At 48.8% G+C, this 65,631-nt stretch overlaps 1 protein-coding gene across 1 annotated transcript; it reads left to right on the forward strand.

Moving 5' to 3' along the window:
- The first annotated feature begins 14,760 nt into the window (after nt 1-14,760).
- LOC144139679 (solute carrier organic anion transporter family member 4A1-like) lies at nt 14,761-49,208 on the forward strand. Its single transcript, XM_077671969.1, has 9 exons — nt 14,761-15,554; nt 18,888-19,009; nt 29,516-29,671; nt 29,770-29,859; nt 35,200-35,383; nt 41,021-41,174; nt 44,533-44,717; nt 47,301-47,365; nt 48,789-49,208. The coding sequence occupies exons 1-9, from the start codon at nt 14,761-14,763 to the stop codon at nt 49,016-49,018; spliced, it is 1,980 nt and encodes a 659-aa protein (XP_077528095.1). The 3' UTR covers nt 49,019-49,208.
- Nucleotides 49,209-65,631: the final 16,423 nt, after the last annotated feature.

Raw genomic sequence — 65,631 nt, forward strand, 5'->3', positions numbered from 1 at the left:
GAAAATATAGTGCCAGGTCATCTTTGTAAGACACCTTTGAGCTGATTTGTGGCTTGGAAATTCAGGATTGAAGAACGCATTCAAAGTATCAGCAAGCTTACAGCCAGTGTACTCGACCGTATTAGATAAACTTTTATCAGTAGGTACGTTACGAGTATATCTCACATCCAATGAGCGAATCCTCCACTGCAGTGTACCCCGTCGATCAGACAATTAAAGCTGTTTTTCATAAAAACGATTTCTTGGGTTAGGTCGTTAGTTAATTTGTTTTTTTAATTATTTTGGGGTATAGACATCACTAGATTGTCTGAACCTTTATACGGAGAATTGACTAAAAGCGCGAAACACTTCAAATAGGAAACATTTCAACAAACTGGCACATTTTAACATGACAATCTAAATAAGGGCAACTTGTGGGATTGCCTTCTTTTTCAGTACAACCTGTTAAGCGCACCCGCCACATTAAATCTAAATATCACTGGTTGTCTTAAGAAATCACACATACCCTAAAAAATGTTCGCTAACGCCAAAGTACTTGCTGCCACTTCAACCATCTCTGCAGGTACTGTCCATAGGCTCAATACAAACCGTGATATTTCGTACGTCATTTCCTCGATGCGTGGTAGCTCGTCAGTATTGTATGACGGCCAGGCGCGAAATTAAAAGTTTAAGTAATGTGCATTACACAGTTGGCATCATTCTCTGAAGAAGGTATGGGCATTGACCTGGCACTACAGCCTATCACACCACGGTATCATAACATTGTGCACCATTACCGCCTCTCCCACCATGAAGTGTCCCTAACTTACTCCTCACCTATTCGGGACCATCACTTTTCCCCACAAAGCCCGCTCCACATGCGCCCGCTGCTCCTCGAACACGGCCTTCTATGACATAACACGGGAATACGTAACTCACCGTTCCTCCCCTCCTTTTCTTGCCCCAACCCACACCAGTGGGAGATCACACAGAAGAACTCCAGGCTGAAGGTACATGGGACCCATGTCTCTCCAGATTCGACAGTGGCCAGTGCCCGGTGGTACCAAATCTGAAGTACGTCGCCGATTTAAGAAACGCCGCAAACGGCAATACCGTTTGTTCAAGGGAGTTTATTCATCCTTTTCGTCAGTGCTTTTCAAATCTCCAATACAACACACAACCACTTGTGAGCACAAAGTCACTTCGGTCTTGAGAAGTACGTGAAGTGAGAAGCTTTGTCGTGCGCTTCATATACAATACATGAAGTACCTACACGGCACCAGGTCAGGGCTATAAGTAAAGGCGGGGCCAGAGATGGGGGTCAGGTGTCACCCGCTGCAAGTTATCTAAATGCTCATTATAAACAAATGTTTTAGCATTCAATGGCACTCCGTGGTCTTTTATTTCGTTACAGCTTTGACGTTCCCTTGTTACAGCAGGGGCGGCCCAACGAGGGATCGGGGATCTGGTGGGGCCCCACCGAAACTTTCTTGCGGATTCACGAACGGTTGGAGGGAGGCTCGATCGTGAATAGAGCAGCAGATGTTGTAGCGGTAGCAGCACTGCCTGTGCGGGAAAACAAGCATATTGGAACGAACCTCTTGTCTCTATGTGTCGCGAGCGTTTACACCCTAAACTCACAATCTATCATGGGTTATTAATTAAATTAAATATATTTTCCACTTTACTGCCAAACGATCTCAGTAGTCGAGAAACAAGCTAAAGTGATAATCCGTACAGATGGCTACACGCTAAAAAATTGAATAATTAAAGTTCGACCTGACCTGCTTCCTGCCAGAGACGCAGGTAACGTTGTTCCTCTAGAACTAGCAGCTGCCACGGCGCGCGGCTTTCCGAACCAGGCAGGCCACCCACAATCCCAGTTTTCGCCAAGATAAACTTTTACAAACAACAACAGCAGTAAAAATGCCACACTCTGGGAATCCTAGTGGAGTGGTGGAATCGGCATTATTTATAAATTTAAAGCGGCCGCACCTACTAGAAAGCGCCGGTGAAGAGGGCAGTGTAAATAACAGTGTAAATAACAAATAACAATGATGGTGTCCTTAAGCTGAACCCGTAGCACTAAGTGGTTAATCAATAGACGTAGCCAGTAATATTTTAGGACGAGTGGTGTCTTCTTGTCCGAAGCTGGCATTATAAGAACTTCGCACTATTTAAAACGAACGTTCATTAATACATGACGGTGTCATGTTTGGCATGGCTGCAGAATCGCCCTATATGCATTTTTCGGAGTATAACAGGTGTTTGACAGGTTGAACTCACCTTCGCACGTTTTCAGAGATGCCGCAAAACATCCGGCATCGTTGGTAGCCCGGCGTCGGCAGTTGTGCCCGTCCGATTTCCGCCGCGAGCAGAATCATTGCGACCAACAAAGAGACGTTAGTTTTAGCAGACATATTCGTTAGGTGCAAGAGGTGTTTCTTTTAGTCGTTGACCAGTAAAACTGTACACCTCTAGGCGTTTTTGTTCTATATCGTGCCGTCAAACTGTGAATGCTGGCTACGAGCCGCAGACGTCTTCTGCAAAGCTTTCCAGGCAACTGCCCACAAGCGGCGAGGTTCCGCAAGGACAACGTTGCTTGGAAATGCTGCTTGTTTCTACCCTTTTAAAGTTAACAGCTTTATCTCTTGCCAGAATCAGGCCCGTCCCGAAGCACACAAACGAGTTTAAAACCGTGGTGCCATCGTACGACTAGTGACTGTTAACCGCCGTCTAGAGATAATTTGTCAAGTAGAACGCTGTGCGTGTCTCATATTTGGTTTCAAACCGCTAAGATAGAGCACAGGGCAAAGACCGCAGACGAAAAAAGAGCGTGGTTTGACCTTCGTCCAAGATTCACTGGCTCCTGAAGGTTTGTGTAGCAGATGCAAACATCCAGCCGCTGGCGTGTTATCCAGTGTAGGGTGAGGCTATAAAAAGTGCCCAGGTAAAGTGCGTTCACTTGCCACAAGAGATTTTTGGTACCTAATGACGCTCTTGTCAAAGGATCAAAGAAAGCTCTAAAACTTTTGCTTCCACGTGAAGCAGTAGTACATTGCACTTCATGGAAATGCTATTTCAGCATGGGGAAGGGAGGGGGGGGGGAGGAGGCAACATTCTCCAGAAGAATGCACTGCCAATCGGCTATTCTCTGCACGGGAACAAAACGTTTCAACAAAATTTCAGGTCAAGCTTCTAGAGAACTTTACAAAACATTCACTGCCAACCCATTTGGTCGAGAAGGATTTCTGGCGAAAGTGGGCGCATTCCAAGGAGTACACGAAACTAAACACGTTTGTTTGCAATTTGAGATTGACCGTACTTCCTAGCTTATTAGATGAATGAAACTTCTGCGGCTGCTCAATCGGGTCTCGCAGACGAGTGTACTCCCGCCACCCCAGATAGTGGGACTCATTTCACCGATTCTCCAAGTAGTCAACCCTCCTTCGAAGCCCGAATCCTACCTGCCGGTGTCCCTTACGTCGCATAGCGGGAAGGACACGGAGAGTGGAGTCCTGGCCCGTCTTAACTCTTTCACTACGGCGCCATAGGCCATCGGACGCCGTTAAGTGGATCGCGGACCGGCGCGGCGTCTTCTGAGAGCAGCAGGGCGGCTTCAGGCGGCACCACTTAATGGCTGACTCCCTACTGGACTATTCTTCATGACTGAAACGCTGCAGTCTATCTTAGAGAATGGTATCGAGAGGCCAAACGTACCCCGCCAGGAGCCGCCATCACAAGACACCAGGGAGGCCCTGCGCATCACCACGACCCTCCCCAAGGTCTGCAACAAGCAAACCACACCGCCCCAGGCCATCCGCCATGATGCGGCCGACCTGTGGCAGGACGAGTTGAGAGATACCTGCATCTTTTCGCGGACGGCTCCTCCAAGCACAGCACGGGCGAGGCGGTGGCTGCGTGCGTGGTGCTTGAGCTGGGAGCCAGCCGGAGCTGCCGCCTGCCCTTCTCCACCTTCTCCACCTGGGCGGAGCTGGCCGGACTGCGCCTGGCGGCCGACCTCCTCCTAGAGAGGGGGCTCCAGGGCCACCCCGGGGCAGTCATCCTCACGGACTCCAGGCTACCCGACCAGCCCACCAACAGCAGCGGCTACCCGGAGCGCTCCCGTGCGGCCAGGCTGCACACGGTGGCCTCCCGAGGCTGTGATCTGCGTCTTCCCTGGCTCCAAGGCCACTGTGGCATCTGGGGCAACGAGGATGCCGGCGCCCTGGCCCGGGCGGCCCACCAAATAAGCACGCCAGTTTCCTGAGACGTCACCGCCTCTGACGAGACCCACACCATCCTGACCCGCATGGTGTAGACGATGTACCCTGACCACCGGCCTGGCCGCTACCTGCGCGCATCGGCAAGGGCGTCCGCTGCTTGCTGCTCCGCATGCGGCTCGGCTGTTGCAACGTAACGGAGCGTCTGCAAAGGCACGGGGGCAAGTACTTCCCTACATGTGCGGAGTGGTCAATCAATCAATCAATCAATCAATCAATCAGTCAGTCAATCAATCAATCAATCAATCAATCAATCAATCAATCAATCAATCAATCAATCAATCAATCAATCAATCAGACAAGTTTATTGAGGTGGGCTAGAGAAATACATAATCAAAACACTACAGACAAGGGTCTCAAAGTCAGTGACTGTACAAGGACTTCTGCTGAGTTAATACAGATGTAATAATTGCAATCAACATTGGCAGCAGCAGTGCAACAGTATTAGACGCTCCAAAAAATTAAAACGGAGTAATTCATTTCAAGTATGTACTTAAAACAGCAAGGTGTTCTCCAGTGACAAAAAAAGATCGGCATATGTAATACTCATTAAGAATGAATACGGAAAAACTGACGAAAGACCAATGAACAATACAAAAGAGTCTTTTAAGGACGGTTGAAACGACGACACGCTGATAATTATTTCACAGCAGGAGGTAAACTATTCCCAATTGATATTGCACAGAAAGTTCGTCATTTTGCCGTAATTAGTTTGAAAACCTGGTTTTAAAAAGTTTCTGTTTGATGCAAACCCTGTGTTGTTGTGGTTATGCAGCGTTGATAGGGCTTAAAAAATATTACGCTTCAATTACATTGAAACAACTTTTAAGACGATAACACGTTACAATAGTGCAATGAGTCTTGGGTGTTAGAATGAGGGTGGCTCCTGGTGATACAGAGAATGGCTTGATTTTTAATATGTTGTGTTGAAGAAATATGACACTGACATGTGTTTCCCCAGGCTGCTATCCAGCAATTTAAACGGCTATGAATGAACAAAAAATAGTGATAAAAGAGCTCTTGCTCACAAAACAGAGTAAAAGACCTGTTTCGGTCATAAAATAGTGAAGTGTGCGTCAAACATCCCGGCGACAAACACCGAGCCGCGATGCCCCATGGATGGAAAGGACTTTATTGAGTAAATCCTGCAGTACGTATAGCCCGGTTGACGGGCCGACCTCAACGTGGCCGTGCGTTGCATCCTCTTGGGCAGCCCTACTCGACAGGGACCCCTTTGCGGAGTCCGTGCCTTTCGAGCGCCTTGAGAACCTGCTGGATGGCCCACTCTTGATCCGACTTGTTTGAGGCGATGGCGATTTGGAGATCTGCGGGGTATTCTGTGAAGCTGACGCTGTTTTGTATGGCTGCACAGTCCCATAGGATATGCCAGCGATTGGCCGTACCTTGTTTGCAGATGCTGCACTGTGCGCTGGGATAATCGTCGGGGTACATGTGATGGAGGAGCGCCGGTGTGAGCACTGACGCATTTTGGAGGCGTCGTAGATGTACTGCTTCTTCCCTGCTTAGAGATTTGTGGGGTGAGGGGTATAGCTGGCGAGCAGCCCTCATGTTAGTGAGAATTTCTCCGTATCCACCTGGTGAGTCTTCAGTCGCCGTCCACCATTTCCACTCCGGACGGGCACTTGCGGTGGGGGCGCGGTGGGTGAGAGCGTGCGCTTCCCTGTGGGCCGTCTTATTGTGGTTCGGTGCATACGGTGAACAATCTCCCGCATGGGCGGGGATCCAGCTTAATTCCTGGCGTGGGCCTGGCGAGATTGCTGTTCGCTCTATAATGCGGGCGGCTTGGTGGTTGATGCGTCCTCTTGCGAAGTTGCGGAGGGCTTGTTGTGAATCACTGAGGATAGTGTCGCAGTCCGGTTCGGTCATGGCGAGGGCGATAGCCAACTCTTCGGCCGCAGTGGCGTTGTTGCAGCATGCGCTGGCGGCTTGGGTAGCTTGGCCTGTGCAGGCGTTGATCGCAACCATCACGTAACGGCCGTTGCCGTACTCGGCCGCATCGACGTAGCGGGCGCGGGAGTCGTCCCCATATGGCTCCACTAGGAACTTGGCCCGGGCTTGACGGCGTTCTTGGTTGTGGTCAGGGTGCATATTCTTAGGGATAGGACTGACGTGAATATTGGCTCGGATCGTGTCGGGGAGGTTGGAAAGGCGTCTTCCCGTGACTTGGGGACCATAGCCGAGGATCTCCAGGATGTGGCGTCCCGTTCTTGTGGTTGCGAGGCGTTCGCGCTGGGCAGCGAGTTGTATTAGGAGCGGACAAGGAAAGACCCAGACGCCGGAGGAAACCTCCATGCAGGGATTAGAACCACCGGGAAGACAGCAGGAAGTGGTCAATTGTCTCCTCCTCCTGACAAAAGTCGCACAGTGCAGATAACGCGGTGTAGGTAGAAATTCCAATTAAGTATTCCGCAGCGAAAGCTTGAGACATGAGAACAAATAGCAACACCAAGAAATGCCCGTCACAGGTAGAAAAATCAGAAAAAGAAGACGACGAAAAGGCAAGGAAGTAGCAGGCAACACAATTCACGCGGCGCCAATGTCGTTGAAACTACTTCTCGGCACTCAGACAGCTGGTTTTGAAGGAGCCATTTGAGTGTATGGGGTTGGCCCTGTCCGTTCGACTTATCTATTGGGGCAACTGCAATTTAGAGCGCTCAAATAGGGGTAGATATAATTGCATTCGAGCTCACCTTTCTGATACAGGTCATTTGAATTAGTAAAGGAAAGATACATTTTGGGTAATTGGGATTTTAAACACAGCGAAATTTCATTTGGCGGTCTTCGTGTTTATATCAAAGCACGATCAGTTATTTAGCACAGACGAATCCCCCCTCATAAGACTATGCCAAACAATGGAAATGACATCTGTATTTCGACCATTGAGGTAACCAAAATTAGCAGTGGCTTAGCTCGGCTATGTCAGGATATACGTAGCGTGAGCTAAGCTTCAGCTGGTTATTCTTAGCTTTCTTGCTTGCCTAGGACTAGCTTGGTTATCATGCTTGCTGCTGGTTCAATGAAACACACACGGTATACGCATTATGTGACACATGTATATTTGTCAAGTGGCTCCGTCGCAGCGTCACCAGTCGCCCCAGAGCTAAGCTGGTTCCACAGGCGCACGCCGGTATTGGTGCGACGCACTAGCCATCGGTTCCACACCCGGCCACCCCTCGCATGATCATCAAGTGGACCTGGCCGCCACGTGTGGGACAGAGGTCGGTGAAGACGCTGGGCGCGGGGGGTGTGTGAGAGACGCCGGGTAGCGAACGACGTTCTCTGCGCCATGTGACGTCACTGCTTCTCGCGCATGCGCCGCACGGCTGTCCAGGAGCTATGCGAAACGGCTCAACCTCGGCCAGTGTAGCTCAAGCTACAATACACTATGGTTATCAGTATCGTAATCACCAACTACGGCGCTGAGAGCTCGACATGCGAGCATGATCTCGCGCTGGGCGCCGACCATTCGGAAGCTGCCAGTGCTGACGGCAGAGGAACGCGTAGAAGAGATGCGCTGTGGAGTGGGACCGGAATGCTGATGTTCGGAGGTGCCCAGACCCGGGTCATTTCCAAGATGTCCTCCACAGCGAAAAGCCTTACTCCGTCCCTGCTCCGTAAGTCGTCTTGTCGAACTTCGGTAGAGGACAGGGACGCGCAAGAGGGCTGCGTTTGCTACTCGGCGATAAGAGCGCAGAGTGCGCTACATTAACCGGACAGTGCTCTCGGGAAGTCCGGTGCGACGGAACCGTGCGAGTGAGAAACACCTACTGTGACCTTTTTCCTTCATTCGAACTATCCAGCTTATACGCCTAGACCTAGTTCGCTCTTAACCAATGTAAGTCTATAATTTCTTTCCGTTTGTATTTTGTTCGGGTTTCAAAGCGAAAACTTTCTTACAGGGAACGATGACGTCAAACGTAGTCGAACGTTTGTTAAATGTTCGTGCAGATAATATTTTGATATTTAAAGGATCGAGCACAGACTGGACGAACACCTCCTGTGGATGCTTGTACGTGGGCCATGGCTGGGCAAAAATTTCCCCGCATTTCCCCGAGGGGAAGAATGTGAAAGTGCGAATGCACGAGTTGAATTTGCGCGGTTCCGTAATGTTCGCGAAAGAGAGATCACACACACACACACAACTACAAAGAAAGAAAGATGCATTTATTCACAGACACCTATTTGTGTTGTCGTTGTACTTGATTGCTAGAGCGAATCTCAGCTTTGAAATTTCATGTCAGTACTCCTTTAAGCGGGTGCATTAGCCCTTCTCACGCCCGATTCCTGGCCAATCCCCCACGTGGGTATGTGCCTTGTCAGCAGGAACAACAACAAGAATGAGCCATGGGGACGCGGCCAGGCAGCGCGCGCCCATCTCCCCCCGTTGCTAGGGAAGACGAGGAGCGCGCGCACCCGCAGCTGTTGCTATGCGGACTATGGCGGCGGACGATTCAGGCTCGCTTAAGAAGTGCATTCGCACTTAAAAAATTAGGCTGGGGAGTGTACGAGTGGGATTTGGATCTTTGAAGATTGGCGATCCATTTGACGTAGTTTGAGTGAAGGTTGGACGCAGTTTTAGCAAAGGGATTGATGCACTTTTGACGCCGTCTTGAGGTGAGAGAGCTTTCACGATTCAGTTAACTGTCTTTAGGAAGTGATGATGAATTTTTGTGGTATTATGAACAGAAAGTCTTGTTGACAGAGTTTCTTCCTTATTATCTGTTGGCTGCCTCTTGAGTGCCGTCTGACGGTAGAATAAGCACTCGATTAAATCGACGTCCACCGGCGTTTCGATGAAAAAATGGCACGCCTGACATCGCTTCGGCTTCTGTTAACGTAACGTTACGTGAACTAACCTAAGATAACTCAACAAACCAAAAAAATCTTTAAAACACCGAAAACTAACCTAAACCATGATAAATACAACTAACACGTAAGCTTTAAAAAGCAACAAAGGAGGCAAGAGCCGTACTCGAACCACCCTTCTTAACAGCTAGGATGGTATGTCTGAACCTCTACACCACAGGAGCAGACGCTGTGTCCTGCATCCAGCATTACACGCCCCAATGTTGTCGCACGCAACTCTAGCAGTGAGTGTAGCACTGAGCTGGAGTGCCGTCGGACGGTATATGAGGCGTTTTTTGTCTAAATGAGCCAGATTCACCTAACGCAAATTTGAGAAACAAGCTGAAGTTTGTTACTTGACTTAAATGCAATGCCGTCAAAGCTATTATACGAGAGATTTTACATGTCAGCTAGGGGAACTTTATGGCCACAAGAAATTATACCCTGAATTTGGGCAACATTGGGGTTATAAACTTTGATTTGGTTCATATTGAATAGAAAACTTTAGCCGATGCGGCATTACTACAAAAACGTTATATAAATTGACTTTCAACCATGGTGCGATTGCGTTTTGGTGGAAAAGGCATTGAAATTAGCAACAGGGCTTCAAGAACCGGAGAACTACACATGAGAGCAGGTGAGTCCTCTTGGCACCATTAGAAGGTCTTGTAGAATTCTTTCCTAAGATAATTTTCATGGGCACGCCTGAAGACACTCACTAAGTAAGCAAGATCTTCATTGCTTTTCCATGAATTTCCAAAACGCTTCACAAGACGGCTTCTCATATCTTTTTCACCTCAATGCTGTGGTTCGTACTCTCGGGGGAGGGGGGATTTGCTAGGGCTTGTGCGCGGCGGCTATTTAGTTCAGCACTAAAATGTTAAATATGGGAGTAAAAAAATATAATCAGAGCTATTGCGTAGGGACAGGTGAGACGAAATGAAATCCTTGATTCACATCTCTCAGTTTCATTTCCTTCACTTCTTCCGTTCACTTCGTCGTTAACATCTGGGGACAGATCCTTCGCGGGTCTCGTAATTGCCGTCTGAATTCTTATTAAGCCAGCTCCAAAAAAGCAAAAAAAAAAAAAACTTCCGAAAACACCCACGAAAGAGTCTTAACAGTCACGCCAAAAGCAAACTTTCGTTGGGCAAATGGATTTGGCTCATTTTGGTGCCTGAAACAGCGGGATCTGACTCAGTTTCGATACGAACTGCGATTTGCGCACGCGTTTTCAGGGCGTTATCTAAACTATTTTCTTGCGATCCCTTTTTAATGGGAATGTGAGCGAGTTATTCTTGTCACTGCAGTTTTATCCGACTTAGTTTCGGTTTCTCGATCTGGCTCATTTCGAAAAAGAAAAGACGCCTCGTATAGACACTGTGTTATTTATCATTGCCCCGATTCTCACACTTGTCAGTGAGCCTGAGCCGACGTTCATTGCTTAGGAAGCTTATAGGCTGCTTATAAAATTTACTTTTTTTAAATTACACAATTGTTTAAAACATAAAAATAATTGAGCACTCAGAGGGCGGCGGTTGCGGAAATTTAAAATCCCTATACATCGTCTTCACACATGCAAGGGAACGATCCCTCGTGCCCCGCAAGGCTCGCGAGCACGCAAAATCCCTCGGGCTGAGAAAGAGACGGAGGCTTGCCTTCGGGCAAGTGCAGTACGTCTTCACACACGTGAAGTCACAATCCCTGGCGTTACGCAAGATTCGAGAGAGAGAGAGAATAGTCTTTAATGATACTGGTGAGGTTAGCCTGGCCAAGGCGCGTAGCTTGCTACACCAGATGTATGAAAAAATGAAATCAATGAACAGATGATGATAATGACTGTGATGAAGATGACGCGTTCGTTAAGCGAGTCCTGTTTAAAGAGTTTGATCAAGTCCTGTGCTTCGCAGGAAAGACAATAGAGCTTTTGTCGCTCGAGATGCTCGTTTAGCGTTCGACCAAGGGCCTAGAACGTCACAGAGTTTGTCCTCTAGAAATCTGACGACCCAAGGACACTAAAAGGGACGTTCTAGCTGCTCTATGCCGCGTACACTCACATAATACGTGGTTCAAGTTCTCGCGCACGTTACAGAGAGTGCAGAAGGGGGAAGCGGCCTGTTTCATCTTGAATCGAAAATAACTTGTGTAAGCGACATTCAGCCGCACGTGGTGAAGAACCGCTTCGTCATGCTTGGAAAGTTCATCAGGCATCCTAAAGGTCCCGTGTGGGTCTATGGAGTGAAGCGGCGCGTAATGTTGCGGCGCAACAGCCCACATAGATCGCTGAAATCTTCAGGCAGCCTTGGACGTTAGGGCAGAACCATCTTTTCTGGAGAACGTATCGGTATCACTGGCCCGATCAGATCATGCGCTATCGATAACGCAGTGTCCGCCTAGACGTTCCCAGTTATACGGCAGGGGGCAGGAATCCACTGAAGCTCTACATGATGGTGTGCATTTAGAGCTTGTAAGTGCAATGCATGGATGTCGAAAGCAAGCTGATCTTTCGCGTACGATTTTAAACATTGAAGGGCCGCCCGAAAATCCGTGAATAGTGCCCACTGACGTGCTGGCTGCTCGATGATGTAGGCGAAAGCAGCCCGCAGAGCGGCAAGTTCGGTGACCATGGACGTCGTCCTGTGGCTAGGCGTTGCGCTGTAGGCGGTACAGGAGGACGGAAACCAGATTCTTATAGCCGATGAGCTGGCTGTCACAGATCCACCCGTGTATAGATGGGTGTGGGCCCTGTATTTTTGAAAGATCCGTTCCAAGGCGAAGAACTTTAAAGGGGCCCTGAAAGGCGTTTTGAGCTCACTAAATGAACTAGCGCAATCGTTAGATAGGGTCGTCAACGTCATCTGTGCCAAGTATTGCTCTTTTACGCGCAGCAGAAAGCTCACAATTTTGTTGCAAAGTTTGTCGCTTTTTTCTCACCCTTCCCTTCGTGTTTTTGGACGCCGCCATCTTCACATGTCTACGTCATCGATTCCCAGATGTTTGTCATGAGCTAGACATCCTGCTATTGGGCGACATTTTCACGCACTTCCGGCAAAGAGATGAGTCGTCTGCTCAGCGTCGGCTCGCCGGCTAATCTGCCAGCGTAGTGCCGGAGTGCTTGGACATTTTACGACAAACGAAACAAGTGTAAACAAACGCTTAACCGTTTGTACTGAATGCAACACGGCCATAACATGACATGGATATTCTCTTACCTGAGTACGTTCCATAAAGAAAGCGTTGAAGCCCCGTGGCACTTCTTTCGTGCAATCGCAGAGAACGCCCTGAGCCGAATGCCCGGGTTTGACGCACACATTTTATTCAACTTCAAAACAATCCAGAGATGCGTATCGCACGAACACAACGTCACAACATGCGTTGCAAGTCTGAACTGCGATTGACAGACGATGGGTTGCCTCCTCCTGCCCCTCGTAAATTCCGCACTCACCTCGCGCGCGGTTTGCGAGGACGAACAGCAAGTCACTTAACTCTGGCGCACAAGCCGAGATGGCTTTTAGCCACGCACACTGCACATACCCCATGCGAGGTTGAGTCGTACGTCGCTCGAGAAAGATAATCCAGACCATGGGAAGCACTATCCACCCGCAGAAGCACAACGTCGCATTTCATCGCGAACAAAGGCGTCCACAACACACACACATACCATCGCCTCCTGTAATGCCAAACGCATTTCGCACTTCCTAATGGGAGTGAGTGGTACGCCTGCAGTGCCCACATGTCGAAAGGTGGGGCCCCGAGCTGAACCGGCATCACGGAACCGTAACAGACTTCTAGAGTGGTTTGTGCCTTGTTGCCAAGGCAACAGATGTTGAGATTGTCAAAGAAATTGCGCTCGCTCCAGCGCTAGAAAGCTCATAGCCGCGACGGAGCATGTTTTGCCAACGTTGCCGCTCTCCACCACGCGTCACCCCAAGCTGAACTGGTCACACGATTGAAGCGTTTTGTGCACGGGTTCTGTATCGGTTTAAAATGTCTTTTTCACAAGCCGCCGGCAGCAATTACCACCGCCGCAAAATAAGACCCGGCACCAGCGGGGCCACATCTAATGCGGCACTGTTTGGATAAACAGTGCGCGGTGCATCAAAGAGAACGAGCGCACGATCCTCGCCGTGCGGCTGCGAGTTCGCCGCCGATAGCAACGTACACCGCAAAAGGGCAAGGCCAGGCCGCCAGGCCGCCGCACACCTGCGGCAAGATTTTTCGTTCGCTTTTCCAGCCTTGAGCAGAGTGCGGGATTTATGGTGTCGACAAAGCTTGCCCGTAGCAGACGGCACTCTGAGCAGCGCAATAGCGGAAGTACGTCACCGCCGAGGAGCGCAGCATCATGGGAGGGAAGGCCTCGCGCCGTCAACAGCGGAGAGTAAGTTGAAAGGAGGAGGAAACGCGGAGCGACGATAATGCGCGGTTTTTGATTTACGATTTCTCAGCTAATACTCATCGCTTTAACAAAATTCTTGCGGGAGGAGATTGCTAATACATTGCTTTATTTGGTTACATGTACAACCATACATCGGCGGAAGGTATTTCAGGACCCCTTTAAGCAGGTGTGGCGATATCCTTTTTGCGAGTAATGCCTGGCACTCCAGCAGTAATTTGTGGACGCGGGTACATCCAAGGCGGTTGTAGCGACGGAGAATGTTGCTGGTAATGAAGAGGCAGAAGGTCTCGCAGTTCAGTGGCTGAGCTGAGTGCGAAAGCACGCAGAATCCCTGTATAAAGATGATGATGATGATGATGATGACGACGACGATGATGATGGTAGTGATGATGATGATGATTTCCTCAAAGTTTTTGGCACCTATGCACAAGGGGGCATTGGCCAGGGCTAAAACGGTTGTTAAAATACGTGAGGAGCTCAAAATACTAATTTATTTCCGTAAAGAAGCCGTAAAAGGAAACTTAGTTATGAATAAAACCCGAATTACCCATTAATTAGCACCCTTCAGTAATTCAAGTGACCAGACGAAGAAAAAAAAAATCTTGAATGCAATTTTATATATTCCTTTTTGCAAACCCCCAATTTTTTGCGCCAATAGATAATAGAAGTGGAATAGAAAAAGCCAACCCCAAACGCTCAATTGGGTCCTTCAAACGCAGTTGTCTAGCTGCTGAGAACGGCGACAGTCGAGAAAAAAGACGTGCCTACTGGCTAGTGCACTTCGTCTTCACACACGTGAGAACACGATACCTGCGCTCACGCAAAGCTCGTGACCACGCAGAATCACCCGGGCTGGGAAAGAGAAGAAGTCTTGCCTACGTACTGCTGCAGACATGTCGCGGCGTCTTCCGTAAGTCATGTTCACTTTTGCGGCGCTAACAACCTTTATGTAACAGTATTTTCGCTTCTAAAAGGGCCCTCCAAGGGAGTACCTGGTCTTCGCGCTGATGCCTGCCTTAGCAAGCTGGTTCCGATGTTAGGGTAGAGCTTGTCTTTTTTCTCGCTATTCCTCGCTATTTCTCGCTATTCCTCGCTATTTCTCGCCACCCAAATCACAAGTCACGGTTACTTACGACTTAATTAATCCCTGCATGAAGAAGCAGTTATAACAGAGCGCATATCGCATGCCTCAACAGGCCCGCTTCCGCCCCGCGAAGTCCTGGCGGCGACAACGTGATGGGGATCGATTACGGGGCACCAGACGTACCCGTACCTTTGGGGCCCTCGGCAGCGGGAACACCTGAACGGGCTACACAAGGCTACGAGGGACCTGCCGTTCTCGCCGCCCCTTCAACGCCTGGTGCTGCTGAAGAGGAGAACGAAGCCTGCGGCTGGGGAATGCTGCAGCCGGCCTGCCTGCAGCCCTTGCGGACGCCTCCGTGCGCGCTGCTGGCACTGTGCACCGCCTCCTTCCTGCAGGGCCTGGCAGTGAACGGCTACGTGAACGTGGTGCTGCCCACGGTCGAGCGCCGCTTTCAGCTGCGTAGCATCCAGTCGGGCACCATCATTAGCATGTACAACGTGGGCTCGCTGCTCTTCAGCACGCCCGTCGCCTACCTGGGCGGCACGAAGCACAAGCCGCGCATCATCGCCGTCGGCACGCTCGTCATGGCCACGGGGTCGGCGGTCTTCGCCCTGCCCCACTTCCTGGCCGAGAGCTACGACAGCCGCTTCGACGTGCGCGACACCTGCCCCAACAGGCTCGACTACGACACGCTGTGCGCCGGCGGAGGGAGCACGCTGGCCGACTACCGCTACCTGTTCATGCTGGGCAACTTTCTGCACGGCTGCGGGGCATCCCCCTTCTATACGCTGGGCGTCGCCTACCTGGACGACAACGTGCCCACCAAGAAGTCGCCCGTCTATCTGGGCGCGTACTTCGCCATGGCCATCCTGGGACCGGCAGTGGGCTTCATCTCGGGAGGATACTTCCTCTCTATCTACACCGACGTCCTGAAGCCACCCAACGAGTGAGTGCGGCGCCTACACCGTTTTTCTGTCGGCACACCGACAACGTCGTGGCGGTGGGCACTGAGTTATCTCGCGAAAAGTACCGGATACTCAAGTAAACGTCTTGGGTAGAAATAATGAATAGAGCTTTATACGGAGACAAGTGAGGGTGAATGGGGAAAGCATTAACGTTTCGAGGCTACTCGCCTACGACTGTCTGGTCTCGTACGTGCAGTCTGCGGCAAGATTGTAGGGATGCGCGAGTACCGACCGAACGGCACCGTACCGCTGTCTGCAATGCGATACACGGCTAGGCGGCCGCTTTCAAACCACGATTTGCTGTGTCCGCTACCGGACTAGGCCGGGCCCAGCGGGGCGGCTCTGTTGAACCTACTTGCACCGTACACAATTCTGTGTACCATGAACTTAGCGTTTCAAGTCATAGCTGTCACGATCTCCATATCGAACGGTTTCGGCAGAGCACGCATCTTACATTTTGAAACGTTTGTTAGGGATGGGACAAAACATTACGAATAACCGGGCTTAAAAGTTCTCGTTGACCGCAGCTAGGGCGAAGAGTCATCATGCGAAGAGTCATCACAAAAGTCATCACGCCGTTGTTCCCCCCTAGCAGATGCTCCAAGTTCTTGGCGGGTAGTACACCCAAGCGCGTATAGTATAGCGGAATCTCGAGAAACGGAAATCGCTTAAACGGAATTGTCGCTTAAACGAACGGAGCAGTAGCCTGTAAGTTGGTTGGTTTTGTATCCAGACAACGTAAAAAAAAAACTCGGTAATCGGACCTTTCGCGTCACCGTGTAAACGGGACCAGAAATGGAACTTCTTCTGAAAACAATTATGGGATTCAGCTTTTCACAGTTAAGGCTGTTTCGTTTTTTTTTCCTCCATGTTTTTTTTAGCCTCGTTGGCCTCGTAGGCCTCGTCTCGTTAGTGGTCAGCCGTGTTAGCGCAACCAATGCAACATCGCAGCTCCCGTTCCAGTTATTCGGTCTCGATTTAAGACACCCAGGTTACAGGGCTCAGCTCCTGCCACCTCGTTCGTCCCATCGTCGGGCTATTCGCGCTTCATTACCGCGTTGCCCTGTTCTAAATCCTGTGGCGCGTAAGCACTCGCGAAGTTGAGGCCTCCAGCCTACGTGAAGTTGTAGTTGCAAGGACTTGTAGTTTACAGTGCAAGGATTTGTAGTGCACAGCGACTCATTGTTGCCAAATGAACTTCGTGGATGCTGTGCCTAAACCTCTTTTAGCGTTCCTGCTTTCTGAAAAACTATCAGCGACATTCACCTTCTAATGCTTAGAGTTCCATGAAATGGTATTAAGAGTGTGTACGCGCATAAATCTGCACTTTAACACATCTATCTTAGTAAACGGAACTCCTATTAATCGGAACTAATTTTTTCGGTCCCTTCAAGTTGATTGATTGTAGGGTTTGTCGCGCCGACGCAACGCAGGCGATGCGGCGCGCCGTAGTGGAGGGCTCCGGATTAATTTTGACCAGCTGGGGATCTTTAACGTGCGCCGATATCTTGTACACACGGGCGTTTTTGCTTTTCGCCTCCATCAGAAAAGCGGCCGCCGCGGCCGGGAATCGAACCCGCGACCTCGTGCTCAGCAGCGCAACGCCTTAGCCACTGAGCCACCGCGGCGTGTGGTCCCTTCAAGTTCCGTTTATCGATAGTCTACCATACTGCATATCCGGGAGCTATGATCAGGTCAGCTTTAAACAAGAAAACTTACCACCTTGCGTACTCCCTATCCCGTACATTTATAGGGATTAGAAGGCGTCTTAAGACCTGGCGCAAGGCAGGTAGTATTGCGCTATACCACACGCAATAGCACCCTGCATTTTGTTTCAGCCAGTGTCCACGTATTTCGTTTTTTTTTTTTTTACAAATTTTGCCTTGCCCTTATTATGAGTGGTTGACGCTCTGAAAAAAATCTTTGCTTCCCCTGTCCGTCGATATCGAACCTGGAATCTCCTTACGACTACTCTCTTGGTAGTGTCTATTATCCCGGCAACCGTGAGAATTACCGTCAGAAATTTATCACGGCTGTCGCCTCTGATTGGCTAAACACGCCAGTCAAACATTCTCTGGAATAAATATTCCCTAAAGTTATTCTTCTGCAGCTGCTCCTGTGACGCTGTGGTATAGCACCAGTTTTTGAACGAAGGCCCAGGTTCGAGTCCGCCGCTGACGATATTTTCTTTTCGGGGCGACGCTCCTCTTGCTCGGGCCCTGTCCCGGCCGTACACGGCACATTGATGATGATTGTGGCAGGATCCCCCTAGGGATTGGCCAACCAAAGATTGGCCGAAGAGGTCATAACGTTCAACGCGTTCGTTGCTACCCAACAAGGAGGAGAGGAAGAAGAAGAGGTTGTCGTTTGTCGCCTGCGAGCTGAAGACACGTACCGCGGGTACGCGACACAAGACGCTCTGCAGAAGGCGACGGCCAAGGTGACCAAAATGCCACACACCGAATTCGCCAACTTACACATGGAGATTATCATCGTCCCAAACAAGCCCTACATAATCACCACGAGCATCGACGTCGTCGACGGGCTTGTCAACGGAGCGGTAGAAAGCTTGACGTGTCGAGTCTTCATATGATGTGTGGGCGAATGTTTCACGGTTTTACAGATAAGCATTTTAGCTTCGCCCCTCTCATCATCATTAACTTCGTGGAGACGGCGGGATTTTTTTTAAGCTTTCGGAATTTTGGAAGTGTTCGCTCATCGTGATTTTTCTTTTTTTTATTCTGGTTATTGCTAAATCGAGAGATCGACGCACACGGCTTCTACAATGGGTTGGATTAACATAGGTTGTGTTCTGTGTCGTTGGGCTGGGTGAGGTTAGGTTTGTTGCAGTTGGGCTGGATTTGAATAGGTACTGGCATGTTCGGTTAGGTCACGTTAGGCTCGGTGAGGTTAGGTTATGTTAGGTTACGTTTGGAGGTAATATTATTCAGTGATTTTTATACCAGCCACCTTTTAAGAAACTGCCGTGAGAATTTCCCGGAGGTAATTCTCACGGCTCCCGTGAGATTAGACGCAGCCTACTTACTCTCTTCGGTGTGCCGCCGAAGAGGAATGTGTTCTGCATGAAAACATTTAAAATTCGTCGCTGTGTGTTACTCCTTGCTGTAGACGTTGCGGAATTTAGAACAGCCCTCTTCTGAGGAGCATGAAATCTGACTTCAGTTCGATTCCGGATCTTTAGCTTCCAGATCGGCCCTTTGGGAATAACTCAAATTCTGGCCTGAGATTGTTCATACTGGTGATTCTATAAGCCACGGTTTGTCTCTAATCATGCCTATGTTTGTTGGCTGAAGGATCAAGATCAACCGCTTCAGTAAGGTGTGGGTCGGCGCCTGGTGGTTGGGGTTTGTGATCGCCTCCGTACTGGCTTACATCGTGGCCATTCCCATCTGGGCCTTCCCCAAGCACCTGCCTGGTACGACATCCTGTCTTCTTTGAACCTTTCAAAAATTGCGCCATTGAATAACTTAAGCCCTAAGTTGCGGCGGAACTTCCTACCGTTTGAATAACCTGATAAAGGGTCAGTACACGTCCTATCATTGTTATTAGTAAAGTGAGCTCTTAGCAGTACACCTTCTAGTAATGAATTCGATCGGCTCTAGCTGCCTCGAGGAACGAGTTCGTTAACTTAAGTTTGTTTCTTTAAAGCCACGTTTTATTCGTCGTGCCACACTATGTAACGGTGTTGGACGCTCGTAGAATACTTTAGTATGAAAAATTAGACGATCATGCTTCGGTAAAAGTGACGTTGCGGTTAGGACAGCTGTTCAATCAAGCAAACAGCTGAGTTGTATACGTAGATCCAAGGATGTGAGCTGCTAACCACATGTCAGACTAAACACTCAAGGCTTTGTTTTCCTCAGGTCGGCCATATATTTTGGTCACAGTTGCCGTAAATCTTTAAAGCGAAAGCTTTCTTATTGGACAAATGGTGTCGTCAAAAAATTAATGCATTGCCCATCATAGACCGCTTTCTCGACCTAAAACACTGATAACATTTCTGGACACCCGGGGCTGGTGTGAAAGCGGGCCTTCATTGTGTCAAAACAATGTTTCACAAAATCGCGGAAAAAGGAACGGTCTAGGTAAGACAATACAAGCATCGATACCGGAGTATAATAGTATACCTTTCTTTCATAAACCACGTATTGGTACACATTTACAGCGTTCCTGGACACGTTTGCTTAGTGCGCGAGAGATCGTCGCCATGGTTCGTTCTGCGTTTTCAAATTGGGGCTTTGAATGTTCGACGAATTATTGGACACGCTTTCATCGAACTTTGGACGCACTGCTAGGGAATTTTTTGACGCACTTTTGACGCAGTTTTGATATTACGAAGTTTTCACGCGTATCTAAACTTTCTTTAGAAGGGATGATAGTTTTTTTGTTTTGAATAACCTCATTTATAAAATCAAACTGTTTCCTTTTTCGCGGAGGTATTTAGCAGACCTCTTGTACGATGGTTTATATGAATAAGATACAGCGGTTCTTCACTCCTAATAAGTGCCCGGAACTAGACGCTGATTACGGTGTCGTGTTATGTCATATGTAAAGCTATGCATCGTCCTCACTTCGCAAAAATGCGTTTTCGAGCATTCTCAATGATTTTAACCCAGTGAAACAGAAAGCAGTTATAACCGACATGATCTGTGGTTGATCTTCGGATTATTGCATTGGCATTCTTCAAGCACCAGATATTTAAGAGTGTACAGTGCGGTCCACTGTTAAAGGGAAACGGCGGACGTCCGCTACGGTGCTTCGCCCGGCCGCTGACATCCTTCGAGTGCGAAATCCCTCAGCTATTGCAAGCTGAGCGGCGCAGCGGAGCGCCGTAGCAGACGACAGAGCGGCTTTTCCCGCCTCATGCGGTCAGTGCGCATGTGCTGGCTGTCTCCGATTCTCGCCACTTCTTGGCGCCGGCGCTTCGCGGAGCGCAGCATCCACGCGCCCGCCGTTACCTTTTAACAGTGGAACCCACTGTACAAAAAACAATGAAAGCGAGTGTTCCAAAAGCAATGTCATCCAGGGCATCACGGCGCCTGTCAAAGGGCAAAATAGAGCCGCTCGACTGGCAGCCATTGAGGTGCAGATATGCAAAATTACTTGCGTTCAGAAATATATAAAATGTCCGCTCAGTTCGCGAGCAACAAACAAGCAAGAATTGATCGTCGAACCAAACTTAAGAAAGGTACACAAAACGCCTGATCTTTCTGCTTACCCAAACGTTGTTGGGGCTTTAGATCTCTTTAAAGGGAAGATCTCCTTGCTAAATTTGAAAGAGCTAGACTTTGCTGGCTCACCCATATGCATTCCAGCCTCGAAAGACGTTCATTAACCGAAAAACGAGGGAAATATTTTAAGTTTTCAAATATCACATCATAGTGACGTAATATGGGCAGTAGTAACGCGGTATGGGCAGGCAATGCACGCAATTTTAGCAGTGTGTAAACTGCACGTTCGCATTCGAGTAAAATTATCTAACGGAACTAAAGGCCCGACTATAATCTCCCACTCATGTTTTGTAGCGGAAGCTACAGTACGCTACCTTCGGCAGTCCGCGCGGGGTGACCAGTTTTGCCCTTGAGCGCTAGGGGTCAAACCACGCCTCTTTCCGCAAGCGCCCGGCTCGAAGCAGCGGTCCGATAACGGGCAGAGATAGCAGAAGAGGGAAAAGAGACGTACGCCGAACCCATTAGGAAGAAAAAGTAAGGAGACGGCGCTACCGGAGAAACGTGAAGCCTATACATAAAAAGTAAAATCGAAGTCGGCCCAGGCGTCACTGCACCACGTGACCCCACCGCGCCCGCGCCGTGAGCTCTTTAATTTTGTCTGCTCGAAACTACGTTGTCGCGAAGCCTGCTATATGTTGTTTTTTTTTTCCCACGGCTTCGGTCTTTCGCACATACGCGGCACTCCTGCCCGCACGCGGGCATGAGATCACCGAGCAGACAAATGCAGGAAGGATGGGGAAAAGCTACCGCAAACCAAACACGAGAGGTGCGCCGGAGTCGGAGACCGCCGCCGCCGCCGGCCCACCCGACCATGGAGGTCACGTGCTGGGCCGACTTCGGCGGCTTGAGAAAGGGAAACAGCGGAGGGAGCGGCTTCAACAAAGCTGGGCTTGCGAAGGCTAGCAGCGTGACGTCATGCCGTTTCCTAACTTTTTCTTCCTCCATGACCGAACCCGTGCGCGGAGGAAGGCGATGAGGCCGCTACGATAAGCGGGCGCCACGAAGGAAGGCCACGTGCGGCGCAGAACAGTGTGCGATAGAGAAAGACCATCCAGCTGTGGTTCCTCGTACAGCGGCGAGGCTTAAACAACGCCCTGGTACGAAAAAGAGGAAAAACGCTGCTGTGGCGCACAGCTTCGCTACCTTCTAGGCTTCCGCATTAGTGTGAGCTTTATTTTTTGGCAATGGCTTAAATGGGCCATGCAGCATTGCAGACAAAATACAACTGTTTTATCCGACACATTTCGTGTTTTGTGGTGCCCCCAGAGCTTGTCAAAAGCAACAAACGGTGCTTTATTCGCTGACAAATTAATCAATTAAAATTTTGACTCTTCGCCAAATCGTGTGCTTTCGTGACGTCTGCAATGATGTCATATGTGCTGGGGAGCCTTCTTTACCGTTAGTCAGCCTAGATGGCGCCCTTATACCAAGGCTGGCCGTTTTCTGCTATTGTTTTGGACCCTATTTGCAACTGGCTTGTTTTTGTTAAGGCACAAAATCTTTTCGGCAAACATGGTGTTCGCTCGAGAAGTACGGTCACGTAAGACACCTTCGCTTACGCCAATCAGCCAGTATCGTCTGAGACAAGCCCAAGACGCCGCAGTGCTGTGCAGCTAAAATACCATATGGCGCGCAGTACCAACCGCAACACGCCTCGGCAGCTCTATTCTTAAGTGTGCTTTCGTAGCTTCCACTGTTTAACCCACTATTCTTACTGCTATAAACAGAATGTGCCCTAAATATAAGCACAAATAGCCCGTTCGGCTCGTTCGGCAAAAAGCTCGTTTGACAAGATTATGACCTCCCCAATTTTCGTTCACTTTTCCCGGCCTTAGCCAATCAAAGAGCTGTCGCATATGGCATCATAGGTTCTGTTGCGGGAAACGAGCTAGTGGGTCGCATAGCCATTTCCTTTTTTCATAATTGTGTAGCTTATTTGAGCGAAGTTCCCGTAAAAGTGGGGTCAGTATGGTCCTAACGAGGCAATCTTTCGAATGAACCAAACTTGGGCCTTGTCTGCATGGCCCCTTTAGGCCCCCAATCACGTCAACTAAATTATATTACGTCATAGAAAAGTCGCGAAATGTTTCTCGGGATTCGTCACTGCTGCGTACGTTTTCTTGGGCATCTCATATGAGTGTTTGGAATTTGCGATAAAATTGTTAGTGTTGTTATCGGGAGAAAACCGCCTTTTTAATGGGTCGAACGTGAATTTTACCTTCATTGCCCCTTTCAACGCTGCTTTTGTAGTCTATACAATCTGCACTTCCACTGCCGTTGTTTAATTTTCTTTTTGATTCTTTACACATGCTGTATGAAAACGCACGCGTAATAGAAACGAGTGGCAATCAAGATCTTGCACCAACATTTTGAAATTATGTGAACAACAGTGCTGTTCCCTGTTTTGGTGACAGAAAAACAAAATTACTGGCTGTACCTACAGCCTTCTTGTGAGCGTTTCTTCTAATGAATAAACCATGTACTCCGGCTTACCTTAAGCATTCTAAAAAAAAAAATAGAGGTTTGCTCAGAGGTGGTCCTAAGAGAAAGTTTAAAGAGGTACTGACACCAGTTTTCCGCGTTGATATTATTGCACAGTTCGCTTCCCTTACTCAACAGAATACCCTGGCTGAAATATTACCCGCCTGTGACGTGAATAACATGATTTAACTGTATCTCATTTATCGCGCCGACGAACAGCACGCGGAGCGGCGCTCAGGAAAAGGACGTCAGCGTGACTTCATCCCGAGGTAGCCAAAAGAAGCACGCGACGCGGTGGCTCAGTGGCTAAGGCGTTGCGCTGCTGAACACGAGGTCGCGGGTTCGTTTCCCGGCCGCGGCGGTCGCTTTTCTGGTGGAGGCGCAAAGCAAAAAATTGGCCGCGTATTTGTTCCTTTCGTTGCAAATGTCGTCAAAAGACGATAGTCTTCACCGACTTTTGTAAAGTAAATGCCTCCCTTCGCTTTCCCGCTCACCTCTCATGTTGTTCCTCTTGCGTCGAGCTCCTCCCAAGGTAAAAACACCAAAGGCTTGCTTAAATCATTTTAATTTCCCGCGTTCCACTGTTCCAAGCCGGGTGTCCCGATGCCAACGCTGCCGTACGGCAAAGACGCGCGCGAATCGAGGCGCCCTACTTCAACGTTTATAGAACCGCGTTTCCCTACTCCACGTGCGTTGAAAGCAGAACGTGGAACCTATCTAGTGGAACCTTTAGTAACTGTTGCCGGTTGACTTCTTAAAATGGCGCCAGAAGCTATAGTAGCGCGGGCGACGGCGAAGTGAATTTTTTTTCTGCAGTTGATAAAGAATTTAGTTTCGCCAAAGTCAAGCATGTATGATGTTTTATAAAGGAACACTGCAAATATCACTTCTGTATTAATTTGTTGTCTTATATTTGCGTAATGTCTTGTTCTTCTTCAACAATGTTGACAAGCATGAACATTACACCGGACTTAGGCGGGTAGATTTAGCTGTGACTATGTAAGACTATTGGGCAGGCATTGCTTTACTTTGGCCGGGTGGCTGAATCAAGTCACAGACAGACAGACAGACAGACAGACAGACAGACAGACAGACAGACAGACAGACCGAAATTTCTGGGTTTAAGTAGTCCTAGAAAGACTATCGTCTTTAAAACGCCCGTGTGTACGAGATTTCGGCGATATCCCCAGGTGGTCCCATTTATTTCGGAGCCCTCCACTACGGCGCGCCTCATCGCCTGTGCTGCGTCGGCGCGTTAAACCGCATCATCATCATCATCATCATCATCATCATCACCGGCCTATCTACGCCCACTGCAGGGCAATCAATCACTGCATAATCAATCAATTAATCCAAAGTAGTGACGCGGCCAGCGCTCGTCAAAAATTCGTGACATCACTTCACGCGGGCGACCCCGCGAGCGGCGGCTGGGCGCCGGCGCATTCACAAACGGGTGCACGTAGCCAGAGATACAGGGATAACCGCTGCCCAGAAAGCCACTGTTGGCAAAAATAAAGTTCCACACACGGGAAAGGAAGCGATAATATACTCCGGAAACGCAACAGGAGTTAGCATCAGGACTTTTATTAGAAGCGATCATCGAATTTCCGCCGCGATTGTAGGCCTAGCACCTTCAGGCAGCTCACCCGTTCAGCTCCGGCGCCGGCGCGGTCGAAACAACGCCCCCACCGGCTTCCGGTGGGAGAGGTCATGCCGGGCATAGAGTTTCTCACTAGCTTACCTAGAGTGGAATCTGGCGCTAGCGTCAACGTGATTCGGCGGAAGCGCTCTACGCCTCTATGAGTGCCGCCATAGTGTGTAGTTCGGCCGGAAGTTCGGCATGGCATGGCCGGCAATGACTTCGTGGCTACGCAAATTGAGTTTTTGTTTAAAAAATTGCTGCCAAAAGTGCCGCTGTCAACAAATTTTGTTTTGTGTAAGGCACTGTGTTCGAGGTCTTATGCTGCAAAACAAATTAGAGGGTTACAAAGAAAAGAAAAAAATAGAAGCCCTGCCTTTGGCTCACGCTGCCAGATACAGCGGGCCGTCTCGGATATATTTTTAAGTTTTTACAGTCTTCAAACTGGGTGAGGTTTTCTTTGATTTTTTGTAATATTTAGCTGAAAAAAATTATATTGTCTAAAGCTGTGTTCTTGCTCCCTCTCATTAGTCTCATTATCGTATGCTACGCGCCTTGGCAGGCGATGCAGCCGATGCAGCATTACAGATGCGAGAATGATATAATCCCGTTGTATTTATTTGTTTTGTCTAAGCAGGTATAAATTAACGTAGAAGCGAAGCCTGTTACCGCAAGTAAGTCTTCAAGTACGCGTGCAAAGCAGTATGAAATTGCATGAATGCTTCAAATGGCAAATAAATACTGGCTTGTCGAGTTGCTATGTATGTTGCCCCATTGCGCCTGCCAAGGCAGTGTATGCTTCAAGGAGTAAGTAAACGCAGCGGCGGCGACGAGCGATGCGAAAATCGTAACTGAATGTGTGCAGAAAACGGATAGTGTGGGCTAGCGTAGCTTATTTTGTGGCTGTAGTGTGGGCGGCGGCGGCAAGCGGTATGGTGCGGTATATAACAGGCCGCTGGGACCCTCGCCCGCTTTTTGCTGGCCAGAAGCAGCCCACAAGCGAGCGGCAGCGGTGATACAGTGAACTGTAGCGACGAGCGACTACGACAGCGGACATTGGCGGCAGTGAATTATTTTTTTTTTTTTCGCTTCTCGCTGTCACCCAGTGCACTCTGCTGTTGTACCTTTTGCGTTACGTTTTCGGCGTCGCTTTGCGCCGTCACTGCATGTGGTCACCCCTTCATCTTAAGAAACTCGCCGCTAACGCGAGCACATGCGTTAAGTACTAATCACGCTGTTATTTAGACATATCTGTGATAGCCATTGAATGCCAGAAAGTGGCATCCCGAAAACGGAAAAGCATACCGAAAACAGAACTAACAAGCACTTCCGAGCCGAGAAGCCTAATCCATAGCCCTTTGTACTAGCCACTCGCTGCCAATCCGATTCGCACACTACCCACAATTCCCATGTCGGCGTGCGATCACAGCGACACTTTCCGCTCTAGGTAATATTGAGAAACTCTATGATGCCGGGATTCGGTCATATGCGCCTTTTGGGCTGATAGCGAGTGGAATTGGAACAAACTATTTTCAGGCCGTAAAATTTAATCAATTATCGAACGCTGAACTACTTAAAATGCTGTTTCGGGTTCGCCCGACCATTAGGCATCGATAAAAGCAATACAAATGGAACATAAAATAGTAGATGGAATAAGTGCGGGTTTTGCGTTCCTGCCGTTTGTTTGCACCAACGAGTCAGGCAATGCAGACCGAAACAATTTTTAATTATGTGGACGCTGCATGGTGAAAACCTAAGCGTAGTGTTTTGAATTTTGGGGTGTCTTCTGCGTAATGTAGGAGCTAGTAAAAGTTGGCAAGGTTTAAAGAACTCTGAGACATTTCCGGTAAGCGCTCTTGCTCTATCCGTAGGGTCTGAAAGCATTGTGTAAGCTATAGTTATCGCCAGAACGGAGTGACACTGCTTGATTTGCTCGTCGCAGCAGAGTCACCTTGCGTTTTTGGTTTGATTTTTACTTTTTTTTTTCTAAAATGGCCATTGAAACAGTGTGTTGCTGCAACTCAAAGAAAGCCTGCCAATAGCTCCTGAATTGCAGTAATGACGTAATTTTAGCGCTTGACGAATGCCAGGTACGGAAAAGACAGCAATTTTTCAGCAAGTTTCAAAGTTACCTGATGGATATAGAGCCGTAATTTTTGGGTGAGGTGCTTTTCACCCGTATTCTAAGTACTGGATGTGCTTGTTTACTTCATTCTGAAAGCAGTTAGGGATTTTTAAAATGGTAAAGAAGTGTTTCCGTGTCCCTTTAACACTTGTAAGCCCTGTTAAATGGAGCCTGCAACACTTTTTTCTACTTTTTGAAATCTTCAATGCTTTCCGAACGTAGTCATCCGACATATCCAGTATCTAGGTTAAGCGGTCACAGAGTACCTCATCCAGAAATCACTGCTCTATTTCCATCAAATAACTTGGAAAATCACCCAAAAGATTTTCCCCTTTTCAGGTCTTGACGTTCTTCGACGGCCCAAATTACGTCACTGAGGCCATGTAGCAGCTGTTGGCCGGTTTTCCTTCAGTTGCAGCAATGAACGCTTTTCGATGCCAACTTTAAAAATAAAGCCGCTAAAAGAAAGCAGAAACGGGAGGCGTATCCGGTGCGACCAGCAAATCAGGCAGTGCCGGTCCGTGCTGGCGATAACTATAGCTTTCGCAGTTCTTCCACACGCGAAAGAAAGAGTGAAAGCGTGTAGCGAAAGTGTTGCAGGGTCCCTTTAACACGTGCGAAGGTTCTGTTTGGCTAGGAGTCGCAAAAGATATGCACACAGTTTTTTCATGAAATTAGGTCACCCCTACCACCGTTACTCTGGCGACGGCTTGCCCCCCATGCTGAAACTGAGCGCCAATGCGCTTGCACAGCAGCCGTTAATCCCTTGCCTAGTCACATGATACCACAGCGGCGAAGTCCCAAGTGAGCACAGCTGCGAAATTAAGGACCACGTGGCCTTACCGCACACTTGCCGCCATTGCGTTGCGGCTGCTCAAGGTCACACCGATGCCATGAATGACCTTGCAAGACAGCATACATGACCGCTGTCTGTGATACTTTACCATTTGAACGTTTTGTTGTGTATTGATATGAGGGAAACTTGTTTTGGGTTAAGTTAAGCATGCTCCGTGTTATAAGATGGCACACCGTCATTTGGGTGGCCAGGTTAACATGGTTTTGGTTGCAAAAACTTTATTGACCCAAAGCTGAAGAGAAAAAGGCGCCAGCAGCAAGCACCGGCACACTGCAGTCCTCTGGTCAACGGCCGGGAGCCGGTGGTTTTTAGCGGCACCTGTAGGTCGGAGATAAGCAGCGTAGCCTCCCATTGCTCTAGCGTAGTAAGGGATACGGGCATGGAAGAATGGCGGTGGATGGCAGGCAGGCGCCAACTATGTGGCGGAAGGAAGCCAAAGGCGCGCCGCACAAAGTACAGCTGCGGAAGTATGACGGGGGGGCGGGAGGGGGGGATGGATGTGACACAATGCAGGACGCGGGAAGGTGTTCGCGTGCAGCCGAAGCCACTTAGCAGACTTTCCATGATCTATAGAGGGAACGGGGCTTGGAGAGCGCGTCCGACTAAGACGGTGATAATGCGTTATGCCGCTACTGGTTACCAGGTAGAAGGTTGTGGCTGCGTTCCTGCCGAACATTAGCTTGGTTCGTTTTGGCAGTCACGCGATATTGCTGCCCTCAAAGTAGGCAAGACAAAATACAAGTCTGTTTTATACCAGAGATTTCGTGTTTTATAGTGTCCTCGGCCCTCTTCCGCATGCAAACGATGTTTTATTCACTGAGAGATTAAGCAATTTACTTTAAAATTTTTATTTTTCCGCTAAATCATGTGTTTTCGTGGTCTGAAATGACATCACAAAAACCGGCCGCTCTGCCGCCAATTGAAAAGCCTTGCTTAACCTTAGTGAACCCCTAGATGGCGCCACCATACCGAAGCAAGGCGTTTTCTGCTTCTGGTTTGTTCTTGACCGTATTTGTACCTGGCTGGCTTGATTTTGTTGAGGGAGAAAATAATCGTTTCGTGAAACAGAGTGCTCGCTCGACTAATATAGTCACGTAATACACCGTTTCTTGCGTCAATCGGCAAGTGTCGTATGAGACAATCCCAAAGCCACGCAGTCTTGTGCAGGTAAACCAAGCAGAGTGCGCGCAGTACCAACAGCAGTACGCACCGGTACCTCTATGTTTGCGTGCGCTTTCGTAACTTCCACTTTCAATCCCACAATTCCTACTGCTTTAAAAAGAATGTGGCCTACATTTAAGCACAAATAACCCGTTCGGGAAGATTATAAGGTCTGCCTAATTTGCGTTTGCTTTTGCCCGTCTCCGCCAAACGCAGAGCAGGCTGGTGTGACATCATAGGTTCTGTTGCGGGAAATGAGCGAGAGAGTCGCATGGCCTTTCCCTTTTTCGCTAACTATACAGCTTATTTGAGCGAAGATTACGCTAAAAGTGGTGCCAGTATGATTCTAACGAGGCAATCTTCTGAATGAACCAAACTTGCGTTTTGTCTTTCTTCGTGGCTCTTTAGCGAGTGTTTTCTGCATCCAGGTCACCGGGAAATTCAAGCCATAAAGAAGCTGGAAGCGGCCGGCGCCCCCGATGAGAAAGCCGACGCGGAAAAACCCGATAGCTTCTTCGAGCTGGTGTGCGCCCTCCTGACGAATCGCACCTTCGTGCTGCTGACCATCGCCGGAACAATAGAGAGTAAGGAGGCCGCCTCAGTGTGGGCTTTGGCATCACTCGCAGAGTATGTACATGGGGCATAGTTAAAAGCACATATTTCGCTCATTTTCACCTTCCAGCCATGATGGCGTCCGGAATTTCCGCATTCATAACGAAGATCCTGGAATCGCAGTTCGGCCTGACTTCGTCTGCAACCGCTACGCTTCTAGGTACGTTCTTACCGCCTCCCTTCTCTAGGCACGGCCACATTGGCCAAATTTGAAGCGTTCCTTATAAAATGCTTGAGCCTTCACTGTATATCATAGATTGTCGCATATGTGTTCCTTAGATTAAAATCCCGTAATGCAGCAGGCCTTAGAACATTTCAACGGGAAGAGCAATTATGCGGGAAAATACGTCGCTCGGCGCTAGATGTGTGGTTGCCGTAGGGAAACGTAACCTGTGGGGAGGGTTGGACCGAACTGGTAAGGAGGCGGCGCGGGTTCTCCCGGCGTATGTCATGGCGCAGCGAAGGTAATGAGAGAGGAGGAAACCCCTATCCCGTTGCGTCATGACTAAGGCGGTGAGTTGGGCGAGTTGGTTGCTCGTACTAGCGAACATTAAACAGACAAAGGTAAAGAGGAGACGAAACACAAGCTGGAACTTCAACTCAAACTCTGCAGCAGATACCCGGAAAAAGGCTATATGTACATGAAAAGTGCGCGGGTGAAAATACACTGAACACACAAAAAAAATAAAGTAAAATAGTATCGCACTCACCAAACTTTCTCATATCCCAACGCCACATCACAGTGCCGCCAATAACACACGGAGTAAGGTAAACCTACACCTGTGTGTTGCTATCCCCCCTTACCCATGCACAACCGCCTCCCCCTCTCCAAAAAACCGATTTCCTTCGCGGACAGCGCCAAGGACGGTGAAGTGAACTGACTCATCTTTCCCTTCACTGCCTATCATGAAGGCCTCAAAAAATTTCTCGTTCTGTTTGCGGGAAGACCTGTACAGGATGCGCGTCTGCAAGAAATATTTCAACAAATCATTCATGTCCGTGAAGGAATTCCCTTTTTTGAAAAGGGGGAGCAGGGTGGGCACGGGTAGGGGTACCCGCCGCGGTGGCTCAGTGTCTAAGGCGTTGCGCTGCTGCGCACGAGGTTGCGGGTTCGATTACGTCCGCAGCGGCCGCTTTTCTGATGGTGGCGAAATGCAAAAACGCCCGTGTGTACGAAATTTAGGCGCACGCTAAAGAACCCCAGGTGGTCAAAAATTAATCCGGAGGCCTCCACTATGGCGCGCCTCATCACCTGTGCTGCGTCGGCGTGTTAAACCCCACAATCGCAGGTGAGGGGTCATAGCCGCACACAGGGGTAGGTTTAATTTACGTCGTGTTATATCGGCGGGCACTGCGATGTGGTTTTGTGATATAAGCAAGTGTGATGAGTGCGATACTACTTTGTTTTATTTTATTTTGTTTGTGTTCGATGTTTTTTCACCCTTCCAACTTTTCATGTACATATACCCTTTTTCCGTGTTTCTGCTGCATAAAGTGAGTTCTAGCGTGTTTTTCTAGCGTGTTTTTCGTCTCCTCTTTACCTTTGTCACTTTCAATGTTCGCTAGTACTACGATAAATTTATTAGTTGATTCACAGCTCGTACACTGACGAGATGTTAATTGCAGTGCGGCCATGGCTGCAGGTCATGCAGCGTCACCGTCACAACGCACAGGTTGCTTTGAATCCTATTCCGAGGGTCTTCGCTGCTTCAGAAGTGCTTGCCAAAAATACCGAGAAGATATTCATGCGGCCGAGGGTAGGCTAGGTGTGACTAGCGCGGAATTAGCTCAATACTTCAACGTGTTTTTGAGCTAATATTGAGGTACAATTTTTTTGTATCGTGTGATAGCGTGCCTCGTATCTTCTCCGGTCAAATGAAAAGCCGTGAATCCTTTTCGCTGCACATCGTGTAATGTCAGATGAGGCAGAGAAAACACAAAAGTAAATGCGCCTCCTTTCTTAACCATTGAGTCATGTTTTTACCGCAGGGCCAAGGGTACCTTTATTGCAGAACCATGAGAGAATTATTCGCAAAGCGTCGGCAGTAATGCATACTAGCGAGAGGAGCTTAGATGAGCATGTTTTGCTCCAAAAATATAAGCCTAAAAATGCCAAGGAATGTTTAACGTTTGTCAGTAGCACACTCAACTAAACCGAACACAGTAAGTTCTGCGAAAAATCCTGGAAATATTTTTGTAAAGGGGCATTGTATAGGTCAAAACGTGCCCGTCTTTCAGTGCATTTTTATTGACAATACAGATGACGGAGTTTAAAGGGGCCCTGCAACCCTTTCGATAAGCGCTTTCACCCTTTCTTTCGTGTGTGGAGCCCGCTGCGAAAGCTACAGTAATCGCCAGCACGGAGCGGCACGGCGTTATTTGCTCGTCGCACCAGATACGTCTTCCATTTCGTCTTTGCTTTTGGGGCTTTATTTTAGATGCGACGCATCTCTTTCACTCGCCTTGTCCCTCCTGCGTCGTCCGGCGTAGTCCGCATCTCTCCCCCATTCTCCTCGCCGCGCCAGCTGCGCGTGAGCGCCGCTCTCACCGCAGCGCCATCTGCGTGTTAGCGCTCACCGGCGCTCGCTCCGTCACCGTGCCAGCTGTGCGTGGGTGCGGGTTAGCGCGCAGCTTGCGCTCGGTTAACACATGCGCATGCGCTGCTGTGCGCTGCTCTGTCTCATTCCGCTGCATATAAACGCGGTAACTGCGCCGCTCCGCTCAGTCGTTTCGCCGCCGCTCCACCGATGACATCCTCCGATGACCACCGATGATTTGAATGGAGACTAACAGGCCTGCTATCGCGATGGTCGGCGCAACCGCAACAAGCACCGGCCACCCCGATAAAAATTTACACCATCTTCCCGCGAGGGGAACCATGGGGTAGATGCGACGCATCGGGAGTGAACATGCTGCGTAAAATATGGACACACAACAACAATGGACCCGCTAACATAACGGAAACGCAACGGAAACCCCGATGCGTCGCATCTACCCCATGGTTCCCCTCGCGGGAAGATGGTGTAAATTTTTAAGTTGCTATCGAAAAGTGTTAATTGCTGCAACTGAAGGAAAACCGGCCAACAGCCGCTACATGGCCTTAGTGGCGTAATTCGAGCCGTCGAAGAACGTCAAGACCTGGAAAGACAGAACAATCTTTTGAGCGGGTTGGCAAATTATCTGATTGGAATCGAGCAGTAACTTCGAGCTGAGGTACTTTGCGACCCCTAATCTAAGTACTGGTTGTGTTGGGTGAGTGCGCTCTTCAAGCATTTAAGATTTCAAAGAAAGTTGAAAACAGTGTTGCAGGGTCGCTTTAATTGTGCATCTCGGCAAGTTTAGTTTTAAGGGAGCAAAAATACCGGGAACCAACGAGTGATAAAAAAGAAAACCTTAGAGGTCGACACTAACACCAACGTGGAAAATATCGCACATACACGAAGTTTCGCAAAATTTAAACGCGATATAAAAATACGTCGGTGTACGTAGGTTGATGTCCTTAACAAGCCTCATACCCGTGTCCCTCCCTTTCGATCTCACCCTGATAAATACGGAGGTGGTTTGCTAAAGTCAGTTCAATTTTCCGGCGTTCCGCTTTTCGCGCTATCTACTGGAACTTTTTGTTACTGTTAAACTCGAAACTCTTCGAAACAAGTATTTTTTTTTTGCTATCGCCCACACACAGCCTACATTTCTTGTCAATTAAAAGAACACTGCGAGCCCCCAGTTGGGCATTTATGTTTTGCCTAAAGATGCCTAATTTTTTCTCAACAATGTCGACAAGCATTAGCTGTTTCTAGGTTCTGTGGTTCGGAAAGCTTTTGCCTATATAAACTTTTCCTTCTACAATTCATTTACGTTGTGGCCGGGTGGCTCAATCGAGGAACAGGCAGCCATACTGACAGGGACCAAACTTTTCAGGTTTAAGTAGCCAAGAAAGACTACCTTCTTTAAAACAGGCCACGCGTTACGTCAATTGCCGAATCCCCACCGTAGATGCAATCCCACCGTCACGCTAGCGTTCGTATACAGGTAGGCCAGACGGGCAGATGCCTCAATACAAGGTCTCTTTTTTTTTGCCTGCTCAGAGCAGCTCTTAGCAGTTCCAAAGCTGCTCCTGTCACAGATGTTCTATGGGCAAATAAAATACGGAGCTGCTTGGAGCTGCTGAGAGCTGCTTTGAACAGGCAAAAAAAAAGAGACCAACAGTCGAGTGTCTTCGCGAATAATCCTGCGTCCACGACACTGCGGCAGCCACAACCTGCCGTTTTATTGTCGCACGTACGGCTGTCTCATTGACCGCGATGAAATAAGGACGAATACAATAAATATTTCAACGCGTTCACGGCTTCCTCTGAAGGAGAAATATGTGTCAGTGCTGTGGTTAGCTTCTCAACAAGGAGATTAGGTATCACCTTAACGACTGAACCGCTATGGAGCCATTGTTATTTTTGTTTCTGTTTTGTACGTTTTAGTGCTTTGCGGTTTATTTTGTTCCGAGCCATGAGATTGCGTGGATTACATACCTTTGGGCGGATTAAAGAGAATGCGCAGAAAGAGGAGCATTTGAAGATAACAATAAAACTGGTTTGTTGTCCTCTTCTTCCGTCCCGTCCTTTTGCGCAGTTTTATTGTTATCATGGAACACCAACTAGCCCAACAACGTGCTTTACTGAGCATTTGAAGGTTTATTATTAGAGAAATTCCGAGTAAGCCCCGTTGACCCATACTGATGCTGCCCGACGTTGAGATAAGAGCTTCACGTTGCAGCCGACTACTGAGAGCTGCTGACATTAGTGACTATTGCGACTATAGCAATGATGACAAATGATAAGTGACGTTTGTCCTGTTAATCGTTCCTCTGCACAGAAGTCCACCTGACAGCCAACCTAGTAGCAAAGAGGGCTTAGGATCAACGAGCTTTAGGATTCAGCCCAGTCAGAAAAGACGACAGAAAAAAAAAATCTGTAGTTTTGTCGTATTTTCACCTGTCGCACTGTTGTCGTCTTGTGGTATTTTTGGTCGTGTTGGGATTCAGGTGTTCTGTGGCGTTTCGTATTCCTGTCCTGATTCTGATGTTCCGTCGTGCCAAATTCCTGTCTTGTCGTTATCATGATGTTCCATCAGTAGTAGTACATGCTTTGATTGCTATTGCCCATTTTGAAGAGTAGCGTAAATGGCAGTTCTGTTGCGACTATAGGAATGTTTGTCGTTGAGAAAGTTGACTTTGTAGTTACGACAGAAATGTGTCGTAACAACAGATGGGTTTGTCGTAACAACAGGACTTCTGTTGTCACAACAGTTTTTTGTCGTACGACAGGAATTCTTGTCAGGTTTTTTATGTATTCCTGTTGTGATTTTTGACTGAGAGCTCTTTTTCATCGTAATCACCGCGCATTTAACTTCTTCTCCTATTTAAATACGAAAGGATGACATTGCCTAATCTACAGCTTGCATCTGCCGGGCTGTTAAGAAGTTTTTTCCCGCATTCCATACGTAGGTATAATCGCGATGCCCAGCGCCGTCGGAGGTACCCTGCTGGGAGGGTACCTCATCGACAAATTCGACCTGGCATGCTCCCAGATCATCCGCATGTCCGTGTTCGCCAGCATGTTCACCTGGCTGGCCATGGGCTTCGTACTCCTGCACTGCCCCACCGCGCCCTACGCCGGTGTTTCCTTCGAGTGAGTACGCATTTTCCACTTTGAAAATTCGCGCCACTGCAGCCTGTACGCTGGAAGCTGGGTGAATGTCCACCAAAGATTTGAAAACCACCGTATTTGCCGTCCAGGTTTGTTCTTCACCCTTAGGAGTCTCCGGCAGCGTTAAAACAAGGTACCTAGTGAGAGTTGTGGGAAGACATGGCGGAGCGTGGGGTTTTCTCGGTTTATATCTTGCTTTCTCGCATTTAAGAGGGTTTCAGGAGACGTGAAACATGGACGCCAAAAACGGCAGCTCACGGCATGGAAGTATACCAATATTCTATGGCGTCGCTTTTGTTACAAGAATCTGTATGATACGAATAATATAAGTATATTTTTCTGAGCACTATCTCGCGTAGTTGTCTCCTTGTTCAGAAGACAGGAGCCATGCTCAGACTGTCGCTAAAGCGCGCCATATACCTGTTCCCTCATCATTGTAAAGACTGCACATATTTCCAGACAAGTGAGGCGCATGCTGTAAGGAAGACGGACCAAGCGTGTAAAACAAATGACGGCCCGTGTACGGAATGAAACCAATGGCTGACAAAATATGAAGACGTGCGCCAAAGAAGAGCGCGAAATGGCCACTCACGTAGCAATGGGGCGCAGTAACAAGGCGTCTTTCGCGAGTATAGCGGTAGCATGCGACATTTTCTCTAGTCCAGACCGAAAGGAGTTATCAGAATCTGTGCGTGTTAAACCAACCGAACTTACTTTTTCACACGAAAGTGTTTTATTCCGGGATTCATGAAGATATCACTTACGTCATATCCGTCACGGAAGTGATGCCAGTACAACGCAGGAAGCGGCCTGTAAAGGGTGCACCCCCGCACACAGGGTTTTCTTGCGAGGAAGCAACACTTAGTACTAAAGAGGACGTTATACTTCGGGTTGTCTCTTTTCGGGTTTTATATTTTAACACGAAAGTGTTTTATGCCGGGATACACCACGATTCCACTGACGTCATAATCGTCACGGAAATGTCGCCTGTACACCTTCACCGAAGTGACCCGCCAGCAGGACGTTTCTTGCCAAGCACACACACAAGACAGCCGCCGACCCGCAAATCATGCTCAGCTGCAGATTTCGCTGCACATGCCACTTTCATGTTTCACCGATTCCTATGACAGAGGATTCAACCAGTTTTTAGGCGCCACTCGGAACAACAGCACGAGGCAGCGCCTTTTCATTTATACTTTAATTCAACACGGAAGCTGTTGTAGCTCGAGCCTTTTCGTCCGTCTGCTGAAGGTCCTGCGTCACGCAGGGGTAGGATGAGGTTCCCAAACCCCTACGCGGCCTCGCAGAAACCGGTTCCCATACCCACCGATAAACGGAGCAGTGGTTTCGCAGGGGCGGGTTCTTCCCTCCTTAGCTCCTAGGAGGGGCAGAGCGGAGGAAGGCTCTCGGCGCCCACGGTTAGCTGCCGATTCCTTTGCGCGAACCCTAAAATTTCCGCGGCGACGGCGCTACCGTTGTCGGGGCCCGTTGGCGTTCGGGCCGATAGAAGAGAACCACAGCTCCGCGGTTTCGACAGATTTCACACTGCGTGGAACTAGGTTTAATTTTTGTTGTACTTGACCCCACTGAAGCCTACGTCTTTAGTAGTGTGTTTTATACCCCTGTCACACTTGTAACATTTCGAGGAAATGTCATTTGCTCTAAATGTCATCAGTTTGGTGCCACACGAGATTACTGAATGACATTGAGGCGAATGGCATTTAGCGAATATGTGAGGTTGGGTAGCTCATTCAGCGGCCAAATGAGTAGCCTCAGCAGCAGTGTCACGTCTCTAGGCAGGAAAATTCAGTAATGAACCAGAGAATGCTGTTTCTAAAATCTGTTAGTCAACTTGAATTTTCCCCTTCATGTTAAAGCGAACCTTTTGTGTCCTCACTGATACCGTTGTGCGTCAATGCATCCTGCAGGAGAGAGAGAGAGAGATAAAACTTTATTTGCCATCTTTGCTGAGCGTAACCACCCGAGAGGGAGGTTCTGGGTGGGCGCTTCGTCAGACGGCGTCCAGGAGCCCATGGACCGTGGCGGCGTCTTCCGCCAGCTGGATGACCGCAGCTTGTACTTCGGGAATGCAGCTGAGCAGCGCGGCCTCCCACTGCTCGGAATTACTGATGTGGAATCCGGGGTTGGCGGACTGGGGTTTAAGATGGCAGGCCCAAACCATGTGGGTCAGTGAAGCAGCTGGCAGTCCACACCATTTGCATGTGCCCTGGTACCTTTCTGGGTACTGTCGATGGCATAGGGCGGGGTGGGGGAAAGTGAATGTCTGCAGCCTACGCCACGCTACTGATTGTCCTCTTGTGAGTCGCCTGAAACTTCCGGCAGCTCACAAATCCTGCAGGAAAGCCAACTTTCTTTGACGATGATAATGAATTATTGTGGTTGATGTGAAAGAAAAACACGCTTTCTGTGGCCGGAATCCAGCCTATGTCCCTCGCGTTATGAAGCCGGCGTCTATCCGAATGCTCCATTTCGACATGGTCGAAGCAGTTTTGAAGACTCAAACGACAACCAAAAAGTCCGTCACGAGAGCACTTCGCGTTCAACCATCGTCGTCGTTAGACGGAGGGGGTGCAAGAATTTCTCGTCGCGCGTGGCACCACTGATGCCGGCGTCTATAGTTGTGCTTTAATCTTCCTGTTTGCGACGCAATTTTCAACGCTGGCTTCGAGCTCAGCTTGAGGCATTTTTTTTCGGGCTCACTGCCACACGGCCGCCGTTGACATAATCCCAAAATGCATTCGAAAATGAATGACGGTGATAGCGAAGAGATGGAGAGGATAAGAGCTGTTGGGAAATTTGGAGAACCAGTGCGGGAACCACTTTGGGTGTTTTGGCCGCGTCCGGCGGCCGTCGGCGTCTCCTGGTGGCGTCGCGAAAAACGTTGGAGAGCACAATTTACTGCACCAACATCTGCCAGATTGCTTTGTTAGCTAAAAACTTCCTAATTGGCCATACTGGCCCTTTCTTTTTTTTTTTTTGAATTTGGTCCTCTCCAACGTCTGTTTCACGTCGCCGCTAGAGGAGGCCCAGGACGCCGACCAAAATGCTCGATGTGGTTGCAGCATTAACTCATCTCTCCGTAACGGCTGCAACGGACGCTGTATTTTTGGCTGACAGATTTAATAAATGCTCCTGCATGAATTCTTTACTGTTACCCTTACACCCATACCGGGTGTCACGCGTCACCTCGGTAAAAGAATGAATTCCGGACACAAAGTGATCAAGTTGAGACGAGACTTTAAGGTTGGTAAAGGTACTGGGAAGGTACGAAAAATAGACAATAATAGTGTTGGAAGTACATTACATACAACAAAGACTCCAAATGGCTTTCAGTCCTTAAACTACATAGTGTCTTCACGCTCTATCTACTGGTCCTTATAGGTTCCTAAAGGCCATTTTCCTACCGCAGTTTTTGCTGTTGCGTTGCACCGGATCGTTGCGGCAGTCGGGTGTCAGTTGTCGCTGAGGTGGGTGCCTGAGCGCAGAGCCGTGAAGATGGTTACGGGGCCAGTGCGGCGAAGCCAGTGGTGCGCGTGTGCCCGTGCAAGCCGGTGCTGAGGCGAGCGGAACGGAGCCGCTGTTGCCCTGGAGCACCCACGTCGACTGCTTTAGGAGGCCAACGGGGCAGTGCCACTGGTGCCTTGCGGGTTCCCAGACCTCGGGTCCCGCTTCCTTCGGTCACCTCGAACCACGATCTATCCTTCAACCTGCTCTTCGTCCTCCTTCTCCTTGTTCCACTTCTTTTCTCTCCCAGCTTCCAGAAATTTCTCGCTTCTTAGACTCTTCTTCTTCGTCGTCTCACCCGTCTTCGTACCCCGATTCCTGACACCGGGATTGTTTTTATAGTTCGAGGCCATTGGGGCGACCAATGAGCACGGCCTGCAGGGAAGAGTGGATTGAACGAACTTCTCAAAAATCTCAACGCTTTGCTTTGTTTTCTGCCTAACTGAGCTCGCTGCTCGAACACTACTGACGCGGTATTCTCGTGTGTGTACGTTTAGATGTCCGTTTTGCGGCCGTTTTATTGTGACGTACGTCGAGTTGTATGTGGGCTTTGGATTGACTGTTACGCAACTGTTCTTTTAAAACACATTTTAAACGACTAAACATATTTTAAACTCTCTTTTATGTGTTTATTGTTCTGCCAGCGAACCAACAACAAGAAGAAAAATCGTCTACAAGGACACTAGACGCATTTATCCGCACCCGCACACCTCACTCACTCGACACCAAGGGACCATATTGAGGCAAATCCGGACGAAAACCCTCTCTTCGCCCGCGCTGTCCAGCAGAATATATCCTACCTTATACAGCCCGCTCTGTCCTTCCTGCGGAGACTGGGCAAACATGCAACACATACTATGGCAGCGCCCCACTATGGAGGCCAACAATTTTATTCGCGACGAATCAGGCTGGGAGGCCGCGCTGCTCAACCCCAACAAGAACATTCAGACGGCTCTCGTGGCTCTGGCGGTTCGTGGGTCCTCCGGGGCTTCAGCGAGGCACGCCACCGCATTCGCCTCATTCATGAATGGCCCGGCCATAGACGCCACCGTCGGGTCCAAGCTGGACTCGGCTGCCGAGCGTCTGTGACATTATCGGACCACTCAATAAAGTCTCTCTCTCTCTCTCTCTCTCTCTCTCTCTCTCTCTCTCTCTCTCTCTCTCTCTCTCTCTCTCTCTCTCTCTCTCTCTCTCTCTCTCTCTCTCTCTCTCCCTCTCTCTCTCTCTCTCTCTCTCTCTCTCTAACCCGCCGTTCATAGCTCCGCCGTGATAGCATGGCGTCATATCCGGGTGTTCGCTTTAGCCAATTAGGGCTTGCTCAAAACGGACACCTTTAAAACGAACACAAAACGGACAAAACGCGAGAATACCGCCCCTGGTTTCGTGTCGACTTTCCCACAATTCACGGCGCGTCCTGTACGATTTTCGCTTTTATTGTTCTGCCAGCGAACCAACAAGGCAAAGAAAAATCGCCTGCTCCGAGAAGCCGCCGCTCATAGCTCCGCCGTGCTTGCATGGCGTCACATCCCGCTGTTCGCTTTTATCCAATCAGAGCTTGCTCAAAACTGACACTTCTAAAATGGACACAATACGGACACAAAACGAACAAACCACGAGATTACCGCCCCTCGTTTCATGTCCGCTTTCCCACAATTCACTGTGCTTCGTGTACGGTTTTCGCTTTTATTAGAGAGTTTTAGTATAGTGGAAAGCACCACTTTAGAGCGCCCATAGCGTTAGCGGGCACGCTAACCGTCGCGTAACGAGGCGCTATTCGTTTGCGATTGCGGCTCGCAAATGTTAACGCCACAGCTAAAAAGCTATACTAAAACTCTCTATTGTTCTGCCAGCGAACCAACAACAAGGCGAAGAAAAATCGCCTGCTCCGAGAAGCCGCCGCTCACAGCTCCGCCGTACATGCATTGCGTCACATCCGGATGTTCGCTTTCAGCCAATTAGGGCTTGCTCAAAACGGACACTTTTAAAACGGACACAAAGCAGACACAAAACGGACAACACACGAGAATACCGCCCCTGGTTTCGTGTCCACTTTCCCACGATTCAGTGCGCTTCGTGTGCGGTTCTCACTTGCAGCAAGGGCTACCAATTCGAGCCCAATCAGACGTGCAACGCCGAGTGCCAGTGCAGTGAGATCCTGTACAGCCCCATCTGTGGCTTGGACAACAAGACCTACTACTCTCCGTGCTACGCCGGCTGTCACGAGGAGTACGTTGCCGACGGCACGGTGGTGAGTGTATATATCCTCCAATACACTTGCTACAATCACATGGCTTTGCCCTGACGATTTCTTAATCACAAAAGAAACATTGCAGAAGCACGGACAGCAGCGTAAGTTCGTTCCAAATAATAGAAGCAATCCAGCTGTGGAGGTGCATAACCAGTCAGTGTCTCTAAAATAGACACTTTAGAGGTTATTTGAGAAGGTAAACGCATTTATTTCTGCAACCATTTAGTGATGGTACTACTATGGCTGGAAATTACTTAAGAAAACTTCATAGGACCGAAGTTTCATCCTAGCAAACAGTCTGTCCTTTCTCTTACCGTAAAGGCCTATAGATTGACATCAGCCATGAATTCGTGAACGTTGTTTCCTTGAATGTCAGGTAATTTACCAGAGCTCGGTGTAATTGAGTCATCATTGCGGCGATAAAACAAGAGTTGCAGCCCTTTTCTGTAACCGTTCTCCTCCCGCAAATGCGTTTGTTTTACAGAAGACGAGGGTTCTGTAACATTTACAACGTTTATGGCGTTTAAATTTCGTGTAATCATAGTCGCCTGAGCGTCAATTTGTCACAATATTGCTTTGGGGAAATTTTTGCTAAAACAAGAGTTACAGTCCATTTCTAGATCGAGTGTTCGCGAAAAAGTTGGCTTTGCAGCAAAGCAGTTTACACACCCACACATAAATGCAGGGAACCTTATAGCCATGTGAGGCTGCCCTTTAAAGATATTTCGAGTTTTTAATGATTGCAAGAGTGGTAGCTATCAGCAGCCATGGCCGTGTAACCGCGTCCTTGCGTGGCCGGGGACCTCCCGCACGCCGGATGTTTTCTATAAAGTCTTTTCTCTCTCTCTCTCTCTTTGCTATCTTGTTCAAAAGGCAATGATGATGCGTTGGGTGTTGTGCACAGCTCTGCAACAATGTTAAATGTAATCTCACCTGATGGTATTTCCAATGCCTTTCTGAAGCAATATGCTGAGTGGTGCGCAAAATATTTATGCATTCTGTATACCAAATCTCTGAATGAAGGTGTTCAATGGGAAGACTGGAAAACCGCTAAAATTAAACCCTCGCATAAAAATGGTGACAAAGCATGCATTTCTAACTACCGCCCTATTTCCCTGACATCAACCACGTGCAAATTACTGGAACATACTATTCATAAACATCTCAGTAAATAAATTTCTCGACGAACACAGTGTCTTCACGAATGTACAACGTGGTTTTCGATGGGGGTATTCCACTACGACCCAATAAGTTGAAACTGTTCATGATTTTTCACAGGTAATAAATGAAGGTAAACAGACCGATCATATATTTATGGATTTCCGCAAAGCATTTGACAAGATATCGCATACTAAATTATACTGCAGAAATTAGGCTGTATAATCAGAAACGAAAAAATACGGACATGGATCAAAGCCTACTTGTCGAACCGTAACCAATTTGTTCTGAATGAAGTTTGTTCAAACAAAGTAACAGTTGATTCCGGTGTCCCTCAGGGATCGGTTCTAGGCCCGCTCCTATTTTTGCTGTTTATAAATGACTTTGCAACAGACCTGTCAGTTGCAGTTAAGCTATACGCTGGTGATTGTGTATTATATGAGAAAATTAGTTGCGTTGAAAATAAGACCAGGCTAAATGAAAACTTTTCGAAAGTAGTTTTTTGGTGCGATAAGTGGCAATGTCCATAAACATTAAAAAAACAGTATTTATGAGAAAAACGCACAAAAAGCGACCATTTTTGCTGTGTTAACAGCATTCACTGTTTTGATTTCAAAATTACAGGTGTACAAATATCACGGTGTTTAGATTTCAGATGACCTCTCTTGGACGAAGCATATTGATGATGTAACCACAAAATGTCTTCACAAACTTTTTTCTTGAGGTGTTCGTTAAAGTCCGCCCCACGCTATCTAGGCCTTCTTGCCCACAATTCAATATTTCGCACAATAACAGAGTACGCAGTCGTCATTTGGGACCCTTTCACTAGGAATAATCAGAAAAATTAGACAGAATTCAAAAGAAAGCAGTTATATTTATACTCATGTGGTTGCTCCTCCGTTACTGAACTCCTCGACAGGGCTCTACCGTGTAGATACTTCGCACATTTTATCCTCTTCTTCAGGTTATCCTACCAGAAAACAGCACTCCCTCATGATTACAGCCCTTGGTCCACGAAATAACTGTTCCAAGTATTCTATTTTTGCACGTACCATTGCAGACGGGAACGACCTGGCGAATGATGCTGTTTCACAAAACTCATTATACTTATGCGAGTCGCACTTGCTTTGATTGTTGCTGTTGTGTCTTTTTTATATTACTGCTTACGACTATGTCTCTGTATAATTCTGTGTCACGTTATGTACTCGTTACAAAGGTGTAACCCACCCCGCCAAGATCTCGCTACGAGATCGCAGTATCTACAAATCAATAAATAAAAGTGTGATATAACAAAGCGCACGGTGTATTAGGGCTATCTCTGGGCTCATGTGTCGTACCAAACGCCAGCTTCGGGGTTTTTGCGGGGAATGTGCATTTATCATCAGGCTCGAATTCCTTAACATGCAGCTTTCAAACAAGCAAATTAAGAAATACTTAGCCTGTTCCATTTAGGGAGTGCTGCATTTTCCTTCTATTTCAGGCTGGTTTGATGCACTGGTCGCCGAAGCACCATCTTTCGAAACATGTTTTTTTTTCAAAATCACCAAATTTAAAAACAGCTCAGCCCATGTATTTATATTAGGAGCAGCGACAGATGAGCGAGTTAGTAGGGAGTCATGAAGGCAAAGAACCACAAAATAAAAATGACTCGGGAAATAACTGCTCAGAACATGCGCTTACAAGACAAGTGCTTGTCCTGTGCAGTTTTCTCCTTAGTTTTGTGGTTTTCGCATTTTTCACCACGTATGCATGTATGTATGTATGCATGCATGCATGCATGTATGTATGTATATATGTCAGTATGTGTGTATGTATGCATGTATGTGTGTCGGTATGTATTTATGTATGCATTTATATATGTATGTTTGTATGCATGTATGCATGCATATGTACGTATGTATGTATGTATGTATGCATGCATATGTATGTATGTATGCATGCATATGTATGTATGTATGTATGTATGTATGTATGTATGTATGTATGTATGTATGTATGTATGTATGTACGTATGTATGCACGCATTTACAGTGCGTATGTATTCGCGTGTATGTGCGTTCATGTGCGTACCTGCCTACGTGCGTGTGTGTGTGTGTTAGTCCCATGAAATAGGTGCTAAGCACCGCACTCACCTCTTATTTTACAAACTTCTACTCGAATTGGCGGCGTCAGAAACGCATCGAGATACTTCTGCGCGCAGTTCTACATGGACTGCAGCTGCATCTCGGACTTCGAGGAGAAGCCGGGTGTACCCAATCCGGTGAATGCGGAGCTCACCCGTTGCCAGACGCCCTGCACGAACCTGTTCCCCTTCGCCGTCGGCCTTTTCTGCGTGCTCTTCGGCACGTTCATCAACAGTGCCCCCGGCCTGAGTGCCACCATTCGGTAAGGACCGGTCTCCTCGAATGCTTTCACATCGTCGGCACTATTGCTTGGCCACCACGTTAACAGCCAGCCGACCTCGCCAATCGTTGGTAAATGTGAATTCATTGGGATCGATCCGAGCAAGGAGACGAGCAGGAGGAAACTCTGATGAACCGACGAGGTCAGCCACATTAGCCACATGACTTGCTACTCTATATGGAGGCAAGAGTGGCGTGCACAATTCATTGACACTCACAATTAAACACAGAAAGAATACACCAGACACGCACGCACACAATCAGGTGAAACACGCATATGATCATGAATTTACATTTTTTGTTTAGCCCAGTGTCATGGAAAAATGTTAACACTGCTTTTATTGCGTTACGTGGCGTGCGTAATGTGCACCCCGGCATTTCCCTTGCCATTCGAATTGGAAGCCATAGATAGGAAGCATCACAGGTGCAGGGAAGAAGTTGAGTCGCCGCCCTTACATTCTTTTTCCCGACGTGTAAAGTATATGACCTCGTTCGTGTTAGGATTTGCATGAATGTCGCTACAGCAAAGCGATATGTCGCTTGGGGTGAAATTATATTTTTCAAGATTAATTGTGGGTGCAACCAGCGCTACTCTAAAAGTTGTAGAGAATGTGGGCCTTCTTTTTATATAGGGTTGTTACCAAAACGCCAGCGACATGTTAGCAGCAGTCATCTAGCTGGAACCACCCATGCTACCTGTGGCCCCAGGACTACCAAGACTACCCAGGACTACCTCAGTCTGGGCGCGCAGGCGCCCAGACTGAGGTTATAGCTGTACATCTTGACGGGTCTCGCTAGTGGCTTCTGTTGCAGTGTCAAGATAATCTGGGCGCCTGCGCATATTGGAGTCTCAGGGAATGAGATTGCCCAGCACTATCGGCTCTACAGCGACAAACGTACGCCCCACCGCCCAAACAACTACCCAAGGGTCATGACAAAATACTTCGCGCCCTGCAAACTAATATTTACCCCCACCCGAGCAGATACCACTACATAGCTTCCACCATGTATCCCCGTTTGTGCCGCTTCTGTGGGGAATCCGGGACACTCTTTCATATGGTCTGCGACTTTACACGAAGCGCACGTGACCCGCCCAATCCCTTCCGCACTTATGAGCTTTGGGAGAGCGCCTTGGCCAGCTTTCCCCTCGACGTCCAGCGCAAGTTGGTGGAGAGGGCAAAAATTACCCCACCTTCCCGCGAGGGGAACCCTGTGGAGATGCGACGCATCTGGGGGTTCACGCTGACGAATTTCAGCATCGGCCGCTCACTTCTCGCTACGGCAGCGGCTTCACGTTGACGAAGTTCAGCATCGGCTGCTCGCTTGAACCGTTGGCGTTCGGTATCACGTTTACGAAATTCGGAATCGGCTGCTCGCTTCAATCGTTTGCGTTCAGCATCACGCTCACGCCGCTTCGCAGCCTTGTCTTTAGTGGTGCTAGCATTCCTGTTATCACAGTGATCGGTGCTTGTTACGGTTGCGCGGGCGATAGCAGAATTCTTAGGCTCCATTCAACGCATCGATGGAAATCGGAACGCCGGTGCTGGAACGACCGCGGATATGACGCAACATGGCGCGGCTATGACGCAACACAATTCAACACATTCCACTTTAATCCAATCCAATCCAAATCCAATCCAAATCAAATCCAATTCAATCCAATCCAAGCCGAGCCAAGCCAACCCAATCGAATCCAATCCAATGCCCCTCGCGAGAGAGTGTTCGCTATCGGAGAGGAGAGGGGGGGGGAGCGGCGGAGAGCGCAGCTCGCGCGGCGAGGAGAATGGGGGAGGGGTGTGGACGGACAATAACAACGCCGTATGGAGGGACAAGGCGAGTGAATGAGATGCAGTCGCATCTAAAAGACGCGGCTCGTGCCAATGGACTCCTGGAATGAGGAGTCCACCCTAAAGACTCCTTACTAGGAAACAATAAATTTGTTTAGTCTCTCTCTCTCTCTCTCTCTCTCTCTCTCTTTCTCTCTCTCTCTCTCTCTCTCTCTCTCTCTCTCTCTCTCTAGCTGTGATCATGTGATCATAATTGGCTGAACGGAATTGCACGGGCCGTACTTTTTCCCGTCATATTCAAGGACTGAATCCACAGCCGCGTTTTCTCACACAGCCGTATATAAATTTGTATTTACTGCTTTCGTCCGACTTTGAGGAAATACAGCAACTTACGAAAGAATTATAAGTGTGGGTATCCCAGACGTGCAGCTATTAAGAAATCGAGCTCGACACTCATAAACAGGTCGTAAAATTATTAGTGAGGATTTATTGATGATCCGTTGCATAATCATTGAAGTGCACCGCATCGCACGCTACAGGACCAAAAGGACGGCGATATAGTAAACACCGGTGTGTAGCTCCTTTTTTTCCGTTCATGATGGCGTCTCGCGTCGCAGAATGCGTCTTGTCTTCTAGGCACCTAATTTTTTGTACCATTTTTAAAGTAGTGAGCACAATCGTCAGATACATAGGACACTCAATAGTGATCACTAGCGTACCTAGTGCTTTAGGCAAGGCGCTTGAAGGCGTATAACATGACATAATTGTCTCTCCTGCAGGACCGTGGGCGATACGGCCAAATCCCTGGCCCTTGGTCTTCAATGGGTTTCCGTACGCCTGTTCGGTAAGTATAGGCGTTAAATTAGCCGCATTGCCAGGCAGCTAGCTTTTAAAACAAAAGACGGTTACGACAGAACCTCTCGTGCATCGGGCCTGCATGCCATCTGCACATTTCAATGAGCCTGATGAAACATTTTGTCTGCCGGAAACGTCGAATATCGAATAAAAACTCCCTTAAAAGCCCAAGCGTTTACTCTTCTACTCCGGTTCTTTCCAGCCAGGCACGTGCGGTAAATACAGCGTCTTACAGGTCCGAACCAAAAGTTACCTTATCTTAATTTAGTAACCACCCCAGGTTTCTTGCATAATGGTCTGTATAAGTTCCCTTCTTGGCTCGTGTAATAAACCAAAATGGTTTTTTGAATGGTTGTACCAAACGTGTTTGTCATCTCAGACGTTGTGCGACAGCTTTAAAGAGACGCTAGCTCTCAATGGTTTCGGGCTCTACGTTGCGAAAAATGTCCTCGCTGCTGTGGTAACAATGCATTTATTTAGACCGCTTGATATCCGCGTTGGTGCAACGAGCATTATGTGGAGTTGCCACCCGTCTACCTATCGATAAAATTGTGCTGTTTACTCACCCGCCTCTGTCTTTCGAGGGAGCAGGATTGCATACGTACCGTTTCCTTATTAAGATCACTATTGTGATCACCTCATCCTCCCATTCATAGCCTTATTGGTGGAGCAGTTCTTGCTTAGTGATTACGGGGCAGTGATCGTGTCGAAGGCGATATGTCGGCAAGTTTGTTGTTCGCAAGCACAGATATTTGGCTTGAAGCGTGGCGTAGGATAAAGTTAAGACGTCATGTGAGGGCACTGTTCTTGGCCCTGAATTCTGTTTAACTTTCAGCCATTATCTAACCCGCCTCCTCACTGACTGCAGCGCAATCATGCGTTTGGTCTCAGCCTGTGTAAGCGTCACAATGAACAACAGAATTTACGGACAGGTTATACAAAAAATCTCTAGGCGGCACCGGTGTTTTTTTTCTCCGTTCTTTTTGGTAAGGGAGGTTGTTCTTAATCAAATGCATCGAAGGGGATATGAACGTAACCAACACGATTTCAAAGGTGCTTGCATTGGAAGCAACAGAAGCTCTATACGGCATCTGCTGTTTGTACACCCTAACTCTACTCATTTCTGAAGTGCTTCCAGCTCAACATTTTTAGTCAAAGCAGCTGGGTCCATTCAATAAACCCAGCATTTACAAGGAAATGCCATTTTTTCTTGTTCCTGTTCAATTCGCCGTACACAAAATATTGCCGGAAACTAAGCTTCCAAATTCCAGCCTTTATTTCGATACTTCGATGCCATTAACCTTTCCTTGCGCCTGAGACCTGCGCAGTATGAAATACCGTCGGGGACTTGACTCTGCAATGCAACCGAAGCCTAAAGGGCATTCGCTCAAAGACGGGTCTCGGGCACGCAGGCACAATCCTGGCTCCGATCGTGATCGGCTCCATCATCGACCGCAGCTGCCTGACCTGGCAGACTCTCTGTGGCGGCTTGCGGGGGGCATGCACCATCTACGAGAATGCCAGCATGAGCTACAACCTGTTTGGCCTGCTCATCTTGCTCAAAACTCTTTCTGTGCTCTTTTTCTTTCTGGCCTGGATCACCTACGTGCCGCCCAAGTCGGGCGGGGCGAGAGTCCAATAGGAATGACATGCTATTCATTAAACGCTCGTACAAATCGCATTCTCTCGGCGAGAGTACTGTTGCCCTGCGGTTTCAGATCTGACAGCGAAACGCTCCGGTGAGATATCATTCGTCACAGCATGCTTAAAAGCCATCTGCTGTTAACCTCAGCAGAAGAAGCGGTTCCAAGCTGCTTTTGATTGATGGAGGTGAGCCCTTACCCCCCTTGGAGGGGTGTCAATAGTATTTTCAGCCGTTCTATACTACGTATTGCGTTAGTACTTGTGGACAGGTGTTTGTTACGATTCAGGCGAGCACATAATAGGACACATTTGCTATTTCGTTCGTAGAAATACGCACAGCAGGTGCTACTACAAGGATGAGGTGGGGGCTGGTAATTTTATTACTGCTAAGATAGGCGCGAAAACCAGTTGAATGTTTGCTGTTCTGTATTCAAAGAACAATTTTCCTTTGCGATTCCTTGTAGACATAGTGCGGGTGAAGGGGTGCCGGTGCCTTGAGTAATTCTGAATGTAAGCATTTCTCCTCGCTCCAGACCCATGTAGTCATCGCCCTGAGCTGAATAAAGCAACGCTTTACGTTAATACATGCACCCGTTGACCTCGTAATTTCGAGTCATGGAGCTCTGTGAACGCAGCCGATCTTTACGGGGTGTTCCAGACTAGACCTTGAACGTAGCCGCGAGATTCTGAAACATAATTTGTCGGTGGTATGGTGGGGAATAGAAACTTTTTGGTTTGAAATTAGTTGGAGGGAGGACTCAAGGAGATGAACCAGGTAGCGTCGACTCTTGTAACCACGCTTTTTAAAACACGGATTCTGCTCGCACATAGCTTGCGAACTGCGGCGCATGGATAGGGAGTGCCTTCTACCGACGTGCGCTTCAAAAAGGCGCCAGTGGCTTCGACGAGCGCCGTGCGGTGGCGCCACACAGGCTGGTTACTGAGGCCCGATTCACGCAATCGACCAGGGCCGGTATTCTCGTGTTTTGTCTGTTCTGTGACCGTTTCAAAAGTGTCCGTTTTGAGCAAGCCCTTATTGGCTAAAAGCGAACACCCGGATGTGACGCCGTGCAATTACGGCGGAGCTTTAATAGGCGGCTTCTCAGAGCAGACGATTAGGGGCAGACGATTTTTCGTCGCCTTGTTGTTGGTTCGCTGGCGTAACAATAAACACATGATAGTTTAAAATAGGCCTCTTAGTCGTTTAAGATGTGTTTACCACAACAGTTGCGCTAACGTCAATCCCAAGGCCACCTACAACTTGGAGAACGTGAAAATAAAACGGACGCAAAGCGGGCGATTTCAACTGACAAACACGAGAATACCGCCCCAGGCCTCTGTATTTTTTGGAATAAAGACCTACGACATGCTCTTGACCCTCTTTTCCGACGCGATGCTCATCCCCTTTCGAATGCCAAACACGACGGCGGCTGCTGCCTTATTGCCTCCGCTCATTCACGACTCCTGCCGGTTCATCGCCATTGCGTCTACCTCTCGTGTCGGGATGCCAGTGACACCAGTATACCTTCAAGCACTTTCATTCTGGAAGCTACTGGTCGGGCGCTGGTGTCTAGGCGAGCCGCGCTTTACTGAGCGTTTCATTGTTTTTGGCATGGTTCATGACCATGCTAAATGTGTCCTATGGCTGCGCCAAAACACTGGTACAAATTATTTGAAATTGTTTTATAAAAACTAGGCCCCGAAAATCTCGGGTGTTTTTAAGAGCTTCATGCAAAAGCACGAAAAAGGGTAATTCGCTCATGACTTTTGCTTCAAAAGTGAGAACTAGCCAAGCGGATAACCAAGCCAAGTGGGAGAGTAACGGCGTTACTTGCAATGGCGGCGCCTACGATGGCACCTGTTGGCAGCGACAGATTTCCCTCTTGCATTGATTACTATTAAAACACCGCACTAATTTAGTGCCGCCATCTTGCGGGCAGTGCGAGAAACTTAACATTCAGTGTGTAGCTTCTTTCTGCGCTACGCCGCTGACAATGACTGACGACTGCAATAATTTCATATTAAACGCGCCTTTGTGAATGTCCAAAAACACGTTTTGTGCTTGGAAGAGCCTTTGTGCGTACATATCGGCTCGTTTGTTTGAATGGCTGTTCAGCGGGATCTACTGGATTGCTTCGGAGCAGACATTCTAGCAACCACCACCGGGGCGCTGTACACGGCCGGCAGCGTCAGGGCCAAGAGCACGGACCAGGCCGAAGGGTTGGCGATCGCATTAGCCCTTTCGAACCCAGAGTGCACCACAGTGATCAGTGACGCGAGACAGGCGATCTCGCACTACGCTACGAATAGTGTCTCCCTCAGTGTTGTGAGGGTGTGCGGGGCCCTACTCCCCAGACGATCAGCGGTGACTATTAAGTGGTTCCCGGCGCACGCCGGCCCGTTGAGCGCGGGCGAGAACAGCAACGAGGAGGCGGACCGGGCAGCGCGCGCGTTCACCAGCCGCGGCGCGAGCCCGAACCCCCAAATTGCGGCGGAGGAAGACGACGAGGTGGTGCCACTCACCACCTACAAGGACACCCTGGAGTGGTACCGGACTAACCGCCGGACGCTACCCCCACCCCACCCTAAGCTGACGCGACGCGAAGCAGTGGTGTTTAGGCAGTTGCAAACATGTGCGCTGATGACTCCAGTGATAGCTAAACACATATGCCCGAGGTGTACCCCAGTGATGTGTGTGTGATGTGCAAGAAGGACAGGGCCACGGCGGCCCACATCCTGTGGGACTGCAGAAGACACCCGAGCGAGGACAGTGCAGCAGAGACGTTCCCGCCGTACCTTGTCAGTGCGGTGGCGTGCAAAGACTACGTCATACAACACATGGCCGTCTAGCAAGTGTCGGACGCCCTCGAGCTTCAACACTCGAAAGTGTCACCCCCACCCGGGGGTAAGGCATGAGTAGGTGACGGAAGCCGAGTGGCCGGCTGACACGACGTGAGGCCGCGTCGCGTTTGCAGGACAAATAAAGATGTTTTCTCTCTCTCTCTCACGGGCAACTTGTAATACCGCTTACGTGTTCGACCTCGGTGGCCTAGGGTAGAGACGAGGGTACTCGCGAGGCCCTCTCAACAGCCTCTGCTCGACAAATAAAAATATTATTTCTCTCTCTCTCTCTCTCTCTCTCTCTCTCTCTCTCTCTCTCTCTCTCTCTCTCTCTCTCTGCGTTCTCGGCCTGTGGTCGGCCTGGATCAATTTACGCCTTCTTTCTGAAAATGAAGCAGGACAGTGTGCAAACTTTGCTTCAGGTTGTCCACCGACAGCTGCTAGAAGTTGGTGAAGGTGTGAACACAGAAGGTTTAAAACCAGAAAATTAGGAGGGGAAGAAATGACAAGAGCTTCACAAGACAGGAACGGCTTGGGCCCTATCCTAAACTTCATAAATTCACGTTTTTTTTTTTTTTCTTTAAGCAAAACTCCTTTTTCCTTTTTTTTTTCCTTAAGCCATGTTTTTTTTTCCTTAAGCAAAACTCAAGCAATAACTGGCGTGTGCACGCTATCAATTATTCCGCATAAAAGATATGAAAACACTTCGCATGTCTTATAAAAATTAGGAGTGCAGCTTAGGCTGACAAGAAGAGCAATTTTTTAAGGTTAAAATTGGAGTCAACTCCACGAAGCGATCAAGTAATATTAATCTAAATGCTACAAAAGAATGGAAGAAAGAATACTCAGGAGAGGCGCCTAGCATCCCAATGCATTGAAAAAGGTGTAGAGGAAGTGATTTAATTTTTAATGAGCTCATAAACAGTGTTGTCTAGTTTTTTTGCGGCTGCGGCGGCTGAATCTGGGTAAATGTGACGGACAATTTTTACTGCGCTTTGACTGTGGGCACCTCGCTGCACTTCGGCGTCGTCGTCGTCGTCTGCAATCGGTGAACTACAGCTGATTTCGCAGCGTTTCTTCTACTGCCGTTTATTTTGTTGTCTAATGCACACTAATGTTCCTTCCAAGGCAACATCCGATTATTAATAGTAGGCGTCCTCGGTGAGCATAGTTGCCGTTCTCTTACGGCGATATCTCGTCTATTCCTCGCACTGGTTTTCCGTTCTTATCGGTCTGCCGGTGAGAAGGTGCGCGTCTGCAGCTTCGGCAAGTTTTGCCGGGTGCCTCCGGCAACCCGCCACGCAACAGTGAGGCATCTTGCAATCCACTGCAGCTACTCAACCAAGTGAAGTGAAATTCATGGCAGCTGAGGCGTAACGCGCAAAAACCGCCGTGCTGTAAGACCCAAACACTGCTCCCGTAGTCTGCTTTCGCCAGCAGCCCGTACTGCGAAGCTGTTATCGAACAGGAAAGAGCAGATGGGACTGGGAAAGAGTGCTGGGCTCGGCGGACTCATCGACATGGCTGGTGCCGCGTCACAACGTGACGGCAGGGCCTCTCCTAATCATTTCTTTCCTCCATTTACAAAAATGAGCAGGATGGCTTGCGTTAGTGTAAATAACATTACATAATCTTTATTTTCGTGTCTATTTATTTCTTTCGATCGCTTTTAGTAACGTCGTTGAGGTTTCCGCTTCAATGCAAGTTATGTTACGTCAACTTCCCGGCCGTCACCACTGCCACGCTATCGTCTGCTGCTGTGTTGCAAGTTCATGGCGCGACCACAGAAATAGGCGGCCGTAACCATATGTACGCCGCGGTAAAGACAGCGACATGCTCCACCTGATAACGGCAGAGCGTACTGATGCCGCTAATTAACTCATTGGTCAGGCTGAAACGCAATGAGCACAGTAATAAAAAAACGTGAACTTTCTCTGTTATTTTTCTATTCGATTCGGTCACGTGACCCAGTAGCTTAAAAGGAGGTGTGTGGACAATTGCCTTGCGTTAAATACTTTGTAATGAAGACGCTTGTACAGCCCTCTTATGTAGCTATTATGTCAAACAAATAATTTATATTTTATTGCCAAACATAAAAAAATACGTGACGTCATGTTTTTTTGCTCCGATGTCGCTTACCTAGAAACAGCCAAAACTATTATTTCTTTCCCAGAAAACGGATTTAAACCGTGCGTCGTGGGAAACTGCGCTTGCTGCAAATTCACGGGTATTTCACTGCGCTGAAGGTGTAGGGAAGCTTCTGCCCTATTTCACGGCGACGACAGCCGCCATTTGCGAGCTGTTACGTAACATCAGGTCACTTTTACGCAGGCTGAAGTTTCCAATGTGTGAAGTAAGCGTTCCGGCCTACTTTCTATATTGCGCCTCGTTTCCTCAGCCAATCACAAAGAGGACGTGACCTACGAGCCAGAGAGAGAGAGAGAGAGAGAGAGAGAGAGAGAGAGAGAGAGAGAGAGAGAGAGAGAGAGAGAGAGAGAGAGAGAGAGGGAAGCTCTTTATTAAAGAAGGAAAGGCATAGAGGTTTGCCAACATGCGTACGTCGACCTGCTACTCTGCAGGAAGGGGAACGGGGAAAAGACAGATGAGTAGTAAAAAGAAGAGTAGTAGGTGAAAGAGGGAAAAAAAAGAGAAGGTCATATAAATGGACATGCGGCGTAGCATAGAGTGACAGCTTAAGGGGTACTATAAAGTCTCGGTGACGCCAATATCTTCAAGATACCCAAATAACGCATCCAGGACTTTCCGTTGAGATGACGGAGAATGCCATGGTCCAAGTAGCAGGCAACCTACGAGCCATATTGTAGTTGAAGCCTACGTTGCCGTGTCTACTGCATTTCGACTGGTTTTTCATGGCCGGTCAGGACTTCTGCGCTTTCAGTAGAGAGAAATAAGGACACAAACTTTAGGAATGGGGCTAGTAAACGTCATGAAACGTCAAAATGACAACAGCACACACAACCACCGCCGCCGCCGCCGCCCCCGCCGCCGCCGCTGCCGACACTGACGATCATGATGATGATGATGATAATGGTGGTGGTGGTGGTGGTGGTGGTGGTGGTGGTGATGAGCTGATAATGACCAGTCGGATGGGGATAATCGGGTGACCGATTTCATTATGGTTGCGTGCTGGGGACCGTATGATTGCGTGAATTCGTCAATAGTGAAGATCGAGGTAAGTCTACCGCATATTATAATGCAGTGTGAGCACAATCCTATCTTCCTCCTCTCCGATTCCCTCTTCCCACCCCCTGACCTGTGGAAGAACCTGGCGACCAGTGGCCACCTGTACGTCCAGCAACCCCTGGCATCCAGAACGAAGGCTTTCTGTTCACCTCATGGGTTCCCGGACTTGGGAATCACTCCTACTTCAGCGGCTCAAATAAGCATTCCCCTCTCTCTCTCTCTCTCTCTCCCTCCCTCTCTCTCTCTCTCTCTCTCTCTTTCTCTCTCTCGAAAAGGTTGGGGCAACAATTATGATGAGATGCGTGAAGAAATTACACCAACAGCAGATTTTTTCTCGGCTCTTGAAAGGCAGAAGCCGCGCGAAAATGACCGGGAGGCGCCTTCACGGGCGACGACCAGCGGGAGTAGCAGAAGCCGACGCCGAGTAGAGGACCCCACCAGGATGACGTAGAGGCCCGCGTCGCGGGGCTCTAAGGCGTCGATCTGCAGGCTATCAAACAAGTTGCCTCCATCCATCTCGGCTGCAGGCAACTGTGACCGCCCATGCTGCCATATAAAGCAGGTCGAAACATTTCTTCGTGTGTCCTACCTTGGGATAAAAAGGAAAAGAAAAATCAGCTTGTCCTCCCAGTCGATTAAAAAAAAAAAGAGCCCGTCGAGGAGAGATGAACCATGCCATGGCTAAGAAGTAATGGGTCGAGGGAAGATACAGAATTTATAATGGTAGAAATTACTAGAACACCTCAGCGATCCTTATGATGTATTCGCGAAACCATTAGTGTCTAATTGCTGAACATGTCCTTTCACTGTCATCACCATTTTTTTCCGTTTGAACTCTTTTTTCCTACAGATGCAAACCACCACTATCGCGCTCAATTTCCTCCTTACTTGGACTGTAGGCCACCACGTTGTAATCAGGTGTATTGAATTAAATTCAATTTTCCCGCCTTCGCGCTACCTACGCGCCGTCTGTTGGACTGCGGGCGTTGTCTCTTCCTTTGTTGTCTTTGTTTGAAACAGTTCGAGCTGAAATCTTTTCCATTTGAGTAGTCTTCTATTTTGTCTCTCTTCCACACTGTTTTAAACAAGGCATTTTTTTTTCGTTTGTTCCTAAAACCAACCTAATGGGTATCATAAGATGGTGTGCTGGGGACTATGTCCAATATTGTTCGCCTAAAATATTCGTAAATATTCGTTTGAGCGGAACTATATAAATACGTACGAGCCATGACAGCCGTTTATGTATGGTTTCGATAAGTCTTAACTTTAATCCTGCGCTTTGAAGCATCTTCTCACCTATGTTTTTTTTTTTTTAAAACCGGCCATTTTGTGAGCCGTCTGTCTGCCAAAGACGTGGGATTGTCAACCTGCAATGTATTGACCTGGAATATTCCACGCTTTCTCCTTAATTATGCTTAGTCAAAGTTACTTTAAGTACTCCTTTTTCAGATCATTTAGTTTTTTTTTTTTTTTGAAATGTGGTGCCCCATATCGCCCCACACCCTTACCCCATCCCTCGAGCGGCATTATAAAGGCACAGTTAGTCGAAATGTTTTACTAAAACTTCTCCTGCCAAAAGTACATTTCCGTACGCCAAATGTTGCTGTGGCGGTTGCGCATTGGCTAAGGCGTTATACTGCTCCCCCCAGGTTGGCGGGTTCGATGAGGGCTGCAGTGGCCGCCTCTCAGGTTGAACTGGCCAACCCTCTGTCGAGATTTTGTCCTCCGACCTTTTGTCGACAAGCCGACCGACCCTTTGTCGACATCACGGCGCCCGTTAGCTGAACCCGCGTTCGATGTAGAATGTTTTGACAGTATTAGCACCGTTATTACAACTGAGTAGCTTTGACGGCAAGCCGTGAAATCTGATTTGCATAAATTGCCAAATCTCAGAAAATGTAATATTTTCATTTCAAACAAAACGAGGTATGTGCGGCTACTGGTTTTCTCAATTTTATGCAGCCAAAAGCGGGTAAACATCATGAAACCTATGATAGGCCTCACTGACTTCCCAATGCAGATCGTGGTTCCAATAGAGCACCATACAAAAACTATTATAGACAAACTTCAACACTGACATGTCACACAGATGAGGAATGTGGACAACTGCACTGACGGGAACGTTGAAGACCAAAGAGATTGGTAATATCATTGCTGCAGGGTGTTCGTCATTTTTTCGGACTCTGGAGATATCTTGCTGCGTCCAAATATCGCCTGTGTAGGTAGATTCCGGAATTTTAAGCTAGGATGTCATCGTTCATCGTAGCACAGCTATTTTTGGAGGTGCATGGCCGATACATGTAGGCTTAGCATAGTAAATGCACACGCTGCACCCTGTACGCGCCCAGTCCCCAACATACCCGCCTTGGCTTCAAAGCACCGGCTGCACGATGAAGGCGGACGCATAAATTAGTGCAAGTTCAAATAATTTCGATGAACCGCTGACTCCTGGCGCACACAAACACAAGCAGGCACTCTTTTTTTATGCAGAAATGCATTATAGTCGGGGGTTGTCGTGCGTCCCTTGGCCGGCGTCCGCAGCGCGTATGATGATGATTGTGGCATGATGCTCCTAGGGATTGGCCAACCAAACAATCCATCACAAGATAGCTTCGCGTTCAACCACCATCGTCATCTTCCCGTAGGGGAACCGCTGAAGAAGAAGAAGGAGAAGAAGACAAAGCTGCGAAGAGGAGGGCTGCGTGAGTTTTGGCTACCGCTATCCTCCTCGGCCGGCGCATCTTCCCGTTCTGAACCCGGTCGAAGAGCGGCTCATCGCGCCTCGACTCCCCTTCATGAGCATCAGGCGGCTGACTCGAGGGAACGGGCAGTTTGGAATCAAGGGACAGGCGGTGAACGTGTCCATCGACGTATCGAAGGTTGTGCGGTGCCTTCCTCGCATGGTACCCGAGGACGTTGCGTTCGACGTTCGCATTTCTGCATCCTCACAATCCCCCTCGGGGAGGTGCGGGGGAATTTTTTTTAATTCGCATTTTTGCCATGCGGCATATAAAGAAAAGATAAGACAATCCCACGTAGACTGGCATGCTGAGACAGGCGCCGCCCATAAAGATAGACTAATAAGGGAGGGCACTCCCTTAGAACCCTGCCGCGGCTGCCCTTATCCGCACTCCTAGCGCGAATAATTTTCAATATTGTCCACACTCCTAGCTCGAACAGTTTTTGAAATTGTTCGCGCTCATCGCGTTTGATTGCAGCGCCGTGTGGCCAGTTTGTTTCGTTCGTTTTTTTGCGTAGCGCTGTTTGTTGAGGTCTTGGAGTCAGCGAAGCGTGGTCGAACTTGTCCAAGAAGCGTGCGTTTATCGCATGCGTCGTTGTTGGCTTCTGCGTGTGCTAGTTGGACTCGGCGGCAGCCAATTGTCATGGCTTGCTATTTGAAGCAGTACATTGTGCAGAGGTACTTGGGTATATAGGGGCGAAGTGCGCGCAGTGGCCACTGTATAGATCATAAACGCAGTGCTGCTATTTTTCTTCGTACTAGCAGCTATGTTTTCTGCATCAGTAGTAAATTTACTTTCTTCAGAGCCCGCTAATCCGAGCCGGAACATCAGCATATTCTGAATGCTTCGTGTACGTCTACGTGTGCTGAACGGCGTGGTGTTGCGAATGATGACGTAAAACTTTGCGACGGCGTGTTGTTACTCTTTGGAGCGTATCTTCTATTAGTTCAGAACCCAGTACTAGTTAGCTAGCTTTATCCACACACAAAATCATTTCAATTATAAACCAGATAAAGTAGAAGCATGTAACTAACTGCACACGCGAAAAAGTAATTCCTACCTTGCATTGCTGCACCAAAAATCAGTTTGGGTTCAGAGCCTGTACACGTCATTTAATTACTTCTAATAACTTGCCGTATCTGAAAAATCTGTGGCTGAAAGTAAGCGGGGCGGGTATTTTAAGTGCTATGCACTTTATAAGCGACCCTGAATCCGCCGTCCGCATTGCTCCTCCTCCTCTCCCCTAGCAACGGCGCGAGGAGCGGAGAGGAGCGTCTGTAGCAACGGCGCAGCGACGTCACACCCCACGTGACCCGCGCGCGCTCCGCCTCCCGCGCCGTGGCTGCGCGCGTCCGCGGCGGCTCCCGCACCGCTCCTCGCGCCGTGACGTCACACTCCCACGTGACCGCGCGCTGGCGCCTTTGCGTCTGCTCCCCCTCTCCTCGCGCCGTGACGTCACATGCTCTGCAGCTGGCGCGCCTCTCCCCCCGTTAGGTTTGCACTCACCCTCGGCGCGCGCCTCTCCCCTCGCCTGACAGCTCCCCCTCGCCGGTACTGCGCCTCTCAAGGCGATGGCAGAAATACTACGCCGTGTACTCTCGGCGCAAGAAATGCATTCGCACTTCCTCACGATTCCCTTCGGGGAGGTGGGGGCAATTTTTTTTTGCTACCTCACCATATAATGCGGAAAAGAATTGTTTACTCCACCAAGTTACATTTCATTGGGAAAGGTGTGTAATAATAATAATTCTGCCACGTGCATATTCGAAAAGGCGCAAAAAGACAGGCGCGAAGGTTGAAGGATGCGCGAACAATACACGAAAAGCGCAACGCAAAAAAAAAAGGAAAAACTGCACACAGGGCGCTGCAATCGAGCTCGAGGAGTGCGAACAATTGCAAACATAATTAGCCCACGAGTGCGGACAATTTCACAAATATTTCGCGCTAGGAGTGCGGATAGGGACAGTGCGCTGGCCCCAGCGCCCATAGAGTGAAACTCTGCCAGCCCTGCCGGCGGCACGGCCGAACTCGAAGGGGGGGGTTGTGGTTCGCGACGGGAAAATGAAAGGAAATTCACTGGGGATATTTTGAGCTCGGCAGGGAGCTCACCTGCATACAACCCAGTGCAGGGGAAGGGAAGTAGAGGGGGAGTGATAGGATAAAGTAGAAAGAGAGAGAGAGAGAGAGAAAGGTATAAAGAGAGCTGTCAGTCCTAGAACGCTGTCAGTCCGGGCACACCAGTCAATCACTGCACTCCGGGCTACAGCCGCTGCGTGAGGCCGGTCGTCTTCAGGAAGTGAAGCAGATAAGTGAACACTTCCCGTTGGGTTGCCGCAGGTCCCTTCGGGAACAGAAGGTCCTCCATGTCGGCGCTGGGAAGGCCTCGACGCTGGAGCGCTCGGTGGAGCTCTGCTCTCGGGCCTGCGTGGTGGGGGCAGAAGCAGAGTAGGTGCTCGAGCGTCTCCAGTTCGGAACAGTCCGCACATGTAGGGGAGTCCTTGCGGCCGTGTCGGTGCAGACGCTCCGCCACATTGCAGCAGTTCAGCCGCATGCGGAGAAGCAGGCAGCGGGCGTCCCTGCTGATGCGTGCGGGCAACGGTCTGGGCGCCAGGCCGCTCACGACCAGAGGGTCGGGGTGCATCGTCTGCACCATGCGGGCCAGGGCAGTGCGGGCCTCGTCGAACGCGGTGACGTCTTCGGAGACTGGGGTGCCCTCCTGGTGGGCCTCCCTGGCGCGGGCGTCGGCGTCTTCGTTGCCCCGGATGCCACTGTGGCCCGGCAGCCAGTGGAGCCGCAGGTCGCAGCCTCGGGAGGCCACAGTGCGCAGCTTGATTGCAAGGGAGCGCTCCGGGTAGCCGCTGCTGTTGGAGGGTTGATCGGCCGCGTGCAGCCGCAGCAGGGCAGTCCTGGAGTCCGTGAGGCTGACCGCCCCGGCGTGGTTATGGGGCCCCCTTTCGAGGAGGAGGTCGGCTGCCAGGTGCAGCGCTGCCAGCTCCGCCCGTGTGGAGGAAGTGGGGAAGGGCAGGCGGCAGCTCCGGCTGGCTCCCAGCTCAGGCACCACGCACGCAGCCGCCCCCTCGCACGTGCTGTGCTTGACGGAGCCGTCCGTGAAGAGATGCAGGTAGCTGCTCAGCTTGTCCTGCAGCAGGACGGCCGCCTCTTGGCGGATGGCCTGGGGTGGTGTGGTCCGCTTGTTGCGGACCCCGCGGAGGGTCGTGGTGATCTGCAGGGCCTCCCCGGTGTCTGGTTGTGGCGGCTCCAGACAGGGTCGGTTCGGTACCTCGATGCCCTCCTCGAAGATAGTGAGCAGCGCTCCCATGTGCGAGTTGGGCCGGCTACGGAACCTCTGCAGGAGCGGAGCCCCGTCACGTACGGCCAGCAGACGCTGGATGTGCCGCAGCCCCGTCTGCAAGGGCCGCATCTCGATGGGCCAGGTGCCCGCCTCGGTGTAAGTTCCCGCAACTGGCGACGTGGAGGGGAGGCCCAGGCAGAGGCGGATGGCGCGGCGTTGGTCGATTTCCAGCTCCTGCCAGCGTCGTGGTCCCAGGTAGGCGAGTGGAAGCGCGTACAGCACAGCTGCAGAGGCCATGCCGTGGAACACGCGCTGCGCCACTTGGTGTGAGCAACCATTGCCTCGTGACAGAAGCTGCCGCACCCCTTAGAGCACCTGTGCGCTGCGTGCCCGGAGGGCCTTGACAGCGGGCAGCCATGTGAGCCGGCAGTCAATGAACTCGAAGGGGAGCGCGGGAGGAGGAGAGTCGAGTCCGGCCGTGCATGTACACTCTAGTGCTTGCGGCCAAATTTACTGTAGCACATCAAGCAACTATATGAAGAACAAACTGCTAGTTTCGGCTTCGGTTTCGTTGATACCGACTGGAGCGGGTAATTTGAATGGCTGCAAAGCGCTGCCCACGGCGACGGGCATCGGAACGGTATTCTGATGCTTCCATGCATTGGTTAGAGCGTTTATTTGAATATATCATTCTCATCGGGTAGCCTGCATGCTTTTAAAAGAAATGCACTTTTGAAATGTGAAATTACGATTTACCAGCACCATTTACAAACGGTTATGACTCTCAGTTTTGCTGTGTGTTGAACATCTTGTCAAGCTACAAAAAAGAGACACCTCATAAATTAAGAAACATTTATTGCACAGTAATAAATGTAAGAACAATTTATAAGTGCCGCCATTGTTTGCAATACACCCATAATAATAAATAGTGACAAATATAACATAGCAGAGGAACAAAACTTGTGAAATGAAAAGCAGGTTTCCAGGAATGAAAAAAAAAAAACCGTACAAGTAAAGGTACCACAACCACACAAAAGATTGGTAATAGAAAACGCAGATAATCCAGAAGCATCCGCCATCGTAGTCTTATTTGTCTTCAGTGTTTATTTGCGTCCCAGTGAGGGCCAAAGTAAGGCAGCGTTTGATAAATCGGTACTCGCTGGCTAGGCTTCCGGGCTTTGGAGGCCTCCCATCGCATCGTGAGACTGTATATGAAGGTGAAGCCATATACAAATATCAATCATAACAAAATCTAGGCACTGCACTACCCGCGAATGCTTACGCCCACAATTTTTGCATATAAAATGTTTTCAATGCGGCAATTTCACCAGTTAGGATGTGAAAGAAGCGAAACAATTGCGCCCAATTTAGCAGAGAAGTTTTAATGGCCTTGCTTAATCGATGAGCTCCAATGACATTTATTGTCTTTCGTCAAGTACAAATCATCAGTGTTAATTGAACAGAAATCACATTATCGCAGACATATAAACGAAAACACTAAAGAAAAAAAAACAGTTTTGAATTGTTCCCTCATCGAAGTTGCAATTTCCAAGCCGGGTAAGCTTCCCAAAGCGTTGCTTCCCCAGTCAAGGAGAAAGGCAAGGCGGAGAGAACTGAGGCACATACTGAACCGACAGGTTCCAAGCTCCACAAAAGCACACAAACTCACATCTTCGTAGCCAATGCGAACACTCAAATATAAGAAACAGGCATGCAGTTTACGGCTCTTTGTATGTGACAATGATGAACCAATTACATAGTCCTATAAAGTAACACAACATTTGTGGGGCCAAGTGCCACATTTTGATAATTTCGAACACGCAGTCGAGCACAACTCCAACAATGCAGCGCACAGATGCATATTTGGACTTGGCATTACTCTGCTTTGCGTCCAAACATTTCACTACCTGGCACCAGTAAATGACGAATGCTACCAGAGTACACTTTAAATCAGGCTTGTTTCACAAATCACCATGTGCCGCGACAGAGGCTAAAAACGTTTATGTCGCCTATATGCTCGGCGACTGCACCGCATATTTGCATTCAACATGACATTATACTTTTTATCGGCCTGATTACAACAAATGGAATAAAAGTGCAAATTTCTCTTAAGAGGCACATCATGGGCACACTGCGTATATTGGCGAGCTGTGCTTAAACAGAAAACCAAGAGCACAGAAAAGAACCACCGCGCAGCACAGTCGGCGCTGCATTTACCAAAGGTGCATCTATTTATCACAATGCGAGTGCACATTTGGCCAGAAAAAAAAACCCGACTAAAATGTTGCCTTTTAAGGTGCTGCACTAATTACTGACGTGCGTTTGACGTGCGTTCGACAACATATGTGCTGCACTAATTACTGACGTGCGTTTGACAACATAGGTTCCGACCTGGTTCTCTTCCACCTAAGTCACTCCGCGTACGGCGCCAAACATCGGCTTGTAGAATGACTTTTCATCCGCGCAAAGTTCATGTTGAAAAATGTTTTAATGGATGTACAATGTAAACCCCAACGGTAATATGCGAATGGACTTCGGAGGCTGAACGTTTTTGTGTGGTTTTAATGAGATGAGGCACGCCAGAGATAAAAATCCCCTTGCTGCTTGCGTTAACGCTAGGCTTTTCAGTTGTCATGCCGTAGTGATAGCCGAGACTTGCACTCGATTTCCGGGGGGGAAAGCGATGCTCAGAGTATGAGAGATATTTACCGTACCCATCAGGAGCATCAATAAGGCAGCAAGAAGCACTGCGTGGAACCAGTGATACAGCTGAATACCACTGGGAGAACCGTTCGCACGAGCATTTTTGTAAGTCGTGTGTGGGCAGTATTCATGCAGTGCTGTGCTGGGAGGTGCTCACAGCATATGGGCTAAGACGAATGCAGTTGGCTCTTTGGCTTTGTCTTGATGTCATCTCGCCCATTGCGGGCCACCCATGCTGTCGACCTGAATAGCCGATTAAGGGAGCCATACACAAACAGTTTGCTACCACAGGTGACCTACTAAAAGTCGGTAAACAGCAACACGACACATGGGTTTAAGTAAGTGAAATAAAACTTTCACTACAAGTACCCAAGTGTTGCATCCATCACATGCCACCTATATACAGCATAAAAAGTTCTATTATTCTATTCAGCGGCCAGGCGTTCGCGCCACTAGCGACAGTAAAAGTATGCATGTCTTTGTATTAGCGACGAGTGGTTAGGCCCATTCTTAATGCAATTCAGCAATTGTTTGGTATAATACAAATGAAAATGCAGCTCATATAGCCTGAATGGCTTTGTCCTTTTATCCAAGCAGGGACAACAGTCAGCGAGAAATGAAGGTAACACTAAGCCCCAAAACACTTGCCCTCCCATGGGATGCGAAAGAAGCACATCCGTTCCGAAGCACTTGACGAGGTCACAGTTGCGCGCCTTGTGGGCACCATGGCACGCAGTAGTAAGTGCTGTATCGATGACCCCCAGAGGTGATGGGCGAAAAAACATGGCAATAACATACAGTAGAGCCCAGAGAATGGGGAAACATGCCCAATACATTCTTTATCAAACCACCCGAAAAATGACTACAGGGAAAAAAGCAAAAGCTCAAAAAAACGGCAAGTGCGGGACAGTTCTACAGAATGCATGCAATAACAGACGACGTACAACGTAGAACGAAGACCTATTGTGAAGATCCCAAGTCACTCCATACTCCCGCTGCATCGAGCAAAGCTGTTCTTTGCCGACTAAAGACCCGTTTTCGCAACATTTGACGCGCCATGTCGAAGCAACGCGCGCGCATCTTTGGCTTTGGCGAGTGGCTACGCGGGTTACGCAGGCAGCGCACGAGCCATGGCACACGTGTAAAAGTTCATAATTCGTGTACGGACGCTCTTCATGCTAAGACCAGCCAACTAATGCAACTGCGCTTACTTCGTCGCGTACGTTCGCGCGGATGGCACTGCAGCGCAACACGGCACAATAGATAATAGCAGTAATAGCTAGACAAGCTAGCCATGGCTAGCTAGTAGAAAAATTGGCCGCGTATCTGCTCCTTTCGTTGCAAATGCCGTCAAAAGACGATAGTCTTTATCGGCTTTTGCGAAGTAAATACATCCCTTCGCTTTCCCGCTCACCTCTCATGTTGTTTCTCTTTCGTCGTGCTCCTCCCAAGGTAAAGACGCCAAAGGTTTGCTTAAATCATTTTAAATTTTCCGCGTTCCACTGCTCCAAACCGGGTGTCTCGATGCGAACGCTGCCGTACGGCGAAGACGCGCGTTAATCGAGGCATATACTTAAACGTTTATAGAACCGCGTTTCCCTACGCCACGTGCGTTGCAAGCAGAACGTGGAACAACCTTGCGTAACTGTTGCCGGTTGATTTCTTAAAATGGCACCAGAAGCTATAGTGGCGCAGGCGACCACAGGCGACGGCGGAGTGAATTCTTTTTCTGCAGTAGATGAAGTATTTAATTTCGCAAAATTCAAGAATATTTGATTTTTTTATGAAGGAACACTGCAAATATCACTTCTGTATTGATTTGTTGTCTCA

Source organism: Haemaphysalis longicornis, unplaced genomic scaffold, assembly GCF_048455015.1.
Source record: "Haemaphysalis longicornis isolate Haplotype H1 unplaced genomic scaffold, Haemaphysalis longicornis Haplotype H1 scaffold_5, whole genome shotgun sequence".
In the NCBI taxonomy this organism is placed as follows: Eukaryota; Metazoa; Arthropoda; class Arachnida; order Ixodida; family Ixodidae; genus Haemaphysalis; species Haemaphysalis longicornis.

Coding starts and splice junctions, on each gene's coding strand:
- LOC144139679 (XM_077671969.1), top strand. CDS start 14,761: ATGGGGATCGATTACGGGGCACCAGACGTACCCGTACCTTTGGGGCCC. Junction 15,555..18,887: donor GTCCTGAAGCCACCCAACGA/GTGAGTGCGGCG, acceptor TGTTGGCTGAAG/GATCAAGATCAACCGCTTCA. Junction 44,718..47,300: donor GGCCTGAGTGCCACCATTCG/GTAAGGACCGGT, acceptor TCTCTCCTGCAG/GACCGTGGGCGATACGGCCA.